Source organism: Benincasa hispida, chromosome 8 (genome assembly GCF_009727055.1).
Source record: "Benincasa hispida cultivar B227 chromosome 8, ASM972705v1, whole genome shotgun sequence".
Taxonomy (NCBI): Eukaryota; Viridiplantae; Streptophyta; class Magnoliopsida; order Cucurbitales; family Cucurbitaceae; genus Benincasa; species Benincasa hispida.
This window is the reverse complement of record NC_052356.1, coordinates 41930920-41981938: the sequence shown is the minus strand read 5'-3', so window position 1 is coordinate 41981938 and position 51019 is coordinate 41930920. Positions and strand designations below refer to the sequence as shown.

General features: G+C 33.1%; 3 protein-coding genes across 3 annotated transcripts; 2 read left to right on the top strand and 1 right to left on the bottom strand.

The window, feature by feature from the left end:
• Nucleotides 1-15229: 15229 nt before the first annotated feature.
• Nucleotides 15230-17208, bottom strand: LOC120083136 (protein NRT1/ PTR FAMILY 2.8). The gene is made up of 3 exons (XM_039038712.1): nt 17118-17208; nt 16811-17028; nt 15230-16736 (listed from the first exon to the last, which is right to left on the bottom strand). The coding sequence occupies exons 1-3, from the start codon at nt 17206-17208 to the stop codon at nt 15297-15299; spliced, it is 1749 nt and encodes a 582-aa protein (XP_038894640.1). The 3' UTR covers nt 15230-15296.
• A 2148-nt stretch (nt 17209-19356) lies between these two features.
• LOC120083134 (LRR receptor-like serine/threonine-protein kinase FEI 2) lies at nt 19357-23870 on the top strand. Its single transcript, XM_039038709.1, has 13 exons — nt 19357-19438; nt 19680-19815; nt 19918-19989; nt 20141-20212; nt 20293-20364; nt 20613-20684; nt 20771-20842; nt 21703-21809; nt 21897-22070; nt 22150-22482; nt 22583-22837; nt 22946-23079; nt 23343-23870. Exons 1-13 carry the CDS (start codon nt 19357-19359, stop codon nt 23565-23567), a joined length of 1806 nt encoding a protein of 601 aa, XP_038894637.1. The 3' UTR covers nt 23568-23870.
• A 146-nt stretch (nt 23871-24016) lies between these two features.
• Nucleotides 24017-27666, top strand: LOC120083135. Its single transcript, XM_039038710.1, has 5 exons — nt 24017-25008; nt 25151-25284; nt 25373-25520; nt 25614-25720; nt 27295-27666. Exons 1-5 carry the CDS (start codon nt 24648-24650, stop codon nt 27334-27336), a joined length of 792 nt encoding a protein of 263 aa, XP_038894638.1. The 5' UTR covers nt 24017-24647; the 3' UTR covers nt 27337-27666.
• Nucleotides 27667-51019: the final 23353 nt, after the last annotated feature.

Genomic DNA, 51019 nt, shown 5'->3' with positions numbered 1-51019 from the left:
AATATGCATCGTCTATGTCAATGAAACTGTTGGATCGATATGGTAACCCTAGAGGGGTGAATGTGGTTTAATTAAATTTTTTTCTAAATTAACCCAATTAACTAATAAATACACTTTTTATAAATAATAAGAAAAATTCAATTTTATGCAACAAATAAGATGACAAAAAATGTAATAATTTAATTCTATCAAATTTTAACAAAAAATAGAACAAACTAAAACATACAATAAATTGCTTAAATTGATTTTCAAAAATAAAAAAGGAAAGAGTTAGAGAAGAAGACATTGTAATTTTTATAGTGGTTCGGTCAAACTCGACCTACTCCACTCCCCAAGCGCCTCTTGGGAATTTGAATAAAATCTTTTCGACTCTTTCTATGGATTAGAGCCCAATCATTATACCACCGCTCCTTTTACGGGTTCAAGAGTAAACCCAATCCTTTTCACACGGTTTAGGATCAAACCGTTACAAATGTTGCAATTTTTGAAAGAACACAATACAACCCTCACTAGAGTGGATTTACAAGTTTAAGCCCTCAACAAATTTATCATCACAATACAAAAATACACTCTCAAGAATAAGAAAGGGAACTTAAGAGAGGAGCAACAATGGAACTTTTGAGTTTTGGAGGATTATGGAATGTAAAATTTGTTGGTTTAAAATTTGGAGAGGAAGATGGTTTATATAGAGATGGAAAAAATTTTTAGAACCACAATTAATTTGGAATCATTGGATTTTGGAAAAAGAAAAATCAATGGTGGAGATTTTTAAACTATACAAGTCATTAGATATACAAATAAAAATATAATATTAAATCATTTTCTTTTGAAATTCATTTTCTTTTTTAAAATTTAACCAAAAATAAAAAAAACATACCATGTGTCAAAAACTAGCCGTTAGACACAAACATAAAATAATATTAAATTTCATTTTCCTTTTAATTCATTTTCTTTTTAAATTCATTCTTTTTAAAGTCAATCAAAAATAAAAACATATCAGTGTAAAAAACTAGCCGTTAGACACAAACATAAAATAATATTAAATTTATTTTCCTTTTAATTCATTTTCTTTTTAAATTCATTCTTTTTAAAGTCAATCAAAAAATAAAAATATATACCATGTGTAAAAAACTAGCCGTAAGACACAAACATAAATTAATATTAAATTTATTTTCCTTTTAATTTATTTTTTTTAAATTCATTCTTTTTAAATTTTAAATCAATCCAAAAATCAAAAGTTCATCATGTGTTAATCTCTTAATGATCCACCATTCAACCAATATGCTGTCACATGTCTACATGCAAATGGTCTGGTTATATCACGTTATCCACCATAGTATTTTCTTTATAGATTTGTTTCGGTCAAATCGTCTTCGTTTTAGCTCCGATTTGAGTGATTCAAGAGGGATTGCTGTTTTATCCTACTGAAGCGAACATTATGAAAGTTGAGGTGTTAGAATCGTTGTTCCGAGCTCTACGCTATGGACATATTAAAACACTAAAATTTTTCGTAATTAAAAATTGAGTTTGTTATCATCAAAACATTGATTGATTAATTAATTAAAATTAATTAATTTGATATTAAGGGCCCAAAAGCCAACATAAATTGTATGTAGAATATTTACCCTTCATTTCATAATAATGTTGAGAATGTGATAGTATAGTAAAGTTACATTCTTTTGAACATCACAAAATCATATCGAACGGTCGAACATGTGCCCGTTCCAAAAAAAAAAAAATCACAAAACATATATTTTTGGATTGAAATATTAGGTGGTCAATCTAAAGGGTCCGAGAAAGTAAGCGGATGCAATACCGTTTTCATGCCTCTTCCGATACAATAAGGAAGATATCTGTCTTTTTTATGTCTATACCAATGATATCAATTAGATTGAATCTATCATCCTCAGTCAGCCTCTCAATACCAAATATAGCGTCAACTACCTCCTTTCGACCTCCGAATTCCATCTCGTACTTCTCCATTTCCCACGTAACGAGTCTGCCCATGTGTGCTGATTATATATCAACAGTTAATCGCATGATGTTGATCATTTCATTCTAGAATGTTAGCCATTTCTTTTTACTCCCTCTGGATGGCTCGACTGATACACTTGTCCTGCTTGAGGAGATATCTGGTGCACCTGCTCTTCCCGTGGACATATCTACGTGATCTTCTTCCATTGCATCCTCAAACAAATGGATTTGTTTATTATCTGGGTTAGGATATTTCCGTGATCCTAGCTAAATCTTGTCCTCTATTTTTCAGAACAAATTTGGCACCACCACCATTGGGGGCTCTCAAGAATGTCCAGTTGCCCTGTCCTTCCCAAATACATTTGATAATTCATCATAATAGGGAAATGACTAGTTCCACAATCCCTTCGCATTGAGATGTCTCTGCGTTAGTACATGGAAGCAATATTATAATTTATACGAAAATAAGTATGGCGTATATTATTTAATTTTTTTTATCTTACCCAAACCCAGAGGTTAAAGATCTCCATATCCACCTGAACGCTCTTGAACTCCTTGTTCCATCTAAACCCTGATTAATTTAACGTATCTGATACTATCATGTATTATTTCTTTAAACTCCCAACCTTGCATTCGATGGTGTCTTGGTTTAGCCCACACCCCGGCAACTTGTCCTCCATCATTCGCTCTAAGTGCTATAGATATCCTGGTCGAAACATTCCATTGTTGGACTACACTCCACCAGAGAGACTGGGGCATTCACCAACCCAGCATCCTCGACTTTCATCCATGTGTGTTTCGATTTTTTTCCATCATCTACTATTCTGATGCATGCATGTATATGTGGTAAAGACATTATTCAAAATTAAATAACTTTGTGCCCCATTATAAAAAGAAAAAAAAACCATGAAGTTACATAGTTGAATTAAACATGTTCACGACATAAATGAACTATGTAAATATCGTTCAATAAGTAGATAAGATGTTCAAATATTTTTTTATCAGAAACACAAACATGATTGTGCCACTAAGAAAACATTTCATCAGTCAAATCATCTCTAAATTGGGTTCATTTGTTTGATATCTTAATGAATTCAATATTCTCCTCCTCGTAACAATAGATGCAGAATTCTCGTCCATAAACTCATCATGTAAAGCACCTATCTCCATCTTTCTTATGATTAGGTTGTGAATTAGGCAATACGCAACTACCATTTAACATTGGACCCGTGTACAAGGATTTGCTCCTAAGAATTTTCAACATTTCTTGTTGAAGAATACTTTTGTTGGGATGTATGCCCTAAAACCTTGTAGTTATATGTTATTTAAATCAATGGTTGATTAGTTTTGTATGCAACAATCCATTAAAGAAAGACCTAAGGTTATTTTATGTAACTTAAATATGTATGTAGTTGACATATAGGTGGATCATGTTTAAGTAATAACCTAAAAGGTCTATAGTATATAGATAAGGTTGGGTGTCTTATCCTGGCAACATTACTCATATGACCCACTTTGTAATTGTTACAATTATTGTAAAGTGTTGCAAATGATCTGATCCTAATCATTCATGTGGAGAAATATGAATGAGGGTATCCTATATAAAAGTTTTTTATAAGACTAGACTAGGATGACTATAGGTGACTTGACCTTTATCCTGAGTGAATCGTGAACTTCTGCCTATGAGGGTGGTTTTTTTATCTGCATAGGTGAGAGTGACCAAATTCGTGAACTTAATATGCCTACTATTTTGGGGTTCATTTGATTGAGAAGCTAGGAACACAACTACACAAGAAGAAATACACTCCTTCCCGATTGTTGAGGCAAGTAGATAAGTTGCTCCCTTAGGGGCTGATTCCAGAGCTTGAACAATGAGACACCTCACTCTCCGTCTAATGAACAATTAGTTATAGTCCACTGTAACTGAACCTCTCCTAGCCCAATAGAGGTTCAGTTACAGTTGGACTATAACTAATTGTTCATTAGATGGATCAACGGTACTTAAGAAGTTAGATGTAACTACAAGGGTAAAACGATAATTTTGACTTAGCTGTACTTAAGAGTAATTTATGGAGGGTCAACATATCATTAATTGGTTATATCCAATAGACACAAAAATACATCTATAATGCAAATAGTGCAGCTGTCGATCTTTAGTAGAGTGACCGACAGTTAATGAAGGCTGATTAATTTAATTAAAGAGTTTAATTAATTTATCAAGTATCATTGGAGCTTCAATCTATAGATCCATAAGGTCCCCTTGTTAGCTCAATAAGGACTAATGAGAATCATATTATTTTTTGTTTTAATTTGAATTATTCAAATTAATTAAAGGGAATTAATTGTATAAGATACAATTAATATGGTGTATGTTGATCCATTATAAAGTATAATGTACAGTTTTATGAGAGAGATAAGTAGTTGAATATGATTCAAACATTTATTATACGAATGAGATTCATATAAAAATTATATGTTAAAGTTAATGTGAATATGATTCATATTAAATCTATATAGTTTTATGAGAGAAATAAATATTTGAATATGATTCAAATATAAATTATATGAATGTGATTCATATACAAATTATAGGTTAAAATTAATATGAATATGATTCATATTAATACTTTAGGTTTTATGAGAGATCATAAATTATAGGTTATATTATATGTGCTATAGTATAAACTATAGTTTATAGGTTATATTTAATATAACCTATAGTTTAATATGCATATATATTAAATTCAAATTTTGAATTTGAATTCATATTAGTAACTTCCTTTGGGAGTTATCTTCTCAAATTAATTAAAATGAAAAAGGGAGTTATCTTGGGAAGGTAAGTGTATGTGAAAAAATAGTTTTTCAGAGATGCCATCATCTTCTTCATCCCTCTTCTTCTTAGAGATGTCCACGGGGCGCGGCGGGGATGGGGAAGGCTTCCCCGCTCCCCTATTTTATTCCCCGTCCTCGCGAAATTTTTCGTGTGGATCAGAGCAAGGATTCTGGAGAATTCACGGGGATCAGGTTCCCCGCAGGGAAAATTTCCTCGTTTGTTTTTTTTGATATATTCATTTTTAGCAATTTTATTTATTCTCAACCAGATAAAATTATATATATTAAATGAGTTATTTTCAATAAATTTTTCATTCAAAGAAAGTAGTATAAAAATGATACTATTATACGTGTAAAAATATAATTTAATCCTATAATTTTTAAAAGTTAAAATTTAAATATTTCAATATCATAGTCAAGCTTTCTATCTAAATACTACAACATTTATGACTTAAGGTATAAAGTCTTAAATGTTAAAACAATTTAGAAATGTATTAAAGTATGAAAAGGTTGAAATGAAAATTAGAGAATAACTAAGTTTTTGTACCACAATTTTTGTAAAAAGGTATATAGATAAAATAATGAGACAATTGCAAATATAGACACTAGACCAAAAGTATTAGCAGATATAACATAATGTAAAAAAATTGCAAATACAACAAAATTTAAATAGTTTATCAGTGATAGACCATATTATTGGTAGGAGTCTATTAGTGATAGACCATATCACTAGTAAAAGTAGAAGTTTATCGCTGATAGACTTGTCTATATTTGCAATTTTTTAAAATTATGTTATACATTGGTTATTGTTTCTAAAAATGCTACAAATTGCAATTATCCAAAGAATTTTTTTTAATTTAAATAATATATATTTATATAATAACTAATTTACTATATATAACATATATCAAACTAAATGTTATATCTAATATAACATATAACTTATAGTTCATATTATATCATATATAATATTACCTATAGTTTAATACTCTCTCAATTAACATGTAGTATTTAATATGAATCAAATTTACATTAAATTTAACCTATAGCATTTATATGAATCATATTCATATAAATAATATTTGAATCATATTCAAATATTTATTTCCCTCAAATAAAACTTCATATTATAATGTATCAAATATATTATATTAATTATATCATATATAATCAATTTTCTCTTAATTTGAACAATTCAAATTAATCCAAAATTAATTTGATTCTCAATAACCCTAGTTGAGCTATTGAGAGGTCCTTATAGACCTATAGATTGAAGCTCCAATGGTACTTGGTTAATTTATTGAACTCTTTATTCCAATTAACCAACTTCCATTAACTACCGGTCACTCCATTAAAGATCGATAATTGCACTCTTCGCACCATAGATATATTTCTGTGTCCATTGGATATAACCAATCAACGATGCATTGACCCTTCACAAATTGCTCGTAAGTACAACTGGGCCAAAATTACCGTTTTGTCTCTGTAGATACATCTAACTCTTTAAATACCATCAACCCTTAATGAACAATAAATCATAGTCCAACAATGTCCAAACTCCTCTCGGGTCAGGAGCGGGTGTGAGGCCATATTGTTCAAGCCCCAGAATCAGCCCTTAAGGGAGCAATTTCTCTACTTTTCCTAACAATAGGGAAGAAGTGAATTCGTTCTTGTGAAGTTGTGTTCTCAACTCCCCAATCAGACGAATCCCCAAAATGGAAGGTAGAGTCAGGCTATTCTCACCTATGCAAATCAAATGATTGCCTTCATAGGCAGGAGTTCACAATTCACTAATGATTTAAGTCAAGTCATCTATGGTCATCCTGGTGAAATATAAGTCTCTTCTATCAACGATGCTATATAGCAAGGCTAATCATTTCGTGGTCCACTCTGATACAAACTTTTTGTGTAGAACACCCTCACTCACTTATCTCCACATGAATGATCAGGATCAAATCACTTGTAACACTTTACAATAATTGTAACAACTACAAAGCGGGTCATGTTCATAGTGTCACTAGGATAAAGTACCCAGTCTTATCCATTTACTACAGACCATTTAGGTTATATCTTAAACATGATCTACCTGTATGTCTCCACATATATGTTTAAGTTACAAAAGATAACCTTGGATCTTAGTTTATTGGTTTTTTGGGGTTAATGCTATATATCAAATAAAATATCTTTTTATTTTATTAGATAAATAAATTGTTTATACATTTTGATTACAAACTATAGAACCCACAAAGTTTAGGGCATCAACCCCAACAATAATAATTTAACTCTAACTCTTAGAGAATTACCTACAACTGTCATTTAAAAGCCAAAGACATGTATCCCTTTAGGAGAATAGAATCTATCTTCTTTTCTTGATTCATTAATCCTTAAACTCTCTCAGTTAGTAAGTGGATGTGTTAACCTTTAACATATAAAAATGTTTTTATTTAAAGTTGAACATATTTTCAAAACAACTTTTGAAAACATGTCTTATCACTAAAACCATTATACTCTGTGAAATATTTAGTAAAAATTTTTGGAGAAATTGAATTTCTCTTTGAAGAAACTCTAAATGTAGAGGACCCTTGAGCGGAAGCAGATCGTTCCAAACTTCATTGTGAAATAACTCAAACATGTACAATCATACTAAACAGATTATGCACATAAGTTAAATTACAGCATGCTTCGAATCAAATACAAAGGATACGAGAGACAATACCTTTGAAGAACTCTTTCTTCACGTATATCTCTCGAACAAACTCGAATGCAACGAGCAAGAACTCGATCTCCTTCGAACACCAACAACAAGTAAAACTCGATCCTCAAACACTCAGACATTACCACAAGATTGCCTTGGTATTCTCGATGTGAGAATCTAGGAGTTGTGGGCTCTAACTTATTTTGGATAGAGGGATGGATTGGTGTAAACGATCGAGTAAGCAACAGAAGTTTCGTGTAGAAGAAGGAAGCCTATCGCATAGACTCGATACTCGGTCGTTTAGAAAAAAAATACTATCGTATAGAAAACTCGATCTCTATCGTGTAGTCTCTCGATTAGTTATCTAATAACTTGTTTTCGTAGTAGATTTTGAAATCTAATTTCCTTTTATCTTATAGTTGTCATAAAACGGTGTAACTACCCACTAAGGCCGGTTATTGAGAAAAAGAAATATCAACTATCATATAATTAATAAATTATAAATAAATACAATAACTAACTTATCATATTATATTTATAACCTATAGTTTTAATATTGCATCATATGCAACATATAAACCATAGTTCTTTTTCTATTTTATGGCATTTAATATAAATCATATTTAATATTAATTCCTCCAATCAAATAATAATGTATCAACTAAATCATATCAATTATATCATATATAATTGAATTAATTTAATTATATCATATATAATCAAATTCCCTCTTATTAATTTGAACATTTCAAACTAACCCAAAAACTGATTCTCAACTTGAATCCCTTGAGCCACCAAGGGGACCTTATGGACCTATAACTTGAAGCTCCAACAGTACATAAATAACTGACTAAACTCTTTAATCACATTATCCACCATCTATTAACTGTCGGACACTCTACTAAAGACCGACAACTGCACTCTTCGCACTACAAATATATTTATGTGTCCATTAGATATAACCAATCAACAGTACGATGACCCTTCATAAATCGCTCGTAAGTACAACTAGACCAAATTACCGTTTTGCTTATGTAGTTACATCTAACTTCTTAAGTACCATGAATCCCTCTAATGAACAATAGATCATAATCCCACTATGACTAAACCCTTCTCTGGCCAAGAGAAGGTGTGGCGCCACATTGTTCAAGTCCCAGAATCAGTCCTTAAGAGAGAAATTTATTCACTTATCCCTGCTTTGGGGAAGGAGTGAATTACATCTTGTGTAGTTGAGTTCCTAGCTCCCCAATCAGAAAAATCTCCAAAATGGTAGGCGTGTTGAGTCGGCGATCTGATCACTCTCACCCATGCAAATCAAAGGACCACCCTCATAAGCAGGATTTCACAACTCACTAAGGATTAAGGTCATGTTACCTATGGTCATCCTAGTGAAATGAAAGTCTTAATTATGAACGACGTTATATAACGGGACTAAACATTTTGTGGTCCGGTCTTATACAAATTCCTTTGTATAGAATATTTTCGCTCGCATATCTAATACATGAATGATCAGGATCAAATCATTTGTAGCACTTTACAACATTTGTAACACCTACAAAGCGGGTCACACTCGTAGTGTCACAAGGATAAGGTATCACTCCTTAATCCATATACTATAGACCATTTAGGTTATCACTTAAAACACAATCCACTTGTATGTCTCCACATACATGTTTAAGTTACAACAATAACCATGGATCTTTGTTTATTGGTTTGTGGTTAATGCAACTAAAATATCAAATATTTCATAGACTGAAGTGAATAAAATATCATAATTATAAATCACAAAATATTTGTTCATACAAGTGTTTACAAACTATAGGACCCTATGAGATTTAGGGCATCAATCCTAAAACTCTTATGGTGATAAAAGCACCATATTCAACATAAATAAACAACATTTTAATGTCTCCCACTACTTTAACTGAGATGAGCTTCTCGTTGACAACAAGTAGAATTATTCCACTAAATTAAGTATTCACCAAGATTTATAACTTAATTGTAATAAAGAAATATTCTGATAGTGAATCATTAATCGACTATCAAGGCGTGAATTTGTATTCTCCATCAAGAACTTAGTAAATCAAATTCACTTATTCTTTTTTTTCCCTTCTTTTTGAGGTATTTCTAAAATTCCTCATCATGTGACATTCCAAACTAATTTGGAAACATTTTCCTTCTTAGCTCTAGTCATAATGATTTTCTTGGATGCTAATAATATTTAACTTTGGAGGTCATATAACGTCTCATGACTCCGACAAACAATATGTTTTATCATGACTTTATCTTATATTCCAGATATATCATATGTTATGTAGATAATAAAAGTAAGCTATCATTGCAAAGATTATTCATGAACACTTCATAAATTGACAGCATTTTTTTTTTTATAGAAATTTTCACAAAAAGACAAAATTGTACTGTCATTATGTGTTAATGACATTTTTTGAAGTAACATATTTATCAAACCCTTTGCCTTATATCGGCAATCAAAAAATAAAATTCTTGAGATGAAAAGACATAACTTTGAATTATATAAAACATGTTAATTGACTATACACAATCTATTCATTCTAATTCAATATAGAAATTAAAAGATGAACTCAATAGATTTAATGTGAATCTCATTCATATTAATTCAAAATTTCTATTACTATGATACTCCAATGAGTTAGAATAAAAGCCACATTAGGTCAGTCAGTTACTCCTTCACTGAATTGAGACATACTTAACCAAATATTACACCAGAATAACTTTTATTCCTATAATATTTAGTTACCATATTTTGGTCAAGGAACCAGTAACTTGCTTAACAATTTCTTGTAAGTGTAACCCTTTATTTTAGACTCTAAAGTTTCGTCTTAATGAGTCAATCGTAGGGAAAAATCGATTGAGGCAACAACTAAAGCAATCCTATCCATTTTTGGAATTTAAGTAAAATTTTATGCAAATGCCATCCGTAGAGGGACACAAGCAAAAGTGTCTCGAGGTCGAACATGAAATTTCAATACAAAGTAATGAAGAAGACCGTGGGATGTGTTGACATAATTCTCTCTCCCACTTACTATAAACACTCTCTTCATTCACCTTGATATTGACCTACACAAACACCATCCGCAGGGGGACACAAACAAAAGTGTCTCGAGGTCAAGCATAGATCTCACTGTGTGAACTATTTAGGGAGAAATGTGAAAAAGAAATTGAAGTATCATATACATCGTTTTCCTCCCACTGAGTATTTTACAAATGAGGGTTCATTACTTAGGTAAATTAAGCTAATAAATTTATCTAAGTGAATTGTTAAATTGTCCTAATATAACTCTTATATTAGATAGTTTAGCAATATATGATTCTTGTTTATTAAACACTTTAATAAACCTAATCATTTATTGTATGCTTGTAACATTACTGTTTAATTCACCTTTCAAATCGTTTCCCAGGTAAGGATGTTCCTTTTTTGTCAGCTTAAATACTTAACCTTAGATAGAACCTTCCTTAGACAAAGGTCCCTTATAGACAGTTATGTTATAAGTTTAATCTAATTTAATCCAATTAACCAGATATTAAAAGATTAAACCTATTTCTATTCGTATTAGAAATATTATTGATACAAGTCTATGTGAAATCAATTTTAAACCATTTAAAATTAATTTTAATCTATGTTTACATGCAACTCTTGATTATAGATTTTAATTCTAATTTCATTAACTAATAACACTTATTAAGAAAATGAAACAATTAAAACCTATACATGCATCTAATGACATACTTTAAAAATATAACAATTATATTTTTCGAAAATGGTGTCATGCTTCTTGTATCTCCATTTTCATTTCATTACACATAATATTTATATAATAAAGTAATGAGAATAAATAACATACATCCAAACTATATATTATAATAAAAATTATATAAAATGATGCATGGACATGTTATCAATGCATGCAATCATATAATATAATAATTATATATAATATGATGCATAAACATGCTTAATTAGTCATGCAACTATATAATATACCACTTATATTAATAATAATGCATGAAATCATATTTATCCTATGGTGGAATTTTTATACTATATGACATATACTATGCAATATAATAAATAAATCATACATCACATATATAACAAAAAATTAAAGCAATTTCCAATCGAAATTAACATTCTAAACATTAATTAAATTAATATAACTTTTATATTAATTTAATTAATGAAAATATCATAAACAATTGATTATTATAAATTAATAATAAAATAAATACAAAACTGCTCCACAAAACTGTTGGCAAGGCTCGAACCACGATTCAGAATAGCAACTGATGCGTGCGAACCGTCTTTGAAGCATCGACGCTTCAGCCAAGCGACGCAACGCTGGCTTTTGATTTGCTACAGCATTGCCCTACACTACACACAACATCCCAACGCTCTACTGCAACGTTGCAACATTGCTGCCGAGCATTACGATATTGGGCATTCTACCTTACAACGTAGGGTACCGCGTCACAACGTTGTGTACTACACTCAAAGGCAGAATGTTTCCTCTGCTTCGATTTTTCATCTGTTCTTGTTCTAATGGCCATCGAACACTTCAGCAACCCTAGCAATTGAATAGACATGGACATACAGACTTAATAGCGAAAATTAAAAACCCAAATTATCGGGCAATTAAAACTTTAAGCACTTTTAAAGCGGTAGATCTAAGCCAATTTCGAAAACATCCAAACTGCAAATCTAGAACATACATTCACAATGAAATGCTTTAAATCCCATTTAAACTCTGAATTGATATTCGAAAATGAAAATCAGAAACAAAACCTGGATTTGATACCAATTAATGAGATTTTGAATATCCCCGAAGCAGAAGCAATTGACTGTCGTTGTCTCTCGATTTCGTTTTACAAAACATCAAGCATACAGAGTGACGGAAACATATGAAAAACAAAATAACTAAGCATGTTATTCTACTTAAGTTTAACAGAGAGGAAAAGGGATCTAGAGAAATTCACCTTTGAAGAACACCGTCTTCTACTTCCTCTTCACAGCACGAATACGACCACTGCTTCTCTCGATATCCCGAACTTGGCACCACCACGAACACAGCAGTTAATGAAGAGGATGCCATCACAATGTCTTTCTCGTTATTCTCAAGGTGAAAATCAAAGCGGAGTTTCATAGGCTCGTTTGGATTAATTTTGGTGAAGGGAGATTTTTGGTTGAGAGAACACAAAATCACAGAGAGAAGGAAAGAGGATGAAGAAGATGAATCTCTTCTGTGAAACTGTTTCACATTCTCTTCATCCCCAAAATTAACTCCCCATTATTTTAATTAAAATGAGAGAAGTTAAATAACTCCAGGAGTTATTAATTTAAATTCAAAATTTGAATTTAATTAATATATATTAACTACTTTCATATATATATATATAGAGGTTATATCACATATAATCTATAACCTATAGTTTATATTATATCACATATAATATAACCTATAGTTTATGATCTCTCTAAAACCTATAGCATTGATATGAATCATATCCATATTAATTTTAACCTATAATTTTTATATGAAACACATTCATATAATTAATATTTGAATTATATTCAAATATTTATTTATCTCATAAACTATATAGATTTTAATATAAATCATATTCACATTAATTTTAACATATAGTTTTTATATGAATCACATTCATATAATAAATGCTTTAATCATATTCGACTACTTATCTATCTCATAAAACTATATAATGTATCAAAATATATTATACTTTTTAATATATCAACATACACTATATTAATTGTATCTTATACGATTAATTTCCTTTAATTAATTTGAACAATTCAAATTAAACCTAAATTAATTTGATTCTCACTAATCCTTATTGAGCTAATGTGAGGACCTTATGAACCTATATCACATTCGAATGAATGGGATCCCGAGGAAATGGAAGCATGGTTAATTGTGGAGTTCTGATGGGATCTAATGCATTAGTGCTAGTATGATCACACCCCAAGTTCAGGGGTATATAAATGAACCGATATCACATCCGAATGAGAGGGATCTTGAGGATATGAAAGCATGGTTAAGAAAGGCTTAAAAGAATTGAAAGTTACTACCTATACCAATAAGGTGCACCTTCTTTTTCGGTGGTTCAACCATATGAACTCCAAAGTTATGCATGTGAGTGAGGACGCATGTGAGTGAGGACAAAGCATGCTGAAAGGATCGTAGAGGAATGTCAGGACGTCATAACTTATGTCTAGGATATCCCCACTCACGTGTCTTCACATGAACATATTTAAGTTACATACATGATCACCGGTGTATTAACCACATAACATACATGTTTAAGTTACATAAAATAATCTTGGATCGTTCTTTAATGAATTATTGCATATAAAATTAATCAACCATTGATTTAAATAACATATAATCGCAAGTCTTTAGGGCATACATCCCAACAATATCAATATCATAAATAGACATGTGATATAACAATGATAGATACGTATACAAAATTTTGATAAAAACTTTCTCGGTGGCTTTACAGTTTAGTACATTATTAATAAAACATTATGTGCTGACATGAAATGGCAACATTGTTTAATGTGTTATTAGTTAAAAAAATATGTAGTCTAACATTAAAATATACTAATTTTCCAAAAGAAAAGCATCTCATTTCGGTATAAAATCTTCAATTCAAAACTAGGAACTTCAATAATAATATTATATGCCTTTCGTGCCTTTTTTTCTTCTTCTTTTAGATTTGTGTTTTTTTGTCGTTTTCAAATTATCGATGTTAGGTGTAAAATTATTAATTATGTGACAAAAAATAGAGGTAATTAGATGATAATCAAAAGGTAGTCAGATGGCAATATCAGATAGCAATCAAATACTTAAAAAATAAAGAATTAATTAAAAATAAGTATATGATTGTAATTAGATAATAATCGAATACAAATCATATGACAATCACATGGTAATCAGATAGCAATTATATGACAATCAGATAACAATCATATGATTGGAAGTCAAAACTGAACAATGATACACACAATTATTCCTAAACACATTTTATTCAAGATTACCAAGAAAAGGACACAAAATTTCAATGAACTATTTAAGCTATCAATGTGATTGATCCAACAAGTACTTAGGGCTTTCGATAGACTGATGAATTCCATGATAACAAGAAATTGAAATGAATTGTTCGATGTCTGCTCATTCTCCCTTTTTCAATTCCCAGTGAACAATATGATCTTGACCAATCATTTGTTTAATTTAGTGGATCTGATACTTAGTTAATTCTTTGATTTTTATGTTCCTGGTGACAGATTAATTATATAATAATAATAAACTATAAATAAACTACTAGTGTTTTAATCATATTTATATATGTCAATGGAGTTTTCCATTTTACCAGGACTGACTAATTTTTATTTTTATTCTACGTATAAAATCGAAAATTGACCACTACATAATTAATTCGGTATGGATTTTATCATGAATTTATGTGTGCTATTGATACAAAATCGAAAATAAAATTAAGAAAGCTAGTTGAATAACAATCATAATGTTTAAATCGGTAAATTAAAATGCCTAAAAAAAAAATCCATAAATTAAAATTGTAATAAAAACAAAATAATAATAATAAATAATAGACAAACTACTCGTCCTTTTGAAAACAAGACCCTAATTTTAGTGTACAAAACTAAACTACTAGAGAGAAACCTGAAACCAAAATCCCTATATATTTGCCATGGTGCGCTCTGTTTCTGGTGCATTCAACATTCTTCATCCTTCACCGGCAAATCGCTCCGATCAACATTTTCCGTCAACTTCACTTTGCTATCATAACCCCTCACGAAACGGCTTGCGAAGAAGACGAAGTACAGTAGATTCAAAGTTCCGATCACGGCGATCGTGACATAGTAGTAGTCGAGCCTGTTCTGGTTTAGGTCGTGCCCACCTACCCATGGCGATTTTGCAGTTTTCGCGCTAACAATGTGTATCACATCAACTAGGAAAGAGCTTAAATAGCTCGCTACTGAGAGTGTGAGGAAGAAGATGGCTCCTGCAACTGTTCTCATATGCTCCGGCATATGCATTGTGAAGAACTCCATTAGGGCTACCAATGCAAATGCCTCCATTAAACCGGTGAGAGCATGCTGCGGTATCAGAAACGCGAAACTTGTTGGTGAAACGAACGACCCAGTTTTCAAAGCAGCGTCTCTTCGATGTTTCTCGACAATCCCTGAGACGATCATACTCAGAATCGACAAGACGATCCCTATAGTGATTCTCTGTTCCATTGTAAGTCTTCTCTCTTTTCCGGTGAATTTTTTTCCCAGTTTGATGAAAACCCTCTCGTAGATTATGATCCATATAGATAGAGATATCATACCGGCTAAGTTCATCCAGCCGGGTGGGAATTTGAAATGGGGTCCGATTGATCTGTTTGATTGCATTGCTTGAAGAATCCCAAATGTGTTTGGTTGATTGAATACTATGAAACACCCAATTCCTGATATCCAAACGGGAATAATCGACACTAGGCATTTGAGTCCTTCCACTTGTTGTAAACTGCATAATCTCCATGGATTCTTAGGTTTTCCCTGTTCATCCAATTCCTCTTCTGGGTTCACTATAATCGCAGCTCTATCCAGCCATTTGAATCTCTCTGTGTGAATGAGCTTTTCCCCACATGAAGAATCCTCCATTGGTGGGTCATAAAACGAGTAAGATGAAACAGAATGTTTTCGTCTTCTACAGGCAGCAATAATGACCCTGGACATATCAGTAAACATGCTTCCTCTAGGCTCAGCGATGATGTAAGTATGGCGACCCATCAAGAAAATCGAGATGGAGAAGAAGAAACAAATGGTGGGTATGGCAAATCCAAGGGTCCAACTTACATTGGTCTGAACATAAACGACACCAGTGAGAGCTACAAGCAAAGCAATGGTGAAAGAAAGGTACCACCAATTAAAGAAGCTTTCTAATTGAGACTTCCCCTTTTCTGTGGTGGTGTCGAATTGATCAGCTCCAAATGCAACATTGCAGGGACGAATGCCACCGGCGCCAATCGACAACAGACCGAGACCGGCAAATAGAACAAGGAGCTGCCAAAGATGTGGCTGTGGGCAATGGCCTGAATCTTCAGCATTGCAATGAGGAGGCCTGAGCTGGTGGAGAGCTGCGGTGAGCATAACAGTCCCCATTCCCTTTTTTAAGACAAAGAAGATTAGATTCGACATAAATGATGATGAATTCAACAAGGGAAAAGTAAAAGTAGTACCAAGAGTGATGCAATGGAGCCATAGAGGAGGGTGCGGTAGCGGCCAAGACAAGTATCAGCAATGAAAGCACCGGCTAAAGTGGCAACATTGGAGGTTCCACTCCAAATATTAACCACATTAACAACAAAAATGCCATTGACATTGTATTGGGTGCTGAGATACACAGTGATATTGGATATCAAACTCATGGATGACAGCTTCTCAAAAGATTCATTCCCTTCAAAAGAGGAAGAAGATCCATTCAAAACCAAAGAAAGCACAGATCAGTTTATAGTGTATGATGTTTAAGTAATGACTGTTACTGACCGATGATGTATTTGACGGCGCGCCATCCTCCTAGTCTCCGGCGAGGGGTTGGAGTGGGGTGGGAGGAGGAAAGTGAAGATTCCAAATCCATGGTGGCTGTGTAAGGAGGTTGTGGAAGGAGAAGTACTAAAAGGGAGTGAAGGAAATTAACAGTGGTGGAAAAGGTCTAAATAGAAGTAAGTGGTTGATGAGGATTTTTTTATTGATCCTATTTTCCCGTTTTCAGCTTCCCCATCCCCAACTGCTTCACTCTTCTTCTCCAACACCAATTCCATGGCTATACAGTTATACATTTTGTTCAATTCTTTTTTTTTTTTTTTTTTAAAAAAAAAAATTTATTCAATAATTTTATTGAAGTTTCATATTTTTACTTTCGTACTTGGAATTCTATTCCATCAAATTGTTCCCAAAAATATTTTTACTTTAAAGTAAAAGTGTGTAAAAATTAGAATAAGTTTGTGATATTATTTCCTGTTATATAGAAAATTAAGATTGTTCTTATTTATTTCGTTTAAATCATATACATAGGAAATTAAAATGGTTGTTTTATTACATCTCAAAAGATGACATTAAGTCAATAAGAACGTAGCTCAACCAGCATAGTGTTCATACTATCAACCTCGTGGTTTGAGGTTCGATTTCTCCACCCCATGTTCATGTATGTTTTTCAATTTTTACATTTGAGTTATTGCATCATTTTTCATATTATTCTAAGGAAAAAAATTATCAGTGTTTTTTAGACAAATTTCAAGTTCAAGAGTAAAATTAAAGTTTAATCTGGTAATTATTTGATTTTTTATTTTTAATTTTTGAAAATTAATGTTACAAATACTTCTATCATGTAAATTATTGTGCAAAATATGATTAATTTTCAATGATATTTTGTATAATCTAATATTTTAAAAATTATAGATATGTTAATTGTGAAAATCGAATTTTGTGTCTACCTAAGACGTTAAGTTGTAAACCTAAACATCTATTAAACAAAAACTTTATTACTTTTGGATGCATTCTTGGAATTTCAACATATTTTTTAGGGTAAATATCTACTTATTGTTAGTGATTTTTTTTTTTCACTTGATTCATTTAAAATTAAATCAAAATCACCTGAATGCGATATTCTTTTCAACAAATCATCGCATAAATCTTTCTAAAAATTGCTTTAAGTTTAATGAAAAAACTTTATTAACTACTCGATTCTCATATTTGCCTATAATTTCCATTAATCTATTCAGACATTAACAGTTGATTTTTTTTTTTTTTAATTTTTTAATAAAGTGGTTTAGGTTCAAATTGATAATTATTTGTTTGAAAATTTAATTCATCAACCCCAATCTTATAAATTGATTTCTTACCACTATCCTAGAAGTTCCAAATTCCAACTATCGACCAGACTGAAAGTTTCTGGTGTTTTACCTTTTAAGAAATGAACAGTAATTAGAAAAAGTTATAATAATTATTCTTATAAAATAAAATAAACTATAAGAAAAGGTTTTTTTTATCAACAATTTTAAAAACAAGCTAAATTTTGAAAATTAAAACAAATAATTTTTTTTCTTTTTTGAGTTTGACTCAGAATTCAACTATTACATAGATATAATAAATGAAGATGAAATATGCTAAGTTTTAAAAAATAAAAAATAAAATGATTACTAAACATGCATTCTTTGTAAAAATATTTAAAGAAAAATTATTTTAAATAAAAAAATTATTGAAATTATTTATAAATAATAATAAAATATTACTGTCTATGGCAATCACTATAGATTACTGCACAATAAAATTTTGTTATATCTTTAAATATTTTGATTTATTTTTTATATTTAAAACTATTAAAAGCAGGAATATCCTACGGACGTTTCCATTGTATACAACTGATATAAACAATTTCCATCAAACACGTGTCCATGTTTGGAGAAAAGTAACGATCAATCGAGGGAAAAATTCCAAAAATAACTTTTGAATTTTCTCGATTGCGTTTCATTTGCACAACTCTCAATGCCCACTTTGAAAAAAAGCCTGCCCACTCTGCTCTCATGAATTGCAGGAAACTAAATTTCTCTCTCTCATCTGTTCAAATGATTATTCAGTTTAATAATGGCGCCTTCTTCTTCTTTTCATTTCCATTTTTTCACACATCACAAGCTTCTTTCGCACTCCAACTCTTCTCTTTTTATCATCACTCTCAAAACCCTTGTCTAACTCAACCCCAGCAACCTCAATCTGCAAGAAATTTCAAATGGGCATGTTTGTTTTGGTTGTTTCATCGCTTTTACTATCAACCCTTTTCAGCTCTCGCACTTTTGCTCTCACCCCAGATGGTAATTCTCATTTTCCGTTTCCTCCCCTGGTCCAGTTCTTTCATTTGTCACTTTTTTTCATTTGGGTATGCCGAAAACTGCTATTATGTTGATGCTTTTGAGCTAATCAAATAGAACAAGTGCTTTGTTGTGGCGTATTCTCTGTTTCATTTGAATGATTCGATCAGTTTTTATCATTCTTATCATTATATTCAAATAACACAAAGCAATTTTCTGCGTTCTTAAATTCTTAATTTCACAGGCTTAACGTTGTTGGAAATTAGAAGCGCGTTTAACGATAGCAAAAATCTCCTTGGTGATTGGGAAGCTTCTGACGAGTTTCCCTGCAAATGGTCTGGTATATCTTGTCACCCTGAGGACCAACGGGTTAGCTCAATGTATGTAATCTCACTTTCCACATTTGCCTTCCTCCTTTATTTCAGGATTGTATTGCATCTTCTGCAAATTGTTCTTTTGATTTTTGGTTTGGGATGTTTCAGTAACTTACCTTACATGCAACTTGGAGGAATCATTTCTCCCAGCATTGGTAAACTCGGTAGATTACAAAGACTGTATGTCCTGAAGAGCCATTTCTTCCCCCACATTTTTTATTTTCCCTCCTCTCAATAGTATGATGGGCAAGAGGCTGAAGTTTAGAAACTTTATGATTTAAAGAGATTACGTCTTTCTCCCTCATTTTCTTTTGTATGTTAACCAAACCAGGGCACTTCACGAAAATGGCTTACATGGAAATATTCCTAATGAAATCACTGAATGTACTCAGCTCAGAGCTCTGTAAGTGAAACGTGTTGTAACTACTATTGCCATACCATATATAGACATTATCCTCATGCACTTTTTGACCATCTGCATAGGTATTTGAGGTCTAATTATCTCCAAGGTGGTATACCATCGGATATTGGAAACCTTTCTGCTCTTACGATACTGTAAGTTTTTTCTGATTCGTTTGACATTTTTTGAGTCTGTCATTGTTACATGCTATTTGAGATTGTGATTTAGTCAATATAAAACATGTAATTGACTGGGGGCCATTTTATTTATATTGAAGTTGTTTGACAAAATGCTACCTGATCTTCTTTTTGGCACTATTTGTTTGTACTAAATTAGTAAAATTGGGGACTTCTCCTTTTATATGATTATTGCATTTTTTTTTAATATTGAGGTTTAAATTTAGGGATTTGTCAAGCAATTCATTAACGGGTGCTATTCCATCATCCATTGGTCGTCTCCCGCTTCTGCGTCATTTGTAAGTTGAATTGTAGTTGTGGCACAACAAGAGTTGACTTAACACTTTTTGTTGTTGTTATTTTATCGTTTTCATTTCATTCACAGGAATTTGTCCACAAACTTTTTCTCTGGGGAAATACCTGATTTCGGAGTTCTAAGCACATTTGGAAGCAATTCGTAAGTACTCTACTCTTAAATCACATGTATTTTCCAAAATTTACATTCATACTAATTTTTTTTAATCATATATGAAACGTGATTTCCTATACCTAAAATTTGAACCTCCTAAAGTGTTGAAACTTTAGAATTTTGAACAAGGCTATTATCATGTGTTTTGGTTATATGTGGTTAACCCTTCTATGGTTTTAAAATATTCAAAAGAGACTTTGCAGTTGTCTTCATCAATTCATGTGTCTTGCACCTTGCCAATCAGCTTACATGATTGCAGCTAACTTAACTAGCATGGTTCTGATCAAATAACATTTATAGACTATATTTAGCAACTACGGATGATTTAGTACTTATGTTTACGCAAACATGTAAACAAATAATAGAGTTAGGATTTAATTTTCTTCATCACTAGAAAGGAACTGTGTACTTCTACTGTAAGCATAGAGATGGATATATAACTCATTAGGAACTTCGGGGTATAGAGCATCCTTCTAACCAGGGTGAAGGACATTATAAATCAGGCCTCCAGTTGGCACCGTTTGAAGCAATAAATCGAGAAAGATTTAGATACTGTTCTAACTCCCTTTCTACATCTTCAAAAAATCTTCTCCGTCTTCCTTAGAGTCCAAATTCCATGGGTGGACCATCAGCCATGGGGTACTGCATATAATTGCAGGATGGCAATGGGAGGCATTCTGATAGGGGTACTGTTGTGGTTTTTCTAATTCCTTGCTTTCTCCCTCATAATTTTCTCCCCATTTTCTTCTTTCCTCTTGGATTGGAAGAGGATCCTGGCATTAATAGTATGGGATTCAACATCTCATCTTCTGAGCGTGTTGTATTGATAGTTTAGTGTGTAACTGCAGGTTCATTGGCAATCTAGATCTCTGTGGTCATCAAGTTAACAAGGCTTGCCGAACTTCACTGGGATTCCCTGCAGTGTTGCCCCATGCTGAAAGTGATGAAGCTTCTGGTTAGCTTGCTGATAAATGACATTTCAACTTGAATCATTTCTATCGCCTTGTAAAACTTAAAAGTTCTTGCTCACAATTTTCTGTAGTTCCTGTGAAAAAATCTTCACGCTACATCAAAGGGGTATTAATTGGTGCAATGTCCACTATGGGTGTTGCACTCGTGGTGCTTGTTCCATTCTTGTGGATACGGCGGCTATCAAAACAGGAAGGAGCTGCCAAGAGATATACAGAAGTTAAAAAGCAAGTGGTTCATGAACCAAGTAATCCTCAGTTCTCGTTGCAGGTTAAGTTTCTTCTCAAGTATTGTACAACTGATGCTAAACCTTCGCTGTACAACAGGCACAAAACTTATTACTTTTCACGGTGACCTACCATACCCATCATGTGAGATCATAGAAAAGCTGGAGTCACTGGATGAAGAAGATGTTGTCGGTTCAGGAGGATTTGGCATTGTATACCGAATGGTCATGAATGATTGTGGAACATTTGCTGTGAAAAAGATTGATGGAAGCAGAAAAGGTTCAGATCAAGTATTTGAAAGAGAGTTGGAGATTTTGGGTTGCATCAAACATATAAACTTGGTCAATTTGCGGGGATATTGTAGTCTTCCAACTTCAAAGCTTCTTATCTATGACTTTCTAGCAATGGGCAGCTTAGATGATTTCTTGCATGGTATGACTTTAACATGTACCAAGCCTTTTGACTAGGGTTCATGTTTAATGTCCTGTCAATATTGTTTCATATTTTCCATTTCTTCTGTATCATCATGCAGAACATGGACCAGAAAAACAGCCTTTGGATTGGAGAGCCCGTCTAAGGATAGCCTTTGGCTCTGCTAGGGGGATTGCATACTTGCATCATGATTGTTGTCCAAAGATCGTGCATCGTGATATTAAATCGAGTAACATTCTACTTGATGAAAACTTGGAGCCCCATGTATCTGACTTTGGACTGGCCAAGCTTTTGATTGACGATGATGCTCATGTCACAACTGTTGTTGCTGGAACATTTGGTTATTTGGCTCCAGGTGCTCATTAGTTCTGCATTTGAAAGAAATGTTTGATACAAAAATTCAAGAATGATTTGAAATATTTCCTTGCTCTGTTAAGTGGCTGAATTTGCTATTTCCACGCAGAATACCTACAAAGTGGGAGGGCAACTGAAAAATCAGATGTTTATAGTTTTGGAGTTTTATTACTGGAGCTGGTGACTGGGAAGAGACCAACTGATCCATCATTTGTAAAGCGAGGCTTAAATGTTGTTGGTTGGGTATGCTCTAAACTTTCTTTTTTGCCTTCTGCCCAGAACACTTCTTTAGCAAAAGTCATGTTAAACAATAACGAAAATTACAGTGATAAAATCCATTAGATAAAATCAAGTGAAACTTTAACACAATTTTGTTTGAGAAAATTAGTTTTGGCAATGTTCAAGGACAGTACTTGTACAGACAGACGTATATATTCACGTGCATAATTTATTTCCTTTTTCTGCCGTAAAAGTCCCAGTGTTACCAACATGATGTTATTTTATAGATGCACACATTATTGGGAGAAAACAAAATGGATGAGATAGTTGACAAAAGGTGCAAGGATGTCGATGCCGATACCGTAGAAGCGATTCTCGAAATAGCAGCCAAATGCACAAATGCCGACCCGGACAATCGGCCATCAATGAGTCAAGTTTTACAGTTTCTCGAGCAAGAAGTCATGTCACCTTGTCCTAGTGATTTCTACGAGTCTCAGTCTGATTATTCTTGAAACTTTCTGTAACAGAAATGCTTATTTAACCCCAGACCCGTGAATCTTCTGCAACTCACTTGCAGCATTTGAATATTTCATCTCTCCCAGTGAAATATGCAGATCATGGAGTTTGACAGTTTGGATGACTGTCTTGACTGGTAAGTTATAGATAATGTATGGTTTTGTAGAAAGAAAGTTGTGAATCATAATGATTAACTTTTTTTATATGTTGAAGTTGTGGCAAAAGGGTTGTTAAGTTTCAACTCCAAACGTTAAAAAGTAAACTCAAAGCCACCAAACTTTGCCACCTACTGCCACTAACTTTCTGCTGTCTCCTTTTCCTCTAAATTTTACACAATAGCTTTTTATATATAACTGGACATTCCTGAATCCCTGACAGATAAATGGCAGGTTTTTTTCCCCTTTTCTGTTATTTACTTTCAAGAAAGTCAAATCTGTATCAGAAGTTGACAATCGTTCTGCTAAAGGATTCTTATCAAACTCCTGACCCTCATGGTTGCTGTTCACTTCAAAGTGATTTAATTGCAACTGGGCTTTAAATCCCATTTCACTGATTGGGTGCTTTTAAGATTTTTGTTTAGTAATCCTAGATAAGGACAAGCACGACGGGACAAAAAAATAGAGAGACTGCTATTGTTTATTCATTTTTCCATTATTAATGTGATTTAACTTTTGGGTTTTTTTTTTTTTAATGTTTGAGAAGTGGCAACTATACAGAAATGGAGTTGTCTCTTTATGGGAATGACCTTTGGACCTCTTCAAAGGCCAAGTCTGCAACTGAGCTTCGACTTTTTTTTTTCTTCCTTCAAGTCTTCCTAACCTTTGTCCAAATCCCATTCCTCTCCAAATGGTGTCTTTGTCAGATTCACGTTTGAATTTACATTGCATGCCATTTAATATATTGATAATATTCTATTTTCTATATTTTTGTATATCATAAACGTCGTTTTGCGGCTTTTGCCATACTTTCTCTGTTTCTCTCGATCTTCCCCATATTTTGTCGCCAAATATCCAAAACAACGTCTGGTTGAGATAGAACTACGGAAGTTTGGAGGTGGGTTGAGGGTAAAATCCGGAATGAGCCTGCAATTGAAGCCTATTCATCACCACCTCCACCACCATGGCCGCCGCCATTGCCACAGTCAGGAGCCGTACCAACCCAGTTACAGAGTACAAATTCAAGCTCCATCGGCATCTCTGCACCTGAACCATTCATTCGTTTCTTTGCTGCCGAATTGCCATTTATTGAATGGAAATCGAGGGGTTTCGTTGGGATTATTCAACAATAGGAGGAAAAGACGATGTGGGGGTGGCGGCAGAATCGGTCACAGGGGTATTGTGGCGTCCGGCATTGCGGGGACACCGATTTCAGATGGCTCGAAATCAGAGAAAGGGTTTGTTTCTCCTCCCCTCAGTGACATCCTTTGGCCTTCTGCAGGTTAGTCGAGAAAAAACCCAAAAGGGGCTTAATTCTTGAACTTGTTTTTATGAGAATATCTCCATCAAACCCATGTTGTAAAACTGAAATTCGATGAGAAAACTGCGAATGGGTAATGTTTGTTTTGTAATTGATGAAACAGGGGCATTTGCAGCGATGGCAATGCTGGGGAAAATGGATCAGATTCTAGCGCCAAAGGGGCTCTCTATGACAATTGCACCATTAGGAGCCGTTTGTGCTGTCCTGTTCGCAACGCCCTCATCCCCTGCTGCTCGAGTACTCGCCATTTCTCTGATCTGAACCAAAAAGTTCGTATTGCCATTTTTTGCTGAATTGGGTTCTTTTTCTTCTTCTTTTGGTGCAGAAATACAATGTGTTCATTGCCCAGATTGGGTGTGCGGCAATTGGGGTTTTAGCGTTTACTTTGTTGGGGCCTGGATGGCTGGCTAGAAGCTCTGCTCTGGCTGCATCCATGGCGTTTATGATCTATACTGGTTCGACGCACCCACCAGGTTATAATGAAGCCACTCAATTTGTGAATGTGAGGCTCCATTGTGTTTATTTATGAATATGAATTTGATTTGATTTGATTGTAATTCTAACAGCCGCAAGTTTGCCGATACTGTTCATCGATGGAGCTAAGATGCAGCAGCTGAATTTCTGGTACGCTCTGTTTCCTGGTGCCGCTGGATGTATTCTCCTTTGCTTGATAGTAAGTTCTCTCCCCTCTTCTCTCTTCTTTCTTTTTTCTCAGCCCGTAAATGATTAATGATCTGTCCCAAAATTTAACTTTTTGGTTAAACGTATTATCGCATTTTATACTGTATCGGATTAGAGAGTCATAGACCTAATGCAATGATTATGTCTATTAAGATCTTCATTTTTCTCCACTCCATAGCAATATTCATGGCAAATGTGTGAGAAAAATGAAATTACAATAGACATCGCCAATGCATTAGGACTACAATAAATATGATCATCCATAACGAGATAGTAGTAATATACTTTAACATAAATAGGAAGTTAGATTCCATTTATTTGTAGGAGGCGATAATTAATCATTTAAATGGTTGTGAATGGACCTTCCATACACCTTATAAAATTCTCAATTTTATCTTTAATATATAAAAAAAAGGATGGCGATGACATTTTTTATTATATATATATATATATTACAATATTGGGAGTTGATTTATCATTAAATTATTGTTTAATATTATGCCAGGCTTGGAGCCTTGGATGTTACATGAAACTCAACCAAATCCATTTATTTCATATGACATGTCTACTTCTTAATATGTTATTAAAAGAGGACAAAAAAAAGTAGACAGAGCAATAATTTAAGGACATTATACCTCCTAATCTTTTGAGATTTGTATTTAGTTTTTAGAACTAAATCTCTCAGACTTTTGAGATTTGAATTTAGTTTCTATTTTATTTTTAAAGTTTTAAAATTTGATAGGTTCAATCCTATAGTTTGAGAGTGTATTTAGAATGTATTTTCAAATATTTAATTTAAAAAATAAGTCATTTTAGAAAAAATTAGAATGCTCGACAACCATTCAAAATAGGTTTTGAAGAGTATTTTCAACAATTTTTGTCAAAAGTATTAAAATAAAAATGAATTTTTTGAAAAAAAAAATTTCCCCTTAAATCAATCCAAATGGGCTTTGAATTTGATTTCTTACTCGTATTAGTTTTAGATTATGTATGGAGTAAGAAAAAGCAATAAATAATCCAAGAAAAATAAATAAATAATCCAACTTATTTTTAAAAAATACACATGAATATAATCTTGACAATGTATATAAATATCTTTGTTGTCAAGTCCACAATTTAACTCTATAGAGACATTTGAAAACTAATCTCAAACGTTGTGGATTAATGAGTAGTTGGTTTCAAATCTCTATAACCACAAGGGAAAAATTTGAAGACCAAATATAAATTAAATTTAAGCTTTAGAAAGGATAAGTATATGTAAGTTCTTACCAAAGGTAGTAATTAGGAAATTTTATAAATTGAGGTTGGAATGAGTAATATAAAAGGTTTAGGGTGAAATTGAGAATTGCATGAGAAATAGGGATCATAAGAGTGAAAATGGAGAGTTTAGGGTCATATTACACAAATTTCAATTTTAAATCTGTCTTTGCATATGTTACAACCTATTAGACACAAAATTGAAAATTTAGAGATGTACCGAAGAATCTTTAACATGAATTTTTTTATACAAAGAATAAAATTGTAATTATTCCATAAAATGTGTATGGTTTTTTTTCTCTCTTGCAGCAAGAGTTAGTGATGTTCTTGAAGGAGAAGTTCAAATTTTAAAAGTGTGGGAAAGAATGTCACACAGTGAACAGCCATTATTGAAGGTCTCCCAAAGCTCATTTTTGTGGGTTTTGATTTAGTGAGAACAACCCTTATGATCTGATGGAAAATAATTCATTCCTCCAATAAATATTTTGGTCCCATAATTCTTAATCCAAGGACATCCTCCTTTGGACCCATCCTAAAAATTTCAACCCCACACACCGCATTCAATCAATTGCCTTTTCATTCTTAAATTAAGTTGTAAATTTATCCCCCCATACTCTCTGTTTTTTGAGCTTTGAAAAGTGTATTTCTTTGGTTTATGGAAAAAGAATGATGTTATTATTACTTTTTTTTTTTTTTTTTTTTCTGACAATGATTCTTAGATTGATATAATATTAAAATTATCTTCACCTATTAACTTTTGATTAGAGATATCCATTTTTTCATGAGATCCACCCAAATGAGGTGGAGAATTTTCTCCTTGTTGAATGAACGGAACGATGTGTATGTATATATATGTATATAGTGAGTATTTGGTTCACCAACTTCATAAGTTGATGTTAAATAACTTAACTTCAATAGTGTTTACTATTGAAGTTTGCACATTTATCGATGAATAAATTTAAAAGTTGCTAAAAATAAACAAATTAGAAAAGCACGAGGAATTTTCTTTGCAGTGAGCTCGATCCCTACGCCTACATGGATGAGGATTGAAATATGGATGGGGAAGGGATCTCGTGGACTTCTCTACTTTTGGGTCAACAAGTGGTTTAACATGATATTAGAGCAAGTGGTCTAGCAGGTCTCATGCAATGTTATTTTCTCCAATTAATAATAATTTATACTTGTCGGATCTTCTACATATTTAGCTCACAATTGAGGGATCGACTTAGTGAATTAAGAGGTGTTTGATAAATGGGTATGAGTTATTGGGTTGGGTGGGTATTTATTACCCATGTTTGTTAAGCCCATAAAGAAAACCTATGGGTTATTAAAACCCATTTTTTACCCACTCAAAACTATCATTTTTTATCCCCTCAAAACTAATCCTAAAAATCAATATATTTTCATTTCTTTCTCTCTTTGCGTTGGATCCCCAAATATACAATCCATATTATATAAAAATAAACTGTATGATATGTGAATAATAAAGTTAAGTTAGAAAGATTCAATATATATACATACAATAACATTAATAATGGGATAATTACCTTCAATATATATACATACAATATACAATATACCAATTAATTGAGCAGCAATATGAAATATATTTTGTTGGTATGTTTATCAATCGAAGAGAATTAGAATTATTACAGTTTCTGAAAAGAATATATGAAAAATAATATATTATATTCTACAAATTGAGAAAAAAAATTGAGATTGTCCGTTTATGTCATAAAATGATTTGAGAAAATATGTGTATATTTTGAAAATTAATCAACAATACAAAAGCAATAAAACTAAAAAATAAAAGAATGAAATAAAAAAAAAAACAAACAAAAAAAAATATAACTAATCTCATTCACAAAAAAACTGCATCAGATCTTTCAACTCAACTCAACTCTGCACACAACAAACACAGACAATAATTACCAACTCAACTCAATTCTACAACAAAACACAAGACAATTTAACTCCCAATAATTTAACTCTCCAGATAATAATTACCAAACTCAACTCAACTCTCTACTTTTATCACATACCAAACACACCTTTAATGTGTTTCTATGGGGTTTTTTCATTATTTATTTTGTATTTTGACTCTCTATAATTTAAAATTCAAATATTGGTTCTCTAATTGTATTAGTTTCAGGCTTAACCCTTATTAGATAAGTGAAATTGTAAACACCCTTTAACTTATGGAAAGGGTAATTGAGAGTGAACCTGAAAAATATTACATCTCAATTGATAATCATTTTATTTATTTTTAATTTTTTTAAAACAAAATTTATAAGTAGAAATAACGTTTATACACCCAATTTTAAAAGATAATAATCAAATTCTGATAAGTTGTTAGGGTTGTAAAGAATGCTTATACAACAATAGCTTCTTCGTAACTTATATTAATAAAATAAGTAGAAACTACAATTTGCATAATATAAATAAAAATTTATTTGAGAGATGTTAGATTGGTTGAGATTATGATGTATATAATTTCTAGGTCAGAAATATATTTTAGTGGTTAAAACTTATCTTATTGAGCTGTTTAAATAGAGTATTTTTTTTATTTTATAGAAATGGCTTAAAAACCCTTTTTTTTTTTTTAATTACACTTCTAATTTTTTTTTTTTTTTAATTTAATCAAAAGTGTTGCATCTAAAGTTCTTGAAAATGCCAAAATGCACAAACTATCCCTTTAAGTGTTTTTTCAATCAAATCCTTGAACTATAAAATATTCTTATATTATCGATTTTGTGTTTTCTTAAATTGAGATTGCAATTCACCGATCTACAAACTGGTTTTTTAGTGGTTAATATATTATACCTTTTAAATTTTATATAATTAAAAAAAATTGGTGTTAAATTTTAACAAGTTTGTAGTTTGAGAATTCGATCGTAAGAGTCTTTAGAGTTGAAATGTGATTGGTGTATTTTGCAATATTTAAGAGTTTAATGGTAAATTTTCATAAGATTAAGGAGTTATTATTGATGAAATTGAAAATTTGAGGGATGATTATAAGTATAACAACCCGTTTAGTTTAAGGATAGTTTTTACAATTTTCTTTTAGTTTTTATTTTTATTTTTTTAAAAAATAGACCTTCAAGATAAGTAAAAGTAAAATCGTGTTTGTTTTTATAGCATTGATAAGCATTAGTTATTTGTTTTTGCTGAAATAGACAGTTTAATTTAAGATAGAAAACTGCCTAACTCTTACCCAAACTAGTTTTAGCAAGCATAATAATGAAAATTTTTAAATTTATCTTATTTTGCAATACTTCATGATTTAGAATTAAAAGCTACTAAAGGATAGTGAGTAATTTCTTCACTGAATTAAGATACTCTCAACCAAATAATATGCCCAAATAACTCTTATTCTTAATAGTGTTTAGTTACCATTATTTTGGTCAAGAAAACATTAACTTACTTAATCATTCTTATAAGTGTGACCCTCCATTTTAAATCCTAGAGTACTGCCACAATAAGTTCATTGAAGGCAAAGACAATATTGGTGCAAAAACTAAGGTGGCCTTATTCATTTCTGGAGTTTGCCCTGATATTGACTCCATACGAACACCTTCTGAAGGGAGGATGCGCCTAGGGCACCATGAGGCCGAGTATGAAATCTCACTTTACAAACTAATGAAGGAGATTGCATAAATGTTGACACATTTCCTTCTCTCACTTACTATAAGTACTTTCTCCATTCATCTTGATATTAACTCATACAAACACCTTCTGAACGGAGGATGCGCCCAGGACATCATGAGGTCGAGTATGGAAGTCACGGTGTAAATTTTAACGAAGAACATGAGAGAATAAATATATCATATATATAATTTTTCCCACTAGGTATTTTATAAATTAGGGTTCATTACTTAGGTAAAATTAGGCTAAGTCATTTATCTAAGTGATATTTATTTGCCCAATATAATATTTTTGTTGGATAGTTTAACAACATATGATTAATATTTATTAAACAATTTAATCATTTAATCATTTATTGCATGCTTATAAAATGTTGACTAACTGACATTCCAAGTCGGTTTCTAGGTAGGGGTGTTCCATTTCCGACAGCTTAAATACCTCAATCCTAAATAGAACTTTCCTTAGATAAATGTCTATTAGTCAATATTTTATAAATTTACTCTTTCATTATCTTATTTTAATCCTATTAAAACAAGTAAAAGATTTTCCTATTTCTAATCTTATTAGAGACAAATGTCTATTAGTCAGTATTTTATAAATCTAACATTTTATTATCTTATTTTAATCCTATTAAAACAAGTAAAATATTTTTCCTATTTTTAATCTTATTAGATATATTTTAGCATAGTTTCATTTTCCAATTTTTGAACCTTTTAAGAACATTAATTAAAATCTTATGTTCACATGTAACTCTTTATTGTAAATTATAAATTTATGTTATATAACTTTTATACCAAAGAAATTAAAGCCTATAACATGTATCTAATGACATTACTTATATAACAATTATATTCAAAACTATGTAATGCCGTTCTTCATGCATAATTTATTTTTCGTTAACAATCATAATATAACACTTATATAAATATTAATGAAAACCAAACTATATAGTATACATGCTTTAATCATGCATTAAACTATATAATATAACACTTATATTATAATCACACATGCTATAATGTATGCATCATGCATAGAAAATAATCTAAACTTTAAATATAATAATTATATTTAAGTATGATGCATGATTATGTTGGGATTGATGTCCTAAATCTCTTGTATTCTCGTAGTTTGTAAACATTGTATAAACAAGTTATTATTAATAAAATAATAATTATTTTATAAGCATACACTCAATCTAATAAACTAAAGATCCTAGGTTATTTTATGTAATTTAAACAAGTATTAAAGACATACAGGTAGATCTTGTTTAAATAATAACCTAAATGGTCTGTAGTAGATGGATAAGGTTGGGTACCTTATCCTGGTGACACTACGGATACAACCCGTTTTGTAGGTGTTACAAGTGTTGTAAAGTGCTACAAATGATCTGATCCTGATCATTCATGTGGAGACATGTGGATAGGGGTATTATATACAAAAAGTTTGTATAAGACCGGACCATGAAATGATTAGTCTCATTATATAACACCATTCATAATAGAGACTTACATTTTACTAAAATAACCATAGATGACATGCTCTGAATTCTGAGTAAGTTGTGAACTCCTGCTTATGAAGGCGGTCCTTTGATTTGTATGGGTGAAAGTGGCTAGATTGCTAACTCAATAAGCCTACCATTTTAGACATTCGTCTGACTGGGGAGCTGGGAACAAAGCTACACAAGAAAAAATTCACTCCTTTTCCGATGTCGGGTAAGTAGATAAATTACTCTCTTAAGGGCTGATTCTAGGGCTTGAACATAGTGACCACACCCTTTCCTGGCCCCAGAGGGACTTGGTCATAGTTGGACTATGACTTATTGTTCATTAGAGGAATCAGTGGTAGGAGTTAGATGTAACTATAGGGGCAAAACGATAATTTTGGCCCAACTGTACTTACGAACAATTTGTGAAGGATTATCGCATTGTTGATTGGTTATATCCAATTAACACAGAAATTTGTCTGTAATACGAAGAGTGCAGTTGTTGATCTTTAGTAGAATGACCGACAATTTATAGATGTTGGGTAATTTAATGAAAAAGTTAAATTAATTATCCAAGTACCGTTAGAGCTTCAATCTACAGGTCCATAAGGTCCCCTCTGTAACTCAACAGGGATTTAATTGAGAGCTAGTTTTGGATTAATTTGAAGTGTTCAAATTAATTGAGGGAATTAATTATATATGATATAATGACTATAACTTATTGTTCATTAGAGGAATCAATGGTAGGAGTTAGATGTAAATATAGGGGCAAAACGGTAATTTTGACCCAACTGTATTTACGAGCAATTTGTGAAGGGTCATCGCATTGTTGATTGGTTATATCCAATGGATACAGAAATTTATCTATAATATGAAGAGTGCAGTTGTCGGTCTTTAATGGAATGACCGACAGTTATGGATGTTGGGTAATTTAATGAAAGAGTTAAATTAATTATCCATGTACCGTTAGAGCTTCAATCTACAGGTTCATAAGGTCCCCTCTATAACTCAACCGGGATTTAATTGAGATCTAGTTTTGGATTAATTTGAAGTGTTCAAATTAATTGAGGGAATTAATTATATATGATATAATTAATTAAATTAATTATATATGTGATATAATTAATATAATGTATTTGATACATTGTAATATAAGGAAACATGAGAGGATTTTAAATATGATTCCAATACTAATTATATGAATGAGATTCATGTATCAAATTTAATATAAATATGATTTATATGATAGAGTAAATTAACATGCAGCGGAATAAATTAGAATCAATAAGCACTCTAATTACATTTAATTTGAGTTTAAAAACATGTATTGAAACAAAAGTTCAGAGAAAGAGTTTTAAGAACTACAACCTTTGATGAATCTTCTTCAAACACTGCTTTACTCCACGAATCGAGACTTCAAATTTACAATGGACCACCACAGAGACCTTCTCTACTATTCTCTGCTTGGAATGTATGGTGGAAACATTGAATTGGGGCCAACAGAGTGGAGATGGATGGGGGTTTGGAGAAGAAAAGTTTCTGCAAAACTTCAACTCTTAATCTGATTGCATGGGGTCTAATTGAAGTTCAAAACTTCAATTTATATTGAAGTACCATGCATTAAGGATTAATACAGTTGATGTCACTTCAATTTCCATTGAAATTGAATTGGCATGAGGTGTATTTTGAGTTTTGGATTTTCCCATTTTGAAATATTTTTATTCAATTTTAATAAAATTAATTTGATAATTTAAATTAAAAACTGATTTTTCAAAATTTAATTTTTAATTTAATTTTATATTTTGAATTTACAAAAAATCCAAAAATCTAATTAACCAAATTACCAATTTTGAATAATCTTCGAAATTGAATAAAATTGAATAATTAATTAAACTAATTTAATTAATTTAATTTAATATCAAATATTAAATATTATATTTCACCTCAACAAATATTGAATTCATTATTTAAATATTTTTGAACTCTCCAATTTTATTTAATTTCGACAAAAATTAAACGTTGCAATCATATCAAATACAATTAATAGAAACCGTAATTGAATTTGAAGACTTCAAATTGAAAACCCTAATTTCACTCAAGTTACTAATACAAGATAATTTTACGAGCTAGTAGAGGGACCTTATGGATCTACAGATCATGAGCTCCAACGATTTGAGATTAATTGGCTAAACTCTTTAGACCGAATTAATCAATATTCATTAACTATCGAGACATACCACTATAGCTTGATAGTTGCACTTTCCTCCTTGTAGATATATTTCTATCAATTTTAACTATAATTAGTAAGTTGATCCTTGTCGTTTGTATTTATAGCTAGGTCAAAATTATCGTTTTACCCCTGTAAATATATCTTGCTCCTTAGGCTCCCAATGATACTTCATTGAACAATTGGTTTATAGTCCAACGTATAAACCATGACCTTCTCGATCATGAGAGAGTGGGGCCTCATTGTTCAATACCAAGAATCAGTGCTTAAGAGAACAACCTATCTGCTAACCCTACGTCGGGTAGGAGTGAATTCCATTTTGCAGAGCTATGTTTCTAGCTATCTATCCGGTCTTATCCATAAAATGGGAGGCTTATTGAGCAGTTCTGTTGGACTACTCTCACTTATGCAGATCAAAGGATAATTTTGAATAAACAAGAGTTCATAGTTAGCTCCGAATTAAGATCGAGTTACCCTAGGTCATTGAATTTTAAATAGTCGGTTTTAGCAGAAAACCGTTGTTATAAAGAAAAGTGACTATTTCAAGGTTCGGTCTTATGCGAACTCATTGCATATGATGCCCCCTTTCACATATCTCCACATGAATGATTTTGAGATCATATCATTTGTATCAGTATACAAAATGGGCCGCATCCAATAGTGTCACCAGGATGAGGTACCCAATCTCATCCATTTACTTATAGACCATTTTGACTATATACTAAAACTTGATCCTCTTTTATGTCGCCACATAAAGTTAAAGTATTCATAATTATAGCCATGGATTCGTTTATTGGATTTTTATAACAAAATGCACTATTGAATAAAATACTCAATAATGCTTTTATTGATATATAAAATATGTTAACAATATTTACGAACTGCGGAGTTTTAAGACATTCCCAACAATCTCCCACTTGAACTAATATTCCAGTGAGAAATACATACAAACATAATGTTTTACAATATGAAAAATGGAGAGAAAATACAATAAAGTAGGACATCAATATATCCTTGACATTCTCCGACTTGCCCTAGATTATAATGCTCGTAGTCCTAGTCTGACCAAGTGGCCCTCGAACACTTTAGCCGAGAGGGCCTTCGTAAATGGATCAGCAAGGCTATCTTCGTGACTATCACCTCTCCTCGGTGTACTTCTCTGATGAGATGTTACTTTCTTTCGACATGTTTTCTAGGTCTTTGACTTCTTGGTTCCTTGGAATTGGCAACTGCACCGTTGTTGTCACAATACAGGGTAATGGGCAGATGCATATTTGGAACCACTCCCAAATCTGACAGGAACTTGCGTAGCCACACTACATCTTTAGCTGCTTCGCATGCAGCTACATATTATGCTTCCATCGTGAAGTCAGCTGTACAACTCTGTTTGATGCTTCTCTACACTATAGCTCCTCCGTTAAGAGTGAAAACTGATCCTAAAGTAGATTTTCTAGAATCTACATTAGTTTGAAAATCAGAATCAGTGTATCCCGTAAGGATCATATCCTTAAACCCATACACAAGCATATAGTCCCTCGTTCTCCGAAGGTACTTGAGGATGTTCTTGACAATAATCCAATGACTATGTCCAAGGTTAGTTTGGAACCTGTTGACGATTCCTACTGCAAAGCATATGTCAGGATGTGTACATAACATAGCGTACATCAGACTCCCAACTGCTAAAGCATATGGAATTCTTTTCATTTCCTCAACTTCTTGAGCCATCTTAGGATACTGTTCCTTTGACAAATGAAGTCCATGTCTAAAAGGTAACATACCCTTTTTGAAATTTTGCATATTATATCTTGACAATATTTTGTCAATATAAGATGCTTGAGATAGGGCTAGCATTCGGTTCTTGCGATTCCGAACTATTTGGATCCCAAGAATGTACTGTGCTTCTCCCAAATCTTTCATTTGGAATTGTGATTCTAACCATCTCTTTACATCGGCAAGGAAACTTGGTTCATTTCCAATGAGCAAGATATCATCAACATAAAAGACTAGGAAAGCTACAGTTTTGTTGACTATTTTCTTGTATACATAAGATTCATCAATATTTTGTTCAAATCCATAAGACTTAATCACAATGTCAAATCTTATATTCTAGGATCTAGAAGCTTGTTTTATTCCATAAATGGATATTTTAAGCTTACAAACTTTTTGTTCTTGACCCTGTTCAATGAACTTTTCTGGTTGAGACATGTAAATACTTTCATCAAGATAACCATTAAAGAAGGTTGTCTTGACATCCATTTGTTATTTCATAGGGGCCCCTTGTTCAAGACCTAGAGTCTGAAGGAACCATTGAAGGTCCTTGGCAGAAAACGGGATCAGACCCAAAAATCCAAATTTACAGAATAATGAATTTTACAGCAAACAAACATTATACATCTAAAATTTAATTTTTGCATGCTCAAAAAGAAAAATACATAAGAGAAAATTGGGTTTCAGAAACCCTTATGTTTGAAGGCCGATTCAAACCCTCGAACTAAATGGACACTACCACAATGAAACCTTTGTGTTCTCTGGATGAGAATCCAAGATGAATGGGCTCTGGCTATTTTGGAAGAGGGATTTGAGGGAAGAGAGAAAGAGGATGATAGTTCGTAGATCTCAGAACAGTTCTGTACTTTCTCTATGTTATGTTTTCTGTGTAAAACCAGAATGAGAGTGTGGTCATAACCCACAACCTCACTATCACGTTTTTTTAGAGAAAAAGGGGGAGGGAGTTACAATTCCCTCCCATTTTTTTAAAAAAATTAAAATTAATAAAATAAATGAATCTTAATAAAAACTTAATATATATTTATATGGTAATTATTTTATAATATAATATATACTAAATTATATATTATATCAAAAATAACATATAACCTATAGTTTAATATTGTATCCGATTACAATATAACATATAGTTTAATTCTCTCAATAACGATATTTAATATAAATCCCATTTATATTAAATTTAATTATATGAATCCAATTCACATAATTAACATTTGAATCATATTCAAATATTTATTTCCTCTAAAATAAACTTTATATTATAATGTATCAAATACATTATAGTAATTATATCATATATAATTAAATTAAAATAATTATATCACATATAACTAATTCTCTCAATTAATTTGAACAATTCGAATTAATCCAAAAATTGATTCTCATTGATTTTCGTTGAGCTATAGAGGGGACCTTATGGACATATAACTTGAAGCTCCAATGGTATGTGAATAATTAGTTAAACTCTTTAATTAAATTATTCACCATCCGTCAACTGTCGGACACTCCACTAAGACCAACAGTTGCACTCTTCGCAATACAGATATATTCCCTTGTCCAAAATTACCATTGTGCCCCTATAGTTACATTTAACACCTTAAGTACCATTAATCTCTCTAATGAATGATAAATCATAGTCCAACTATGACCAAACCCCTTTCAGGCTAGGAGAGGGTATGGTGCCATATTGTTCAAGCACCGGAATCAACCTTTAAGAGAGTAATTTATTTACTTACCCTGACATTGGGGAATGATTGAATTCCTTCGTGTGTAGCTGTCTTCCCAACTCCCCAATCAGACGAATCCCCAAAATGGTAGGCTTGTTGAGTTGGCGATCTGGCTACTCTCACCCATGCAATTCAAAGGACCGCCTTCATAGGTAGGAGTTCACAACTCACTCAGGATTCAGGTCATGTTAACTATGATCATCCTAGTGAAATGTAAGTCTCTATTATGAACGACGTTATATAATAAGACTAAATATTTCGTGGTTCGATCTTATACAAACTCCTTTGTATAGAATACCACCGCTCATTTGTAATATCTACAAAACGTCCGTACTCGTAGGGTCACCAAAATAAGGTATCCAGCCTTATTCATCTACTACAGACCATTTAGGTTATCACTTAAACATGATCCACTTGTATATCTCTACATATAAGTTTGAGCTACAAGACAACCTTGGATGTTAGTTTATTGGTTTGTGGGTTTAATGCAACTAAATATCAAATAAAACATTATATATTTTATTAAATAAATAAGATGTTTTACAATACAATTACAAACTATAGAACCTACGAGATTTAGGGCATCAACCTCAACAATCTCCCACTTAACCTAAAGCTAGTGGGATGTACAATATAAAAATCAAACTAATATACAAAGTACACAAAACAATAAACTAGGGCATAACACGCCTAGTACAAATCTCCCGCTTACCCTAGTTTAAACGTGGCCTGTCCCATAGACCCATAATCTTCAATTGACCCTAAAAAATCTTAGCCACGAGAGACTTTGTAAACGGATCAGCAACATTGTGCTCCGAAGCTATCTGCGTGACGATCACGTCTCCTCGATGCACAATCTCTCTGATGAAATGATACTTTCGCTTTATATCCTTCCTACATTTGTGACTCTTAAGCTCTCGGGAATTAGCCACCACACCACTATTATAATAATAAAGTGTGATAGTCTTATTCCTAGAATGACTTCCAGATCTGTCAAGAATTTTTTGAGTCAAATACCTTTCTTAGTAGCTTCACAAGCCGCTACGTACTCAGCCTCCATGGTGGAGTTAGCAATGCACCCCTGCTTGATCCTTCTTCATACTACTGTCCCTCCGTTAAGAGTGAGCACTTATCCTGATGTGGATTTCCTAGAATCCTTATTAGTTTGAAAATCAGAGTTCGTGTATCTTACAAGGATCAGATCCTTAGAACCATACACAAGCATATAGTTCCTCGTTCTCCGTAGATACTTAAGGATATTCTTAATGGTGGTCTAGTGATTATATCTTGGATTAGACTGATATCTACTGACTATCCCCATCACATAGCAGATGTAAGGTATAATATATAACATCGCATACATTAGGCTGCCAATAGTTGATGCATAGAGAATCTGTCTCATTTCCTCAACCTTTTGAGGTGTCTTAGGACACTGTTCCTTAGACAATATAACTCCATGCCTGAAAGGTAGTAAACCTCTCTTGGATTTTTGCATCGAATACTTAACAAGCATTTTGTCAATGTACAATGCTTGAGATAGAGCTAGCATTTTATTCTTTCAATCTTTAAAGGTCTGAATTCCCATAACTAACTGAGCCTCTCCCAAATATTTCGTTTGGAATTGGTCACTAGCTAGTTTTTAACTTCAGTCAGTAGACCTACATCATTTTCAATGAGTAGGATATCGTCTACATACAACACCAGAAAAGCTATTGAACTGTTGATGATTTTCTTGTATACACAAGGCTCATCAACATTCTGATCAAAGCCATAAGATTTGATCACAGTATCAAATCTTATGTTCCAAGATCGAGAAGTTTGCTTCAATCCATAGATGGATCAATTAAGCCTGCAAACATTTTGCTCTTAACCTTAGGTTATGGATCTCTCAGGTTGTTGCATATAAATCGTCTCCTCAAGATTGTCTTTCAGAAAAGGCAGTCTTGATGTCCATTTGTCAGATCTTATAACCATAATATAAGGCAATAGACAGGAGATTCCAGATAGACTTTAACATGGCAATAAGTGAGAAAATCTCCTCATAGTCAACTCCTTAACTAGGGTATAACCCTTTGCCACTAGTCTCGCCTTGAAGGTTTGCACATTTCCATTAGCACCCAGTTTTCTCTTGTAGATCCATTTGCAACCTATAAGTTTAACCCCCATCAAGTTGATCTATAAGATCCCAAACTGAATTGAAGTACATAGATTCCATTTTGAGATCCATAAGTTTGATTCACTCATCTTTGTTTACATCCTTCATTACCTTCTTGTAAGACAATGGATCCTCAACATCTCCGTCAGCTACCATAGCTAGAATTTTTGTTAAACCCGTATAACGGACATGCATGTTCGCAACCCTCCCATTACGTTGAGCCTCCCTCAACACTTGAGGTAGATTTTACCTATTAGATGATCCAACTTCAATAACTCTTGTTGAGGTGTTAGGTTCTTCAACAACTCTTGTTAAAGTTTTAGTAGTTTCTTTGGAAATTTCATTCAACACTATATTATTGTGGGGCATATACTCCCTTATGTGGTCTTCTTCTAAAAAAGTAGCATTTGTCGACACAAACGCTGTATTTCCCTTAGGGTTGAAGAAGTAACCACCTCTTGTTCCTTTGAGGTAGCCTACAAATAAGTACAGTTTTGAACGAGATTCCTGATCATTCATGTGAAGCCATGTGAGCAAGGGTATACTATACAAAATAGTTTGTATAAGACCAGACTACGAAATGATTAATCTCGTTATAGAAACTTACATTTCACCAGGATAACCATAGGTGACATAACCTGAATCCTGAGTGAGTTGTGAACTCGGCCTATAAAGGTGGTCATTTGATTTGTATGTATAAGAGTGATCAGATCGCCGATTCAATAAGCCTACCAATTCGGGGATTTGTCTAATTGGGAGCTGGGAACATAGCTACACAAGACGAAATTTACTCCTTCCTTGATGTCAGGGTAAGTAGATAAATTTCTCCCTTAAAGGTTGATTTCAGAATATGAACAATGTGATGTCACACCCTCTTTTGGCTCAAGAGGGATTTGGTCATAGTTAGACTATGACATATTGTTTATTAGAGGGATTGATGGTACTTAAGGAGCTAGATATAACTACAGGGAAAAAACAGTAATTTTGACATAGCTATACTTACAAGCAATTTGTGAAGGGTCATCACATTATTGACTGGTTATATCCAATGGACATAGAAATATATCTGTAGTGCGAAGAGTGTAGTTATCGATCTTTAATGAAGTACCCGATAGTTAATGGATGTTGAATAATTAATTAATTAAAGGAGTTTAATTAATTATTCAAGTACCATTGGAGCTTCAAGCTACAGGTCCATGAGGTCCCTTTTGTAGCTCAACAGGGATTTAATGAGGATCAATTTTGGATTAATTTGAATTGTTCAAATTAATTGAGAGAATTAATTTTTATGATATAATTAACTTAATTTAATTATATATGATATTATTACAATAATGTATTTGATACATTATAATATAAAGTTTATTTGAAAGGAAATAAATATTTGAATATGATTTAAATATTAATTATATGAATTGGATTTATATAATTGAATTTGATATAAATGGGATTTATATTAAATACCATTGATGAGAGAAGTAAAACTATAGGTTATATTGTATGTGATACACTATTAAACCATAGGTTATATGTTTCATGTCATGTAACCTATAGTTATACGTATATAATAAGGTAGTTATTATATATATATATATATATATATATAGTTTTATTTTAATTTTGAATTAAAGGGAGGGAAATAACTTTTTTCTCCTAATCTCTCTCAACTCACTACACGTACAAGTGTGGTGGTTATGGGATTTGGTTCTTCTTCACAATTTTTTGGGGAAGAAAAGACAGTGTGCTCTCTGTGAAAGGAAAACTCCCAGACTCATTTTTTTTCTCAATTTCCTCTCCATCTCTTTCCCTCTCCAAAAATCACATAGCCCACAAACTGTTGTGATTCTCATCTCAGAGAATACAAAAGGCTCCAATTGGTGGTAGCCATTAGAGTTTGAGTTTGTTGGAGTACGTGGCCATTTTGGAAAAGAAGATTCATGAAGATTTTGGATATTCAAAGGTATCATTTATTTCTCCATTTTCCTTTTCAAATGCATGCTATAAATTTAAAATTATTGCATAATTTTTCTGTTTGATTTCTGTAAAAAATTAGAAATTGAGCCGATCCTCGCTTCCACACAGGACTTCACCGCTTCCTTCACAAGTTACAAAAGACAACCTTGGATTTTAGTTTATTCGTTTTGTGGGTTAATGCTACTAAATGTCAAATAGAATGCCTAAGATTTTATTAGATAAATCCATTTTTGTACACTAGAATTACAAACTACAAAACCCACGAGATTTGATGCATCAATCCCAACAATCTCCCACTTGTGCTAAAGTTAGTGGGATGTACATCCTAAAAGTAAAACTAATATAAAAGTACACGAAAAAAAAAATTCTCTCACTTGCCCTGGACTAGATGTGGCATGTCTCGTAGACCCATATTTTGCAGGTGACCCTCAAACATCTTAGCCATGTGGGACTTCGTAAATGGATCAACAACATTGTGCGCCAAAGCTATCATTATGACGATCACGTCCCCTTGATGCACAATATCTCGTATCAGATGATATTTTCGCTTTATGTGCTTTTCGCGTTTGTGACTCCTAGGCTCATTTGAATTAGCCACAACACCAGTATTATCACAATAAAGGGTGATGGACTTTGACATGTTTGGAACTACTTCCAAATCAGTCAAGAATTTCATGAGCCAGACAGCCTCCTTGGTAGCTTCACAAGCTACTACATATTCTACCTCCATAGTGGAATCAATAATATACCCTTACTTTGTGCTTCTCCATATTACAGCCCCTCCATTAGAATGAACATTGATCCTGAAGTGGATTTCTTGGAATCCCTATCAGTCTAAAATTCATAGTCTATGTGTCCTATAAGGATCAAATCTCTAGACGCATACACGAGCATGTAGTCTTTCGTTCTCCGAAGATACTTAAGGATAGTTTTAACGGCAGTCTAGTAATCTAATCCTAGATTGGACTGATATCTACTGACTATCCCCACTGAATAATATATGTCAGGTCTAGTGCATAACATTGCATACATCAAGCTACCAACAGCTGATGCATAGGGAATCTGTCTCATTTCCCCAACTTATTGACGTGTCTTAGGACATTATTCCTTAAGCAAAGCAACTTCATGCCTGAAATGTAGTAAACCTCTCTTGGAGTCTTACATCAAATACTTGACAAGCATCTTGTCAATGTATGATGACTGAGACAAGGCCAACGTTTTGTTCTTTCGATCCTTAAAGATCTGAATACCCAGAACAAACTACGCATCTCTCAAATCTTTCATTTGGAATTGGGTTCCCAGTCAATGTTCAATTTCAATCAGTAGACCTACATCATTCCCAATGAGTAGGATATCATCTACATACAACATTAGAAAAGTTACTAAATTGTTGATGATTTTCTTATAAACACAAAGCTCATCAATATTTTGTACAAAGCCATAAGACTTGATCGAGTTATCAAATCTTATATTCCAAGACTGGGAGGCTTGTTTCGATCCATAAATGGACTGATTAAGCTTGTAAACCTTTTGCTCTGACCTTGGGTTATAAGTCCTTCAAGTTGCTGCACATATATAGTCTCTTTGACGTTCATTTTCCAAATCTCATAGTCATAATGTAAGGCAATGTACAGAAGTATCCGGATAGAATTTAACATGACAACAGGTGAGAAAGTCTCCTCATAGTTAACTCATTGAACTTGGGTATACCCCTTTGCCACAAACCTAACCTTGAAGGTTTGCACCTTTCTATCAGCACCCCATTTTCTCTTATAGATCCATTTGCAACCTACAAGTTTTACCCTGTCAGGTTGATCTACAAGATCCCAAACCAAATTGAAGTACATAAACCTATATCTTGTATCATCTTAGCTTAGGTTAAACCCATATAATGTATTAACGTGTTCGCAACCCTTCCACTACATCGAGGCTCTCTCAACGGTTGAGGTAGATGTGACCTACTAGACAAACCAACATCAACAACTCTTGTCGATGTACTCAGCACTTCAACAACTCTCGTTGAAGGTTCCATAATGTTGGTGGAAAGTTCAGTTAACACTATCCTACTACATGGTTTATGTGAAGGATTTCTTATAAAAGAGAACCCATGAGCGGAAGCACGATCATCTAAATTCATTGTGACAGAATTACAAACACTCACAAGCATACAAACTAGTTATGCATATCAGAACAAATTACAACCTGCTTTTATAAATAAATACAAAATGAGTGAGAGATTTACTTTTGAAAAACTTTTCTTCCACAAACCTTTCGCTCTCGTGAAGACTTTGGACATCAAAATCTCACTCTTTCCCAGATCGTCTACCCAGTCGTCTAGTAGTCACTGTAACGACAATAATTGTACTATGATGCACGCAAGGTTCAAGTCCATGCTACAAACTTGTTGCCATAGATTTTATGCAATGATATGCGATACTACTTCTAAATATGCGTTGTTCGTGAGATTCTTGTAGTATACTATGCGTTGTCACAAGTTTCCTTGCGTTGAAACAAGGTATAATTTCACCGCAAGTTTCTCAGTATGATCTGAGGTTGAACACAGGGACTGTTTGAGGTTATTGCGCTACATTTGTGATACATGCGACTACGGGTTTTTCAAATTAGTACAATTAATTAAACATGAGATAAAGTAAAGTAAAGCGGTAAAGATGCGATAATAAGGTAAATTGTGATAAAGTAAACCTAAGCTAAGATGATACAAGATACAGGTTTCATGATACAAGATACCAAGGTCAAGGCTGGCTGTGAAGATCATACAAATATCGTGTTATACGATGGAAAGTCTTATGTGCGAAGCAAAAACAGAAAAGATAATTGATACAAACAGCACAAGTTCCTTAATTGCGTTAAAGATACAAGTACGGTTCCACTTTTCCCTTGGCATACACCTCTCAGTGATCGGCCGCGTTCCCACATCTCTGTGGTGAAACAGGGACGAACGTAACAAACGTAAGGTTGCTTCCATCTCTAGAAGTATTACTCACTTTAGTTAACGCATTCTTCTAACCTTCTCTCGACAGATCAGAATGGCATCTTCACTTCTGCTCTCATAGGTGAAGATGTCGTCTAGCATGCTTTAGCTAAACATCTTTATTTCTTTAGCATAGATTAAGTTACTTGTTTAATTCATATTAATCATCGAGGGATTAAGAAAACAACATGGAGAAAACGATTAATGGAAGAATGGAGATAGACAGAGAAGTGGAAATGGAAAGGATCAAGACATTCATTAACACTATTTAACGTCTGATACATGATTTGTGAATGAAGAGATTAAGAGAATGAAATACAATTGATGAAATAGAGTTAGAAACAAATACAAATAAGTGCCAACGTCTTGGCGTCGATCTGGATAGAGATTTGTTTGCCGGCGTAGATGGATCGTGCAGAAGGATGAGCTTCCCTCTCAGGCTTGCTCAACCGGTAGCAGGGATCTAAGCACAGAGCTTCACGGCAGGGATTTGGCAGAATAAATATTCCTTCTGTTAGGCAATCAGACCGTTAAATCTGCACAACGGTTAGTTGTACACGTGTCACAATCCTCCACGTTTGCGTTGCTCAGCTGCATCTTTCGATCGTGTGCTTGCATGCGAAGTTGTTTTTATTACCGCATGCGGTTGAAGTTCAGCTTGGGATCGACTGTCGCATTGCGTCGTCATTGCGTTGATCATCTCTTCATTGTGGTTTGATGGGCGCAATGTGACAGAGATGCGTTATTCCGTTTCTCGTTTAGCCTTGATTGCAAAGCGGTGACTTGGTTTCCTGTAAAACAGAATAGAAATATCCTCTTCTACCATCTTGATGATGTTAGTAGGTGTAATTGCGATAATTTGTAATAGGTGTAATTGCGATAATTTGTAATTATTGTATTCCTTAACTAATTTTCATACAATTGACGCATATTTTCTCTCTTTTGGCCGCAATATCTAAATAAAGCAGTATAAATAACTTGTATTTCTACAAGTTATCAGTCACGAACAAATTTTTTCACGAACAAGGAACCTCTCAGACACCACCACTTAGTAACCTTGGTATTCACGGAATGAGAATTCAGGAGGTGTGGGCTCTGTTGAATTTGGTAGAGGTTTGGAGGAAACAACGATCAAACTCAACGATCAAACAAGTGGGAGAGTATAGTGTCTATCGTATAGACTTTGTGCTTGATCGTCTAGTAAAATTTTAGCAGGTACACGATCGTCTAGAAAATCAGGCATGATCGTTTACACGATCATTTAGTAAAAAGCTACACGATTTTTTAGAGAATGGCGCGTGTACATGATCATTTAGATAAACACTTGAAGGCTGTCGTGTAGTCTCTCATGAGCTAAACGATTGGCTGTGTGCGATCCCTTTACAAAATGAAAACATTTTTCATTTTATCCTTCAGTTATGAAAACTGAATAAAACCTCCCACTTTCGCGTACGGTTAAAGGAGAAATCACCCACAATTATCTCATAATTGTTTTAAATATAAATAAATATAATAACTAATTTATCATATTATATTTATAACCTATAGTTTTAATATCACATCAAATGTAATATTTAAACCATAGTCCTTTAGTCCTTTTCTCCTTTACTTGATATAAATCATATTTATATCAAATTCCTCCAATTAATGTAGCTCATACATCATGTCAACTATATCATATATAATTGAACCAGTTTAATCATATCATATATAATCAAACCCCCTCTTGTCAATCTGAACACTTCAAACTAACCCAAAAACTGATTCTCAACTTGAATCCATTGAGCTACCAATGGGACCTTATGGACTTGTAGCTTAGCTCCAACGGTACGTGAATAGCTGACTAAACTCTTTAGTCACGAGATCCACCATCCGTTAAACTTTTGGGCACTCCACTAAAGACCGACAACTGCACTCTTCTCACTACAATATATTTATGTGTCCATCGGCTATAACCAGTCAACAGTACGATAACCCTTGACAAATGCTCGTAAGTACAGTTGGGCTAATTTACCTTTTTACCCTTGTAGTTACATCTAACTTCTTAAGTACCACTGATCCATCTAATGAACAATACATCACAGTCCTACTATGAGTGGACACCTCTCGGGCCTTAAGAAAGTATGTGGCGCCACATCGTTCAAGTCTCGGAATCAACCCTTAAGGGAGCAATCTATCTACTTACCTCTACTCCGGGGAAGGAGTAAATTCCATCTTGTGTAGCTGAGTTCTCAGCTCCCCAATCAGATAAATCCCCAAAGAGGTAGGTTTGAGTCGACAATCTGGCCACTCGCACCTATGCAAATCAAAGGACCCCCCTCAAAGGCAAGAGTTCTTAACTCACTCAGAATTAAGGTCATATTACCTATGTTCATCCTAATGAAATGAAGTCTCTATCACGAACGATGTTATATAATGAGACTAAACATTTCGTGGTCCGGTCTAATACAAACTCCTTTATATAGGACACCCCCGCTCGCATGTCTCCACATGAATGATCAGGATCAGACCATGTGTAGCACGTCACAACACTTGTAACTATCTACAAAGTGGGTCGCATCCGTAGTATCACTAGGATAAGGTTTCCCTCCTATATCCATATACTACAGACCATTTTGGTTATCACTTAAGTCATGATCCACTTGTATGTCTCCACATACATGCTTAAGTTACAACGAAAACCAGGGATCTTAGTTTATTGGTTTGTGGTAAATGCAAATAAAACATCTCATGTTTCATAGACAACAGTGAAGAAAATATCTTATATTATTACATCACAAGCGTTTGTTCAATACAGGTATTTACAAACTACAGGACCCTACGAGAGTTTAGGGCATCAACCCCAACATTATGCTCCCTAATGTGGTTCTCTTCTAAAAATGTAGCATTTATTGACACAAACACTTTATTATCTTTATGATCGTAGAAGTAACCACCTACAAATATGCACAGTTTTGAACTAGGATCCCACTTCTTAGGATTAGCCTCAAGCACATGTGCTAGGCAACCCCAGATCCTCAAATGTCGTAAACTACCTTTACAACCATTCCATAACTTCAAAGGTGTTTCAATAATACTTTTAGATGGAACACAATTCAAAATATAGGGTGCAGTCTGTACTACATAACCCCGAAATGAGTCAGGTAAGGAAGCATAACTCATCATAGACAGAACCATATCGAACTCGAGTCGATTTCTCCTTTCTGATACACCATTTTTCGGAGGTGTACGGTGCTGAGAGTTGGGATACAATTCCATATTCTATCAAATAGTCTTGGAATTTAAAAAACCATATACTCTCCACTTCGATCAAATCAAAACGTTTTTATCGTTTTACTTAATACATTTTCAACTTCAACCTTGTACTCCTAGAACTTTATAAGACCTTCAGACTTATGTTGCATTAAATAAACATGCCCATATCTTGAATAATCATCAATGAAGGTGATGAAATATTCAAACTCTTCTCTTGCCTTCACATTCATCAGACCACAAATATCTGAATGTACAAGCTCTAAGGGCTCTTTAACTTTGTGACCTTTTCCAATAAAAGATCTCTTAGTCATTTTTCCTACAAGGCATGACTCATATACGGTAGAGTTTTTTTTTTTTTTTTTAACTCACTTAGAAGTTCATTCTTAGTCAATCTCTCAATCTTATTGAGATTTATGTGTCCTAACCTTAGGTGCCAAAGATGAGAATTTTCTTTAGGAGAATTCTTTTGTCTTTTATTTTGAGTTATCGCAGTTTTAAATAGTTCAGTATTTAGGAGGGTGTTGTCACTGACGGTCTTAGCACATAAAGATTATTTTCCAGCTTAGCAAAACAAATCTCATTACCATTTTTGCAAATAAATACTTTATTCACAGAAAAAGGTACAGTGAATCGTTGGTCAAGTAAACACTTTACAGAAATTAAGCTTCTTTTCAAATTATAAAACAAATATATTATCTAATAAAATATAAGATTTCTATAAAGTAAACCGGAGTCCTCCTATTGTCTTCACTGAGTAGGCCTGCCTAGTTCCAACACGCATCGTCATCTCACCAGCTGTCAGTTGCCACCAAGAATCAATTCCCTGAAATGAAGAACAAATATGGTTAGTGGAGTCTGAAACTATTATTTAGGTCGAATCATCATTCTCCAGTAAGCATGTTTTCAATACAAGTTAATCGTATTGACCTTGCTTGGCCTTCTTTTTCTCTGCCAAGTATTTGTTATAATTCCTCTTCCATGCCCCTTTTGGTTGCAATGGAAACAAATCCCCTTTACAGCTTTGGCTTCCTTACCCTTGTAGGCAGAAGCTGGTAGGTTAGCCTTCCCCTGGCCACCCTTTTTCTTCTTCAACTTTTTGGTGCCAAAAGAGGAAGGTGCAGACTTGGTTCCAATGGTCAAACTTCGGCGGAACCTCTTAGAGGACAAAGCAACATTTTTCTCACTCTTCTGTTCCTTGACTTTCATCAAGGATTGGTAAATTTGTAGCTCATTGAGAAAGGTGGTTAGGTTGTAGTCAATCCTGTTTATAAAGCATTGCTACGGAACTGTAGGAAACTTGTAGGTAAAGTTTCCATGATAAAGCCAACTTGACTGGCTTCATCAATGACAGACCCATTCATCTCCACCACATTAAACTGGACATCATGTTCAGAACATGTTCTCGAACAAAGGCCCCTTCTGGCATGCAGGCATCGAAGATGTATTTGAGGGCATCGTGCTTGAGCTAAGTGGACAGTTGTCCAAACATTCCCCTTAAGAACTCCATGATCTCACCAGCAGTGAGCATAGGCTCATGCTTCGTGGCGAAAACCTCAGATGGGCTCGCCAAGATGTACACTCGAGCCTTTTTATTTATTTGAACCCATCATTTGTATGCCTCCCAAACATTTCGGGTGGAATTAGTTGGTGGGACATGAGGACACTCCTCAACCAAGACAAAACGCAGGCCGTCAATAATTAAAACTGTATTGATTGTGTGTTCCCAGGTTGTGTAGTTATGATTATTTAATTTGTCGATGGCAAGCATATTAAGTGTAGTAGAATTCATATTGAATATTGCTGAAACATACAATTTATTTATATTAGTTAAACAAGCATGACCCAGTTTGAAAAACCAATAAATTTAGTAAAATAATTTAATACACCCTATGTGACATCTATTTTGCAATGATGCTTCAATGAGACAAGGTAAAAGCCACCATAGGATGATCATTTATCCCTTTACTGAATTGAGACTATCTCAACCAATAATTACACTAAAACAACTCTTGTTCTATAATTATTAGTCACCATAGTTTGTCCAAAAAATTGTTAACTAGCTTAACATTTTTCTTGTAAGTGTAACCCGTCATTTTAGATTCTAGAGTTCTACCCAATGAGCCAACCATAGGGAAAAACCAATTGGGGCGAAACTAAGAAATCCTATCCATTTCTAGAGTGTGAATAAAAAATAATGCAAACGTTATCCATAGGGAGGACACAAGCAAAGGTGTTTCGAGACCGAGCATGAAAGTTCACTACAAAATAATGAGAGAGACCGTGGGATGTGTTGACACACATCCCGCTCCCACTTACTATAAACACTCTCTCCATTCACCTTGTTATTGACCTATACAAACACCACCTGTAGGGGACACAAGCACAGGTGCCAAAAGGGAAAAAAGTGATAGAAAAAATGAAGTATCATATACCCCATTTTTCTTCCACTTAGTGTTTTATCTAAGATTAATTATCTTAGAAAAGTACGACTAATTATTTTTTGACTAAGTGATCGTTTAATTTCCCAAATGTAACATTTACTTTGGATAGTTAAACAATATTGATTATTGTTCATTAAATGTTTTAACAAACTTTTATCAATCATTGCATGCTTATAACAAATCCATCTAATTCATCTTCTAGGTCAATTCCTAGGTAGGGATACTCCATTTTCACCAGCTTAAATACCCCAGCCTAGATAGACTAATCTTTAGACAAAGGTCCCTTATAGATACATTTGCTACAATTTTAATCTTTTTATTCTAAATCAATTTAACCCTATTAA

What these genes read in the sequence shown, in the direction of transcription:
- LOC120083135 (XM_039038710.1), top strand. Translation starts at nt 24,648, where the DNA reads ATGAGCCTGCAATTGAAGCCTATTCATCACCACCTCCACCACCATGGC. An exon ending in CCTCATCCCCTGCTGCTCGA is followed by an intron (nt 25,285 to 25,372) that starts GTACTCGCCATT and finishes CTTTTGGTGCAG; the next exon opens with AAATACAATGTGTTCATTGC. An exon ending in TGGTTCGACGCACCCACCAG is followed by an intron (nt 25,521 to 25,613) that starts GTTATAATGAAG and finishes TAATTCTAACAG; the next exon opens with CCGCAAGTTTGCCGATACTG.
- LOC120083136 (XM_039038712.1), bottom strand. Translation starts at nt 17,208, where the DNA reads ATGGATTTGGAATCTTCACTTTCCTCCTCCCACCCCACTCCAACCCCT. An exon ending in CGCCGTCAAATACATCATCG is followed by an intron (nt 17,029 to 17,117) that starts GTCAGTAACAGT and finishes CCTCTTTTGAAG; the next exon opens with GGAATGAATCTTTTGAGAAG. An exon ending in GCTCCATTGCATCACTCTTG is followed by an intron (nt 16,737 to 16,810) that starts GTACTACTTTTA and finishes GTCTTAAAAAAG; the next exon opens with GGAATGGGGACTGTTATGCT.
- LOC120083134 (XM_039038709.1), top strand. Translation starts at nt 19,357, where the DNA reads ATGGGCATGTTTGTTTTGGTTGTTTCATCGCTTTTACTATCAACCCTT. An exon ending in CTTTCTGCTCTTACGATACT is followed by an intron (nt 20,365 to 20,612) that starts GTAAGTTTTTTC and finishes GTTTAAATTTAG; the next exon opens with GGATTTGTCAAGCAATTCAT. An exon ending in GCAAGTGGTTCATGAACCAA is followed by an intron (nt 22,071 to 22,149) that starts GTAATCCTCAGT and finishes GCTGTACAACAG; the next exon opens with GCACAAAACTTATTACTTTT.